This window comes from Capsicum annuum, chromosome 7, assembly GCF_002878395.1.
Source record: "Capsicum annuum cultivar UCD-10X-F1 chromosome 7, UCD10Xv1.1, whole genome shotgun sequence".
Classification (NCBI taxonomy): Eukaryota; Viridiplantae; Streptophyta; class Magnoliopsida; order Solanales; family Solanaceae; genus Capsicum; species Capsicum annuum.
In genome coordinates this window covers 223299728-223371816 of record NC_061117.1, presented here as the reverse complement: position 1 = coordinate 223371816, position 72089 = coordinate 223299728, and the positions used below count along the sequence as shown (strand labels likewise).

Sequence of the window (72089 nt, the reverse complement as noted above, 5' to 3'; positions counted from 1 at the left end):
ATATTCTGACAAGTTTAAGAAACTGATTGAGGTGGAGCCAACCTAGTAATGTCCAAACTTTCTTCAATGAAAAAATATAAAATATAGAGATAGAGAGAAAGAGAGAGAGAGAGTAGATATTGAACCCCATCTACCAATTTTTCTTCAGATTTTCAACACCATTTATATTGACTATATATTAAGCCTAAATGTAACATTTTAATTATTTTAATTTTTATTAGTTATTGGAAATATATAATAGTTAAAAGAAAAAGTGTGACTCAAAACACAGTTGAAAACGTATAATATATCATGTATGCCCTGATCCTGAGATCTATTTACAATTAATATTTTTACTTTTAACTTTATTCTTTTAACTCGATCAAATAAATTGTTTATATTCTAATTTAAACACACAAAAATCAACAATTTTAACTTATATAATAAGTGAACATTTTTGGTGATTACGAAAGGCATTTTAGTCATTTCAGTGTATCAAACTAATACGTGTAACAAGGGTAACAAGTCCACAATTGTTGCACTCACCGGCATATGTTATGTTCTCTTTCTGCCTTGTGATAGTTTTCTCCTCATTCAAGCTATTCTTGCTGAAGAACGTTGTGTCATCATTCGATTTCATCATACGGTGATGCTTACATGTAGATACGAGCATCTGAACATGTAATTATCAATTTCTTGAATCTTTTTATATGTAATTTCGATAGTGAACATTTTTGGTGACTACAAAGGGCATTTTAGTCATTTCAGTGTACCAAATGATAAGGGTAACAAGTCTACAACTGTTGCACCCACCGGCATATGTTATGTGCTCTTTTTGCCTAGTGATAGTTTTCTCCTCGTTCAAGCTATTCTTGTTGAAAAAAGCTCAGTCATCATTCGATTTTGTCATGCAGTGATGCTTACATGTAGGCACGAGCATCTGAATATGTAATTGTCAATTTCTTGAATCTTTTTATATGTAATTTCGATGGTTTGTTAGTAAACAAAGAAGAATCTTGAATAGATATAGATGATTCACATGATAGACGCAATAGGAAGATGCTATTATCAAAATACCATATCAAATCGAATTTTAATTTACTGATTATCGAATCAAAATTTAAAATATGATATTTAGTATCAACTTTCAATTACCGATTACTAAATCCAAATTTTCAAAATATTAATTTTGTTTACAGATTAAGAAGTGGTAGTTTACTTTGTATAGGTGATGCGGGACGAAAGATTCCTTGTCAGAAAACTTCCAAGATTTGCACCGCACATGAGCTCGTACAGTGACAATGATATTTATGGAAGCATACGCGCAATTTTAAACAAGGAACAGTTTAAAAACTTTTGTGAGAATAACATTTTTGGTTATTTTATGAAGAAGAAGCAGTGTGTAGTGCAAGCACAGTTGTGTAGATGTGTTATGACGCTTGAGGTGAAGGGTGGTTCTTCTTCTGGTATTATGATATCTGCTAATGGCACCTCTCTTAATTTTACTCCCATGAAATTTGCTATCATAACCAGATTGAATTGTGTGTCTAATAGGTATGACTTTACTTTTGATCAGGGTGTATCAAATAGGATGATTGAAAAGTATTTCAATGGGGCAGAAATTATACAGAAAAGACAACTATTTTTAGCATTCACGGAGAAAGTATGGGGGAAAATAATGATGAGGATGCTGAGAAATTTGCAATTCTGTATTTCCTACATTCAGTTGTGTTGTCTAACATTGACACTGTTGTTATACCCCGTCTTCATTTTGATCTGGTAGATAGTGGTAGATATAAGGATTTTCCATGGGATTCTTTATCTTTTGAAGATCTGGCTAGAAGTTTGAACAACCGGCTGAAAGCTGGGGGCAAATTTTATTTGATTCAGGGAATGTTATTGGCTATTCAAGTGTGGCTATATGAGTGTTGGTCAAATGTCCCACCAAAGATTGCATTGAAGGTTGAGAATTGGATTCCCGATTATTAAATTGGAAGACGATTGCACCTCGTCCACGTTATGAGTTTTTGATGAATGCTATGTTCAAGGACAATGGCAAGGTTTGTTGTGAACAAATATATATGCATTGATATGTACTGTATACATATATTCTATTTCATTTTCAATTCTTTAACATATTATTTAACATATTCGTAGGTTGTATTTAAGAACATAGAGCCAACTGAAATGGAAATGGCAAAGCTTGAAATATCAAAGAGGGATGTAACTGAAGATGAACGTTCAGTTGATTCTGACGATGACTTCCAGGATCCACCACCATAGAAGATCAACGAACATTCAAAGAAGAAACAGAAGGTGGATTCATCCACCCCAGTAGCGAAGAAACCTGCAGGGAAAAAGAAAGTGAATATTGATGACGCACATACCCAAACGAGGACTCCACCTCATCGTGCTGCCAAGGCTGCTGTAATGAAGACACCAGTATTCAAGCCAATTTCTTCTTCAAAAACAAAGAAAGAGAAGAAAACAGCTAGGGTTATTTTTCCTCAGGTACAGTCAAAGGCAGATAGTTATGTAGAGGAAGTAGCCGCGTCAAAGCGCAAGAGTCATGTTGAGAAAGAAAAATTTATTTCTAAGAAAATTTTTGATGCATTTCGCGAAGAGGTAATTTTTTTTTGTCAAATGCTTGTTTTACATTAAAAAATATATGTTTAATGAATTTGTATGAATACAGGTTCGTCAAGATTTTAAAGGAGTTTGTGAAGAGTTTACTCGAATTCGTCAATTAGTGAAGAAAAAGTTCAAAAAAATGGTTAAAGCAATTGAACATAGCAAGGTAAAAGTTTTATTGTTATATAATATCCACATTATTAAAAAAAAAATATGCTGAGTATATGAAACAATATTTATGCAGTACATTGCTAAAAATACATATGAAGTTTACACAAAAAATACATATAATTTGATATAAAAAAATACATATGAAATGTATTTTGTTTAATACACACATAGAGTTTGTAAAAAATACATATGCAGTATATCACTAAAAATACATATGGAGTTTATTCAAAAAATACATATTTATTTTGAAAAAATACATCTGCAATGTATTGCAAAATACATATGCTGTGTGTCAAGAACTGTATTTTCCAACAGTATTTTTTTTCAGTGGGTTGCTATATACATATCAAGTGAAATCAAATAATAAAAGTTTATTCAAATTATACTTGTAGCAACAACATGAAGATACAGAGGTTGAAGCACAACAGATGGATTATGCTGGTGTTGAAACATCACCACAACAATTTAGTCCTATTGTTGATCAAAATTTGGATGAGAATCAGGATGGTACAAAGGTAAAAAATAAAGAAAATATTATTATTCTTTTGAGTGCACAAATGTAATTACTTTTTTGTAGCAGTTATATGTTATTTTATATATATATTCCTGTATAAATATATACAACTGAATTTTTTTTTTGAAGTTGGTTTAATTTTTTTGATTGTTTGCAAGGGGTGCACTAATTTGCATCCAGATAAAACAAACATTCAAATTGATTCTCAATATTTAATCCCTGATGAGCTTCTCCAAAGTATAAATTTGGATTATAATCTTTCTGAGAAGATTGTTCATCACGATGATCGAGTATGTATAATGAATTGCACTTCAGTTTATGTGATATAAAAATCATAACAATCCATAAGACAATTATATATTTTCTTTTATTTCTATTGCAGATTACTGATGAGAAATTGGATGATAAAAATTTGTCTGATTCGCAGTTTACAATCCCAGATGAGTTGTTACGAAGTCTTAATGCATACCGAAGAGAAAGCACCACGAGATATCCATTGGCAACTTCGGAAGAAGAACAAATCGATGAACATTTTAATGATAAGAAGTCCGAATCTGTTGTTCAAGAGCATTGTCGGGTATGTATTATGAATATATTTGAGGTTATGTGGGTTATTTTGGACATAAAAAATTAAATTTTTTCCAATTTTGAAGAAAAACAAAGAGAACATTGATTTGAGCTCTAAAGCAGACATGCACAGAGAGGTTGATGTTGGTATGGAGGAGCAGATTATGACAACTCCTAAAACACAAGACTTAACCATTGATGAAAAAAGGGATGAAACGGTTTTGCCTGATTCATAAGACACAATTCCTGATGACTTACTTCCTACTTTGAATGTATACAGTAGTAAAAACATTATTGTTCATCCCTCTGCTAATTGTGAAATTCAAAATCCTATTGCTAAGTTAAGGATTAGGCGACCATCCAAATTCAAAGAGTCACCTTACACGATGAAATTTGGTTCAGCTGCCGGTAAGTACAATTAGTTATATATTTAGTTTACAATGTAAAATGTTATGCAAATACTTTTTAATAATTACGTTTTTGTATTGCGTAACTATATAGAGAGCTCGGAAGGACACATACGTATATTCCCACAGAAACATCCATTTTTTTTATCATTCGATTGATGGGATTGTGGATACGAAAATTGTCAACAATTTTAGGAATTGGATTTCTGAAGACCTTCTCAAAGTTTATGCTAAAAGGTGTTTCTATTGAACAATTTTAATTTTTTTAAAAAAAAATTACATCATCTTCTCATGATTTAACATATACTTTTTAACAACAAAAAACAGGAAGAGAAATGCGGCTCATTACAAAAGGGGAAAATCAACCATTCCAATGATGCATTTCGAAATTGAGACTATTGAGGATAAAAACTAGTTCTACACAATGGAGTTCCCTGATCAGTCATGGACCGACTCGATTAGTATTTTTTTTTTAACAATGTTTTTTTTACATTTATAGCAGTAATTAAATTACATATTGTGTTAGTAAATACATATGCAGGTGCAAATACGTGTTTTTCTATGTAATTTTTTATTATATAAGAAAGGATGTGATGCACTATAACTTACACATGTATTTTTATATAACATACACATGCTACATTTAGTATACAAATAGTTTGAATTATATTAAATTTTTGTGTTCTTACGTACTGCAGCATATTGATGTTTGCTTCTACTACTTGAGGAAGAAGTCAAAGTATGACCCCAACAGGTCTTGCAAATTCAGCACAGTAAATTGCAACTTTATGAATATAATTAGCTCTCTCCATGATGTTTATTCTGCGGATGCTGAAAACCTTATGGCTGGAGGACATGTGGCACATGTTAATGAATACATAAATGGATTCCGTATGCATGTTGTTGTGCCATGGCATACAGTGGAAGACATTTATATTCCAGTAAATATAAAGGAAAAACATCATTGGGTGCTAGCAATTTTATCTTTCTCAGAGAGGTACATATTCCTATATGATTCATATGAATCATCTGGACATTATTCGGCTGTTCTTGATGTCATTGAGAAATTAGCTGTGATTATCCCATTGTGTCTTGAACACTGTGATTTCTACGTTGAGAAAGGAATTCATGTTGAAAACTATCCAAGATACAAAGACAAAGACTCCTCAGATATGTTTGATGTGTTATTTCAAGAGAATTTGCCTCAACAACCGAGCGGAAGGTTGTAAGTTATTTAATTTACATATAACAAAAATCTATTTTTTAAAAAATATATATTTAAGCACATATGTGTTTGTTTTTTTTTTTGTAGGGATTGTGGTGTCTATATGGTTACATATGCGGAGTGTCTTTCTTATGGTCACAAAATTCTTGCGACTGAGTTCGACCCCAATGCACTCCGTACAAGATATGCTGCAACTTTGTGGGATTATGGGACCAGAAAGCAAGAATTAAATGCTCATAGTGATGTTGAAGCACCTTTGAGGCCTCCAAGGCAAAGTAGAATAACTAGTGTAACTGAAATTTTTGATGTATGATGACTGATGGTTTATGGATGTAGGAACTGACTATACAAACTAATTTTGGTGTTTTGAAGTGGTTCTAATTGTAGATTATAATAGCACTAATTCAAGTTTAATATGAGTCTTTTATGTTGTTCTTCATTTTAGTGTGTGATTTTGTTGTAAAATACATATGTATTGTTCATATTATTCTAAAAATATATATGCAGGAATTTTTATGCCTTAAAAATACATATCTTTGTTTTTAGATGAACAAATATTTATTTTACATTTACAAATACATATATCGTATAAAAATATATATGCAGTGTTAAAATCAAATATTGCAAAAATACATATGGATCATTCCTAATATGTATTTTAGTATGTTGTTGTTGTTCTTTAAAGTTTTTCACCACATTCCTATCCTTAAAAATACATATGTAGTATAAATCAATTGTTATTCAGCAAAAAGATACATATGAAATATTAGAAACAAACACTTAAAAAATATAACTGCAACATACCTAATATGCATTTTTACTATATTTTCATTAACTATAATTATAAATTAGGATTTAAATTAAAGTATAATTTGACATTTTAATTCAGATATTTAAGAAATATATATGCAGTGTTGATATTTTACTATAAAATACATATGAATTATACGTTATAAATATTTCCCCAGAAAATACATATTTTGTGTTAATATAAAGATGTTGGAAAATACATATTGATCAAACCTAATATTTAATTTTTGATATGTGTTCATTTAAAATAATTATACTTGAAAATTTGAATTAAAGATAAATTTAACTTTTTTATGAAGTTATAGGTTTGTCTATAGTTACAAAATACATATGCAGTGATTATATTTTTTTTAAAAAAATACATTTGTATTATACATCAAATGTATTTTTACAGTATAAATTTATATGCAGTAATAACATTATGCAATTCAAACATATATTTATATGTCACATATATTTAAAACTTTGAACAATTACAAATCATATACTTGTTTTGTTAATTAAAGTTACCACCTTTAACCTAACATATATTTACTATGTCAAAAATACATATGACCTGCTGCTTAAAAATACATATGCGATGTACAGATTTTGAAACATATATAGCTCCATTATTCAGATATTACTGTCTTTAATTGTCAAATAATTCATAAATGGATTAACTAAACTGAATTTGTTCATCATTATAAAAAAGGAAAAAAAAAAATTAAGAAACAATACAGAAAAAGAAATGTATCATTTGCAATATTTCCTATAAGAGCGCCTATTGTGACCCTTAGCCCCACAACCACCACAAGAGTTTATATTCTTCTTTCCAAACATATCCCGGCCTGATTTTCCACGATCCTTCTTTGCAGGTCTTCCTGAAGGTCTTTTGTATTTTGGAGGCAGTACTATTTCAGTAAGTGTGGTCTCTAGGATTATCCAGTCATCGTTGTATGGCAACGGGTAGATTGGAACATCATATGTCTTCAAAACTGTTTTTGGTTTAAATAAATCAGAACAGTATGGCCCCTTCTCAAAATTCTTTTTTTCTAACACCGCACAAGCATGTGCACATGGTATCTCATCTATTTGAAAAGCATTGCATGAGCATTTCTTTTCTTTGATGCAAACAATGAAGTGTTTTTGTTTGTCGTGTACCGTATATACATATTCTGTGGCTGGTACAACCTGACATAAAAATAAAAAAATATTTATGTAATAAAAATACATATGCAGAGTACATTTTTACAGAGTAGCCAAATACATATGCAGTTGCTAGTAATTTTCAATACAACAATATACATATGCAAAATACATATAATGTATTTTAAATGTTCATATATTTTATGTTTTATATCTTTTCATTTATTACAACTTCATGGAACGTATTTTCACATTGATACTTTATGCATTTTATCCTTTCATATTTATGTTTTCATAATTAAAATTTTCACAAATCAAAAAGGTCATACCGTCATACGGGTACACAAAGACTCGTTCTCACTGAGTATGTCATTAAAATTTTCAATGAGTGTTGTGAAGGTATATGAAGCCTCCTGCCTATTTGCACAATTCCATTTTGCAAACAGTAATCAAACTTCCTCAAGAAAGTCATAAATTGGCAGTTCTCTAGCTGATACAAGCACTCTATTTATTGACTCTGCAATGTTTGAAGTCAAAGTCTATCCTCTGTGAACTGTTGCATACGACCTAACCCACTTTTCGTAACCGGCCAATTCCAAATATATTTTCACCCTTATATCAGCTGCCTCAACTTTTTCCATTAACATGTGAAATTCTGACTTTGAATATGATTTGACCATTGTATAAAATATCTCCGACAATGCATCGTGTGACTTTCTGTAAAGTTTTTTCACATTACCCCATAGATGCCACATACATGCATAATGTAGAACATCTTCATACACATCGCCAACAGCCGTTATGATGCTTGGATTCCTATCAGACACAACACACATGTTTTGTCTAACCCCGTATGCTTCCTTTAGATTCTTGAAGAACCACGTCCAAGATGCATCATTTTCAGAATCAAGCACACCATATGCCAAAGAAAATATATGACCTGTATATATAATTCATAATTTTCAGAATCAAGCACAACATATGCCCAAGAAAATATAGAACCTGCGCATATAAAAAAAATCTACGTAGGCCGATTTAAATACAGTTAGGAACTGCATATGTATTTATTACAATATAGTTCAATTAAAATGTATATTTTATCTACCAAAAAATTGTATCAATTACATATAATAAAATTTACATTAACCTCACTATCAAACATAATCAATTTTAATGTTGTATTCAGAAAACTTTGAACATGTATCTAATTATATACACATATTTATATTTGAATTGGATATATGTATTTTTCAACTCTACAATAGAAAGCCAAAAAAAAATACAACCAGTTATAGTAATTAAATGATACTAACCTGCTCCATCCGTTGTACGTGCTGTTATAAATGCCCCAGTATACATTCCTCTCAGATGACTAGCATCAACAACTACGACTGGTGTACAATGATCGAATCTTTTAATGAATGCTTGTAGAGCGATAAATACATACAAGAACGCATTATCATCTATCTTCTTCATTCTTATATGTGAATCCAGATAGGTAGTATTTAGAACATATAAGTATGATGGCAGTTTCCCATAAGATGCTAATGGCTTACCCCTCAATTCTTCTAACGTTCTTTCCTTTGCCCTTCAACATAAAGTGTATGTCAAATCTATACTAAAATCTTCCTTCATGTTATTTTTTATTTCTGTCGCACTGTATTTTCTTTTGTGGTTTTTGAATTTCTGTTTAACCATACCAGCTATCAACATACTAGTTGCATGCACCTTTGAATAGATATTGTCCTTCACCGGGCATGTATGCTGAGGTCTGAATTCTCTTATTCTAAACATTCCTGTTTCTCCTATTCCTGATGCACGCATTAAAAACTCACAATTTCTTGATTTGCAAAATAATGTAAGCCTGCACGCAACATAATTTATTACATTAAAAATACATATCCAAACTAATATTAAACAAGATCTAAGAGATATAGAATGTACGTACGTTTTCTTACTTGACCTTTTACTGCGCCTTTGAAACTTCTCCCTAATTGAATAGTCCTTCGTGACTGACTTTAAAATTCTTTTTCTCAAGTAAACCTGGTATTCCTCAACATGCTTATGATGTGGGTCTGAGATAATCACCTCGACAGGATCCATCTCAAAAATATCTAAAGCTTCTGTATTTTCACAAACCGTCAAAGCTCCTTCATTTGCTGTATTTATCACTGTTTCTAATTTGTTACAGTTGATTCCTCTTTCAGCAACACATATAGATGAACTTTCCAAGTTGCTTCCTACAAATTTATCCAAAATGCTTACATATAAAGGAAGACAATTCATGTCTTGTATCAACTTTTTCTGCAATATAAACACTTTTAAACCCATATCGTTATGTATTTCTATCTGCCCTGCATTAGGAGTGATTTGATATTCCACTAGAATACGTTTGATGGTTAAATCCACACTTAAGTGAGATGCCAAAACATCGTGCAACTCAACGAATGTGGCTGATGTGCTCAACAGTATAGCATCAGTGACATGTTCTTCGAAGTTCTTTTCATACGTCCATCGACCAAAGTGCTTCACAAGGACTGGTATGCTTCCCATTTCTAAAATACAAAATACACAAACTATTTGATCAAACAGAAGTAAAACAGGCACCAAACATATCATCACATATACACTTATACTCTCAAATTTCCACAAGCAAAACAAAAATACATATGCAGTGTTTACATATATCGCATATAAAATACATATGCAGTGTTAAAACTAAGCATATCAAAAAAATACATCTGGAGCATAACTAATTTGTAATTTGATATGTTACATACCAATTTGTCAAATATCCCTTCTTATAACACGCACTTTTCAGATTTACGTGCAAACAAAGATACACAACCAACATCTCAATTAAAAAAATACATACACACAAGATTACCTTAAACTAAAATATTTTTGCAAATATACATTTATATATCAAAATTCCTGCAACAAAACAAAAAATACATATGCACCATTACCATTAACAATATCAAAAATACATATGCAGTGTTATCATTAAACACATCAAAAATTCACATGGACGAAGATATTTTATACTTTTATCTGGGTTCATAGAATAACGTCAACTTCAACAGAAACATTCGTTCAATCAATTATCTAGTATTTCAAAAAAAAAAAAAATTGAATGTATTTCAATTCGAAAGTTGTTTACAATTATTCTATTGTTAAAACAATCAATATAACAACAAACGATCATAAAAAATAGAGTCGAATATTGACTTTTTTCCCATTGAAACAACTTTAAAGATGAAATTTGCAATAGATACTTGAATTCCAATTTTACTGCTGTCTTGATTATAACTATAATTTGTTTTACAATTTTTTCACATACAAATTAACGACGACAACCAAAACTTGATAAGCACATCAGTAATGGTAAAAAAAAAAGTGAACTGAATTGCAATAATGGTTATGTACCTTGAACAACAGTAATGGTTGAATTTTCAACTGACAGTTGAATTCAAACAAATATAACAGATGAATCAACAATTGAATTTGATTCAATCAAATAATTGATTCATTTTGCAATTGCTGTTAATTTTGCATAAGAATCAGTTCAATTTGATTAAGCAATACAGGGTTGGTTTAGAAGAAATTGAAAAAAAAATATGCAGTTGTTAATGGTGAAAAACTGAAATTTGAATTATTTGATTATAACGGATGTCAAGTTTTTTAAGTGTTTTAAATGGAAAAGGAATCAACATATTTACTTGATTGGTAATTATACCATATATAGCTCAACTAATTTCAGTTAATTAAGTGCAATAATTTTTTTGTAGATGTATTTTTACAGCATCATTTTTTAAAAATACAAAATAAAAGTTGCTATAAAATGTAATTATGAAACTGTTGCTATAAAATTAGTAATTAGGCTCTTAAGTATGCTACATGTGAATTTTACCCTAGATAATATTAGTCCATATACTCTAAAGACACGTATTTCGCTCCATACCTCTGTACACTTTGCAGTTTCAGGTGTCGTTTGGTTGAAAATGTAGTTATGCTGGGATTAGTTATGATGGGATAAGTTATGATGAGATAAGTTATACTGAGATTAGTTATGATGGGATAAGTTATGATGAGATAAGTTATACTGGGATTAGTTATGCTGAGATTATTTTTTATTGAGTGTTTGGTTTGTTGTTTTCAAATTAATATGCATGATATAATTTCTAAGAATAAAGTATTTGATTACCAAAATACCCCTATCTTATTTAACATCTTTTTTGTTTATATATATTTGTTTTCAAGCTTTAAATATTTATTCTTTAAAATAAAACTTCTATCTTATTTAGCTTAATTTTTTTGTGTGTGCATTTTCATGTTTATATCGTGTGTATTTTAAAAATAAAACTTTCATCTTATTTAGATTTAATTATTTTGCATGTGTCTTCCCATGATTATACCGTGTGCGTTTAAAAAAAAAATCTTACTACATCTTATTTAGTTTGAATTAAAAATTTCCAACTTTAGTTTATTAAAGTAAAAAAAGATTTGTTGTTTATGTCACTTCATTTAAACACATATTACTCATATAATATAGAATATTAAAATTCATTTTAATTGATATATACAATATCAATTTTCAAGTTATTAAAAAATTATTTAATCTAAAATATGTAATTGAACAATAGAGTCGATTATGAAACGATAATGTATATTGAAACTAGGCAACGCCTTTGTAGTTGTTAAATATTTTATAGATTACTAGTGAATGGTAATTATTATTATAAAATCTACTTACTTTAGTTAATCTTTTCATTGTGTAGTAAGAACTTTTTGTGTTATCAATTCACAAAAATAACACTTGGAAGGAAAACGTTGATGTTGAATTCCATTTTTCTATGCTTAAAAAATCATAGTACCTACATTTTGTTGGATATATAAAAAATTATAGTACCTAGTTTTGATCCTTATTATGTATGAATCTAACATATTTTATTTTTTAATTTGTTAATTTTGCATTTTGATCCTTTATATAAGAAAATAGCGTATAAGTTTATAAAATTCACAAGCAATGGAATGAAAAAAAAATGCAAAGTTTAATTAATAAGAGGCTAATTTTTCTTAGCCATATATTTCCTTCATTCCAAAATAAGATATTTTAATCTTTTTAATTTGTCATAAATAACACGTTTTGGATAATCAAGTAGATATCAATATTCTTTTTTAAATTTCAAAAGCAATGATTAAAGATGATGAAAAAGATTGGAGAAATGTGTTTGTAATGAATTTGGGACATTTTTGTCATTTCATAATCTATCCTGGGATAAATTAAGGTGGGATAACTTATACCACCAAATATGTGGTATAACTTATTCCGGGACTATTATTAATCCCGGGATAAGTTATCCCAAGTATTGCCAAATCAAACAGTGTATTAAAAAGTTTATCCCGGGACTATTATTTTATCCCGGAATAACTTGTCTTAGTACCTCACACCAAACGGCCCCTCATAGTTTTCACCATTTTTTTTATCGCTATTGCTTTTTCAGGTTGTTTGCTCCGTAATTTTATTATAGTATCCTTAATTAATTATTATAAATTATTTATATATATAAAAAATAATAATTATTATTAAAAATTAATAATATTTAATTAAAAGAGTAAAATAGATATTTATAACATGTCTACTTTAGCTGCTTCAACCATAATTTTATTATATCACCCCTAATTAATTATTATAATTCATTTATGTATTAAAAAATTAATAATTTTAAATTCATAATTTTACTATCTTGCCCTTAATTAATTATTATAAATCGTTATGTACTAAAAATTAATATTATTTAATTAAAAAAGGTAAAATAAACATTTATGATATGTGTGCTTCAACAATAATTTTACTATATCACCCCTAATTAATTATTATAAGTTATTTATGTATTAAAAGACTAATAATATTTTATTAAAAAAGTAAAATTTATATATATAACATGTCTGCTTTAGCTACTTTAATCATAATTTTACTAAATATCACCCTAATTATTATAAGTCATCTAAGTATTAAAAAAATAATAGTATTTAATAAAAAATATATAAAATGATAATTAACACTCGATGTTTTAAACTAACTTGACATTTTATATGAGGTCCACTTAAATTTTTTTCACAAGTATTTTGTTTATATTATTTTTGCTATATCACTTTTAGTTAATTGTTGTAAGTCATTTAAGACATGTTTATTTCGCTGCTTCAATCGTTGTTTTACTAAATCACCCTTAATTAATTATTATGGTCATCAAAGCATTGTTCCGCTTAAATTTGAATAGAAAAGTATTATAAATCACAATAATTAAAATTTTAAATTATTTAAAAATATAATTGACTATTGATGATACAAAAATTTAAACAAGGAGCGTAACATATGTTATTTGAAAATTACATAAAAAGTATTATAAATTACAATAGTTAACCACATAAAATATTTAAAAATAATTTAATCTGTTATATATTTCAAAAAATATGTAAAAAATACTATAAATCATAATAATTAACAACTTAAAAAAATTAAAAGATATAAAATATTTGATTGACTTTCAAAATTATATTAGTGTCACTTAATTTGGAATAGAAGAAAGATATTATAAATCACAATAATTAACAACTTCAGTTATTTTAAAAATATAATTGACTATAAATTCCACAAAAGTTTGAACAAGGAGAGTAACGTGTATTATTTGAAAATTATATAAAAAATACGCATGACTAGATAACCCTTTATTATATGATTAAAAAGATCAAAACTTTAAAACGCATCAAATTTTGTCATTTATATGAATAAAATATACATAATTATCTTGTGAGACTTGATTCTTTAAAAAATACTATCCAGTAATTAATATGTTAATTTTGTGTATCCGTGTTTTATAATTCATTATTTGAATTGACATTAATTTAAATTATTGTATATAATTAAAATATTTAATATTGGGCCCGGGCCATGCTTCTCTATTAAGTAAAAAGAAAAGGAACTCACATGGTTTCCTAAAAGAGTAAATACTTTTTCCCCTTTCCTTACTAGAATTCACTAATTGATATTCTTCACTATAACAATGAATAGAAAGTGAAAAACAGAAAAAAAGCAAAAGATACTTCTTTTTTTTGCATTTATGTGACTTATATTAAAAAAACAAGATAATTTGAAATGAAAACTAATTGAATCGATTTTAAAGAATTACAGGTTAAAAATTAATCAAATAAAATGGATCAAAAAAAGATTGATCGATGTATTATTTTAGCACTAGACTACCGATGTTAGTTGGTTTAGATTTTCATTTTATTTATTTATACTCTTTAATTATATTTTTATGTGAAAAATAGCAGACAAATTCTGCTGCCAATTTTCTTAAAGAGAAATTTAATTATCAACCGCATCAATTGATCGCTTTTATAAAATTGGCTAAATATTTAATTAAAAGACTAATTAACTCGATGTGTTTTTATAAAAAATATGTTTTTATTTATTTTAAATAATTATAAATATATTACAGGGATGGATTTATCAATTTATTTAATACATAACATCGACACTATTTTTACACATTTTTTTAATATAAGGACGAGTTTTGTCATGGTGCAAATAGGAGCAGGTCACAATTATATTTCAGCTACCAATTGAAAATCAAAATTATCAATCATTAGGTCATTAATAAAATTAATTTCGAAATAAGTTATTTTAATTATTAGTTTATTAATAAAATTAATGTCGAAATAATTTATTCATCGAACATTGTAAAGGCAAGAGTGAAGCTTTTTTGTTCACCATAACTCAGTTTCCCATAGGAGAAGAATCTATAATCAGTCGGGTCAATTCCGGGTCATTGCTGATGCCCGGTTCAAAATCGGAAACCCTAAGTTCTTTGTTCCGTTCGGCTAGTAAATTATCAAAGCAATGGAAATCTGCTTCACCTAAAAATTCAGCTGAAGATATTGCCCTTAAAAACTATGTATCCTCCAAGCCACTTAGTGAAATTGCTGCTGAAACTTTGAAGTTTAACTCACATGGTAACTACACTTTCCCTAATTCTTACTATTTGGTTGAACTTTACTTTTTTGTTTGATTTCATTTTTATTAGTGGAATGGGTAGAAAATGGTAAATTATCCATTGATATTTTAAACTGGGCAAATATTGTTGTGACATATGTTTTTAGTATAGTGGACGAGTATCGTTGTATAGAGGGAGTATTTGATTTCAATTTTATTCATGGAATGGGTAGAAAAGGGTAAATTATCCATTGTTTTTTAAAAATGGACAAATATTGTTGGACGTCTATTTTTAGTATAGCGGACAGAGGGAGTGAAAAATAGTGACTTTCTGAGGTAATAACTCGTAATTATTACTTGAGGCACCCAAGGGTGTGGTTTATGAAGTGGTTGAGAATCACAAGGCCTTAGGTTTAAATCCAAATAGAGACGAAAAAAGTTAGGTGGTTTTTTTCCATCTGTTCTAGTTTGGTTGATAGAGTTACCTAGTAGGTATATGGTGGGAGGTGGCCAATATCGTGTGGAATTAGTCGAGGTGCGCAAAAACTTGTCTGGATACCATGGTTATCAAAAAAGAAACTCTTAGTTGAGTTGAGTGACCTTTTTTCTTGAAATTGGAGATAGGGGAATGGGAAATAAGGGAGGGGATGACAATGTGAGGAATCGAAAACTCATCAACAACGTAAAACTTCAGGTAGCCAACCAATTGAGCTATATGAGAAATCAACTTCTAGCGGTCTATGAAGTGGTTGAGAATTACGTGGTCTTAGGTTCAAATTCTAACAGAGACCAAAAACACTAGGTGGTTTTTTCCTATCTGTTCTAGCCTTGGTGAATAGAGTTACCCGGTACCCGTTGCTAGTGAGAGGTGGCTAATATCATATGGAATTAGCCGAGGTGCACGAAAGTTGGTCCCGACGCCATAGTTATCAAAAAAAGTAACTATTGGTTGAGTTGAGTGACCGTTTATTTTGAAATTGGGGATGGGGGTAGGGGAAATGAGGGAGGTGATTAGTAGGGAATGGAACACTCACCAACAAGGTAAAAATTCATGGACCAATTGATTTATTTGAGAAATCAACTCCTTGTTATAAAGGAAAAATCAACTCCTTGTTATATATATATATTGAAATTAAGGATAAGGGAAGGGATTTTCTTTACATAACCGTATCATTAGTTGTAGTATTACTCTTGTAGTTTCTTGTCTTTTGAGTTTGGTTATTATTTGTGATTTTTTGCTATTTCTTTCTCTATACTGCTTTAGACTATTTTTTTCTTGAGTTGAGGGTCTATCGGAGACAGTCTCTGTACCTCTAAGGTATTGGTAATAAAGTTGTACATATACTCTACCCTCCTCGAACCTTACTTGAGATTGCACTGGATATGTTGTTGTTGGGATAGGGGAAGGGAAATATGGGAGGGGATTATAATGTGGAAATCGAATACTCACCAACGCAGTGAAAATTTAGGTAGCCAACCAATTGAGCTATATGAGAACTCAACTCCTTTTTATAAAGTCAAAAGGAGAAACACTTAAAATTGCTTAATTATTTTATGTAAAGGAGAAATACTTAAAATTGCTTAATTAATTTTCATTTGTTTGTTTGTTTGTGCAGGAGAATCACCAACACTGCTGTCAAGAGAATTATCATCGATTTTCTGTGGTATGTTTTTCTTCTTTCTCTCCCCCCCCTATTTTGGGTTGTGTTAATTCGATAAATCAGGTGCATCCTTGATAATTTATATCTTAGGGTTGTTTGGTCCAAAGCAAGGTTAATCCTGAGATTGATTATAACTAAGATAGATAGTCCCACTTTTATATGGGATAGATAATCTTGTGATTATTGCCGAAATGCAGGGTAAGACTGCTTTCCTTATGGTCCGGCCTTTTCCACACAGTGGGAGCTTAGTGCCCTGGGCTGCCCTTTCTAGACAATCTCATGATTTTGGTATAAATTTTATCCTAGTTTAAGTGTACACCCACAAGGTCACAACCAAACAACCAAATGCATTTATAAGTGAAGAGTTGACGAAAATAACCCCCCTACTGCTTGTAAACAAATGGGCCGTAAGTCTTGGATAAGTTCAAAACCGAGAAGGATAACTAACTTACGCTGGAGCATTTTTTCTTTTAGTTATTACCTTTCCTCTGTGTATTCTTTTATTGACTCTTTGATTGTTTTCTTTTAACTTTGCTATATTGTGTTATGAATGCACATTATGATAGATACCATCATATTGTTAGTTTGTTACAACATCATGTTTTGCTTATTGTACTTAAGACAATATTAGTGTGTTGGAGCTATAATGAAGAGGCCCTCCGGCTTTCGTGCGAGTTTTATTTTTCAGGTATTGACTAAATTGAATACTTCCGTTGGTTTGGATTTGGGAACTTTCGATGTGTACAAAGTTGTCCTACCTCTAGATAGAAGTTGTTATTACCTTCATCTACATTGAAATGGTATATCTGTCGGTATGTCTTGTTTCCTTTCCTTCCTCATGAGTCCTGATTTTGTGAGTGTGGGGTATCTTGGAACTTCAGTAACTCATGCTGTAACCTTTGAAGTCTTAAACAATAGTTTGAGAACTCCTAAATGAGTCACAACAACTTGTCAATTGGCATATTGGAGAGTTCTGCCACAATGTCTAAAATGTCATTCCCCAGTTTGGAATTTGAACCTTTTGTGGTTCTCTGTCTTAGGAATTTCTTGTAATGGTAGCTGATAGCAAAAAGATTGAACGAACATGTAAACTATGATGTTGGTCCAGACCGAAGGTCTCAGAAGGTTAGCTCAGGCTGAGAAAATCCAAAAAATATCATCAATGTTTACAGGGATATGAAAATTCCAACTGTACGAACTAGCTAAGCATTTTCTAGTGGTATTTTTATTTTATTGTTTCTAGAGCATTCAAAGATGGTGCTTTAAGATCTTTTCCTATGCTTAATGGCTTGGAAACTGCATGTTCTTTTTAAAAGATTCCTTGTGATGTAATTAGATGTGGACAAAGAATGAATTACATAGAATATCTATTTGTGTTTGCATGTCACGTGTATGTAATTCCCTTACAAACCATTTATCTACGTATTCTTCTGATTATCTTTTATTTTAGGTGATTTAGATTCTGATTTGACCGATTCAGAAGAAAGTAGTTATAGAAGTGGCCTGGAAAATGTATTGGATGTACCATGGTTAGCAAATGAAGGAAAATGCAACACGTCAGCACGGCAGAAAGTAATTTCACGAGAAAGAAAGGAAAAGTGGACCTTCAAGAATACTGAGATAAGTCGTTTCCACCAGTTGGTTAACCAATGTGGCTGTAAATTGGGGGCTGATACTACGATTAAAGTGTTCGGAAAATTGGGACGAGAAACTGGCATGAAAGAATATAATTCTCTAATAAAACTCTGTATAGAGAGGGCGAGAGAAACTAATGATGAAGAGGTGTCGTTGCAGAAACTTTCAAAGGCTTATCAACTTCTTAAATCAATGACGGAACAGGGTTTCCAAGTAGAAGAGGAGAGCTATGGTCCAATTCTTATGTATTTTGTTGATTATGGCATGGTACAGGAGTTTGATTTTTACTGCGAGCTCATTATAGATAGAAATGCTGATTCACTTGCAAGATTAGCTTACTATGAGATGTTGCTTTGGACTAAAGTTCAAAATGAAGATAAAATAGAAGAACTCCTCTACCATCTTTCTCTTTATGATGGTACCGATAAATCTGTCTTCCAAGGTTTGCGAATTACTGACACATGCTCTATTACTATTTCAGATTGTATTAACTGATTGTTTGATTCTGTTGGTATATTAGAAGTTACGTGTGGTACGTTGCACTTAATGATTAGTTATTAAATGCTTGAGTTACATGCCTCTTTTTGTCATGTTTACTGGATCTTTTTTTAAAAATCAAGTTTGTTGCATATTATGTTTGTAATTCATTTGCAAATTGTTATGAATTTAGACTATGTCCTTGCAATGTCATACAAATTGTTCTGAAATGCATGAGTTTGTAGAAGCCGTGTATGCACTAATACTATATTTTAAAATTTCACAATGTTGAACATGTTGCAGAGAACTATCTCTTAGCACTGTGCGAAAGTAACCGAGTTAAGGATTTTGAGAGGCTTCTACAAACTATTGACACAACAACTATTTCATCTACTGCTTCTCTCACAAATATCTTCAAGTTCTTGGGGAAGTATCGATTGGAGTCCTCTGCGGTGAAGCTTCTCCAGGAGTTGGTAACAAGTGGTAAACTCGTCACTTTGATATAGTTGATTCAGCAATAACAAGACTCATGTTTCAAAAAATCATTTCTAATCACATGGGATTCTATAAAGTGAAGGTTACCATAATTGTTTAACTCATAGGGGTGACCTTCATGTCGGTATCATGTCCCAGTTCATCTTAGAAATTATTATCAAATTTTGTGAATTGATATTGCTATACAGTTTTCTCCAAAAATTTTTTTTATTGTAAATAAATTACTGTATACGGAAAACGCTGCAAGTATAGGCATCAGTTGAAAGGAAATTGAAGACTTTCCTTTTGTTGTTGTTGTTAGAAAATCTGTAACTTGTATGATAATGTTGTTGATTAAGAAATCACTCTTATCTCTTCAACTTATATGTCGTTCACACATTCTAATGTAGTCTCTCTCAAAGCAGGTAATGGAGAAAAAGTCATCTCAAATTTCATTTACACTTATACAACTAGCATCCCAAGTTTAGCAGTAAGAAACTTTTCATCAGTTCTGCTTGTAATCTCTCTTGGTATATAATTTGCATGATGCTTGCATAAGTTTAAAAAGTGTTAAATGCCGAATAAAAAGATTGTTGGATAAAATATATAAGGATTGTTTGTTTGCTCAAATCACAAGTTAAATTAGCATATTAAACTTTGTGCTCAGTTAAACGGTGTAACCGATGCACATGCACCGGAATAAATGGAAGTTAAAGGGAGTATAACTTTTCGAGAATAGTAGCAATACAGTACAGAAGATCAAACTTAATTGTATTCTGTTGTTTTGTTTTTGGTGCAATCAGGTCTATTCAGAAGATACTATATCTATCCTAGACACTTTAGGTTCTTGTTAGGATGGTAGGCCTATTTTGCTTTCTTTTGCTCGCATGTATATATGGTTTCAGTACAACCTATGTACTGATTTGTGCTTAATATATACAACCGTTACCTTCTCCAACAATCTTTTCTTGTATTTCGCGCTTCTAATTAAATTTTTTTCTCCAGATATTAATACTCTAGATTGAATAATCATTTCTTTTCTTTGCTAGTGCAGATTTGGTTGGACATTTTAAGTAGTAACTATGCTTGTACTCATTATCTGTTCATCAGTGAAATGTTTACTCTGATTGCTCTGTTGTATATGGAAGGTTGAAGATATTATCCTTGAATTCAAAAATTTACATGCTGAGTTGGAGCTTAAGCTAGCATCGTCCCAGTACCAGAATCTCATTAAGTACTGTTGTGAGTTATTTAAGGTATGAACTGATTATTTAGAGATGTCTTAGAGATATTCTATGGACTATGGAGTGCTTGGAGACTTCTTTATGCAAAAATAAGAGCCATTACATGTTCTGGTTGATATGTAAACTTCTCTAATGTACTAATAGTTGCAACTTTGTAAATAGGTACATGCTGCACTAGATATGGTTGATCTAATGTTTGAAGGAGGTATGAAATTATCGTTGGAGACATTGAATTCCATACTAGAAGCCTGCGATAAAAGTTGTGAGTATCAGTTGGTAGGTTAGCTTGAATCTCTTTGCTTTTTGCTTTTTTAGTTCATGAGCTTAATATGTGAGTTCTCGTGTAGTTTGGGCTAGGGCATATAAATTATATGAGATTTAACTGCCACATGTGTTCCTTGGTTGTTATCATAAATTTGCTATCATGTATATATAGTTAGAATACAGGTTGGATGCTCAATGCTGAACTTGGAGAAAGAATCACAACGTCCTAGGCAACATCTTTATGCGAAAAACTAATGTACTAAAATAGTTAGTGAAGGACTAAAACCCTTGGAGTCCTTGCACTTTAGCACTGGCCATGGCATTCAAAAAATTATGGTAAACAAAGACCAGATGGCTGCTAAAGTGCATAGAGAAGGATTTTGTTCACTTGAGGATTAGCCACCTCTCTGTTATTTCTCTTTGGTGCACCTATGAGGTTCATGTATGTTTAGAAGATTTGGTGTCATAGAAAATCATATCCTTTCGTAAGGTTTTTATTTTTTGGTATAATTCGTGTATATAGGTGTTTTTTGTCCTGCATTAATAAGATTTTATGCCATTGCCAAGTGTGCACTAAGAAGTTATTTTATGCAGTTAATGTCAATTGTCAGGGCAAAAGAAAGAATTAGTTCTCCTCCTCAAAAGAGAAGAGACTTATTTCTCTTATAAGCAACAAAGTTAGAGTCTCCAAATAGGTTTAAGTATTAAATAGCAAATGGACTTCACAAATATTGATCCTTGTCTTATTGTGCCCGAATAAGTACTAAGTTTATGATGTGATATAAAATAAAAGGTAAAGTCTTCATGGCACTGATAGATTCTTCTGTTGAATTTAGCCTGTGCGTGTTCTCTTATTCCTTCATTGTCAACTGACATTTATTACTGCTCGGCTGATTCTTTGAATTGAAAATTACATTAGTAGTTTTTCCAGTGAGTGGCTAATTCCCGAGTGATTATATTCCAAATTGTCCATTGTGTGTCTCTCTTTGATTCATATATTGTTGGGGTAAAGCATGTTTTAATGTTTATCCTCATGAATCTTAGGTTCATCGAATATATTCATTGATACTTCGTCACGATATCAAACCAAATTGCGAGACCTTCAGGATTATGATAAATATGACTGTGAGGTCGAAGGATGTAAGTTTCCTCTTCTTATCGGGGAATAATATTTGTATATGGATATTGAATGAGTGACTTAACTAGTCAAGCTCTGTGTTCTCTGTGTTGTCCTAAATGCAGTTTGAAGGCGCATATGGCATGCTCAAGGATTTGGAGAAGTTCAACGTGAGGCCTACCCCAGGCATGTACAATGCCATAATGGCAGGATATTTCCGAGAGGTGGGTTCCCCTTTTATCGTGCTATCCTCTATGCTTGAGTTTCCATACATTTGAGCAGTAAGGTATACCTCTTTAGTGAATCTAGACATAATAAGAACGCTAGCTAGTTTATTTAATAATTTCACTAAATTGTGTGCAGAAGTTGATTGTATCTCTACAAGAGTTGTACAACTAGAGCTAGGGGTCATCTGATTACTCTTGTTATTGAAAATAATTCTGGTTTCATATTCTGCATCAATTGTTAGCTGCTTGTTGATCATATTTGTTTTTGTATGAAAACTCACTTCGCTTTATGTGCATATTGAATGGTAAATACACATATTAGTAATTGTGCATACACACTAATAAATGCACATAAATGCTATTTATATTACTGCTTATTTAGTTAATTATACTTATTGTATTGTTGATTTAATTCTAAGTAATGTTTGTATTTTTTGTTTAAAAATTAGAAAAAAATGTTTAAAATTGATTTTTTATAATTGTAAGAGTAATTCAATGTTAATTATTCATTATCTCATATTTTAAGATACTCGGTCTTAGATATCCTGTTACAATTGTTCATTATTATGGGAGAATTTATAGTTTGTTATTATGAGTTAATTATTATAATCTTTAGCTTTTCTATACTAACATAAATCATGTAGTTGATACATATATGTGATGGCAAGCACCCAATGGTAGTGGTCGATGTAATGGGAGGAGAATTATGAGGTCTCAGGTTCAAATTCCAGCGGAGACAAAATTACTAGGTGCAAGTCATTACATATTGAGTTACATGTATTCATATCTTAGTTACTTTTGGTAACCATGCAGGTGCCTTTCTCTTGTTTCTCTTATATTTCGAAGATCTAGCATATACTGGATAGTGGATATACTATTGTTCTATAAGGAAAAAAAAAATGCTCCCAGGCATGGTAACCAAGGACCTTCTCTCTCCTACTTTCTAGGACCGTAGAGGTCTCATTCCGGCGCCGATCACCGTCAACAGACCTTTTTTTTTTCCTTCTCAACCAGTCAATAGTCATCCACTGTGATTATTGCTGCAGCCCCTTTCTTCTATTTACTTATCTACACAATTCAATGGCAGAAAACAGAATCTATTTCAATGCAGGCTTCAAATCTTTTGATATTACAAGATGGAGCTATGGCAACTCAACATGGTTTGATTGGGTAGAGAGAAGTAGAAACAGAATGCATAGGATAACTCTGAGCAGAAAGACTCTGGAATGGATCTGCCACATACTCAAAGTAGCTTCGAAGGATAACAAAAATATGGTGAGAAGGTAGAGGACAAAAGAACAAGTGGCTGAATATTATGGCACCAGAAAATATAATACACACGGAAGGTACATGAGCTTTCTGTCTCTGAATAGGGAGGCTAGAGAAGTTATTATTGTCCCCGAACTAGCCATAAATGCAGGGTGGAAGGACATAGCATTAAAGATTGAAAGATTCATAAATGCTAATCACCTAAGTACCAGTAAACAACCTTCAAAACAGACTGTTCCATACGCCCGGATGGTTGAGAGCAGTAAATGGCAACAAGGTCGTAATGAAGGCTCTGACAATTTGAAAGGCCCTCTAGGGAGAAGCATTACTGGATCTCTTAGAGGTGTGGAGATACCCACCCTAGCAGATGTAAGAAGGTGGGCATCTTGGACTTGGAAGGAAGCTTTTGGAGTCAACATATATGAAATGGCAGGGCATAATTTTCTCTTTGAGTTTCCAAATAAGCACATGGCTGAACAAATACTACAAGGAGATTGGGTTTGGAGAAAGTCAAAAATTCATCTAGAATTGTGGAACCCACTCTTTGGTTGTGTATTATACAAGTAAAATCAAAAAACATGGATCAGAGCCATCGGACTGCCAATGCATTTGTGGTCCAAAGAAACCTTTCAAGAAATAGGAGATAAATGTGGAGGGTGGTGCAGAACAGAGGAGGAAACTGAGCTGAGGAACCATCTCAAATGGGCGCGTATCGAGGTCAAGGGAGATGGCCGGAAAATACCCAACGAGATCTGCATTACTAAAGAGGGTTACATCTTCAAAATCCCGATTTGGATAGAAAAAGCTACAACTTTTGAGAGGTTGCTGGTAGCAGCGGCAAAACCCATGGCGGAAGAATTGGTGACAGGAGAAACCCTAGAAAAGGGTTTTACCTAGAGGTCCTTGCTTCGCGAGAAAAGACGAAGGACAATGACCTGCGGATAAGATCTTCTTTCGAAGTTATCACAAAAATACCATCCTTGACAGCTGTTGACTGGAGTACACACGTGGGCTGTAATTTTAAGTTACACTCATGTGAGGAACATGTGACAATTTTAAGTCAAGAAAAGGAGACCCCAAATATATCCAAAAGCGGGCTGGCCCAACAAAATCAAGTGCTACAACAAAAGAAAAGTCCGTAAGCCCAACTCAACTCAGGTGTATTCATTGATGAACTGTGGGAAGAAATTATGAGGCTAAGAACAGTAGTCCCACAAGTCGATAGAGCAGAAATCACAGAAGAGCTTCAGATTTCCATTAAAAACCCAGGTGCAGGTATCAACACAGAAAATAAAACAAGTTTTGAGGAAGGATCAATTGAGAAAGTGGGGGAAATGATGGGGAGGAAGGAAACGGCACCTGGAAATTACATGGAGCAACAAACCATGTTGGGTAATTCATGCATGGGAGGAGAGTTATGGAACGCGGAAGAAGCAACACCAATAGCGACAGCAGCATCAACGGATATTATCGAAATGGGGAAATCCACATCAGCATGGGTTCGGCAGAACATAATCAAGCTAGGGAAAATGTTCGGAGCTGATTTCAAAGGTTATGAAAAGGAAACCCTTGAGTTACTTATGCAAGTAGATGCCTGTAGACAAGCTAGGAGGTTGGAGACATCCTCAGAGATCAGGAAAAACAGGTTTAAGGGTGCCAATGAGCTGAAGAATTTAATCACTTTTGATGTTAAATTCAAAAGTAAAAAGGCAGAAACTAGGGGAAAGGGTGTTCACAGTCTGATCCATGAAGCTAAACCCGGTGTCATGGAATGTTAGAGGATTAAATGATGGGGGAAAAAAACAATGGTGAAGAACTGTATTGAGCAATGGAGGGCTGATATAGTATGTCTTCAAGAAACAAAGTTACAGGGGAACTTGCAAGAGATAGTAAAACAATTATGTGGAGGGAGATGGGTTAATTTCGTGTGTTTAGAAGCTAGTGGTACTAGGGGTGGTATCATTATGCTATGGGATAGAGCTTTAATGCCATATATATTACTCTGATTCCAAAGAAAAAGGGGCCAAGGAGCTAAAGGACTTTAGACCAATTAGCTTGATAGGAAGTTTTTATAAGCTACTGTCTAAAGTGCTAACTGAGAGGTTAAAAAGGTTGATGGCTCCGCTAGTAGATTCTCAGCACATGGCTTTCATCCAAGGAAGATAGATTATGGATGCAGTGCTGATTGCTAATGGAGCAGTAGATTCAAGGCTGGCTCAAAAGAAATCTGGAATCTTATGCAAATTGGATATTGAAAAAGCTTATGATCATGTGAATTAGGGGTTTCTACTTAACACACTCAAGAGAATGGGATTTGGGGAAAAGTGGATTAGATGGATTAGTTTTTGCATGTTCACGGTGAAGTTCTCAATACTAATCAATGATGCACCTGAAGGCTTTTTTGCATCCCAAAGGGGTATAAGACAAGGAAACCCTTTGTCCCCTTTTTTGTTTATCCTTGCCATGGAAGTCTTAATAATATGATCAAGAATGCAAAAGACAATAGATGGATTTCAGGTTTTGAGGTGTCAACAAGAAATGGAGATAACCTGGAGGTGACACTTCTCTAATATGCTGATGATACAATGATCTTTTGTGGGGCAGAAGAGGAGCAGATAAGATATTTAAGAGTAATTTTAGTACTCTTTGAAGGCATTTCAGGTTTGCATACTAATTGGAGGAAGAGCCATGTGTCCCTATTAATCTAGTTCCAAAGATTGATCTTCTTGCCTCAATCATAGGAGGTGAAGTGGGAGCCTTACCATCTATATACTTAGGTATACCTCTGGGGCCTAAATCAAGATAAAAAGATATATGGGACTCTGTTTTGGAGAAATGTGAAAAGAAGCTTTCTAGATGGAAAGCCCAGTACTTGTCTATTGGGGGTAGACTTATCTTGGTTAATGCAGTTCTTGATGCCCTTCCAACTATGCTTACTTTATTTCCAATCCCTGCAGATGTGGTACAGAGGCTGGATAAAATTAGGAGGTTCGTTTTTTGGCAAGGACATAAAACCAGAAAGGGTTATCACCTAGTCAAGTGGAAAGTGCTGATATCCAAAAAGAAACAAGGAGGTCTAGGAATGAAAAATTTGAAAAACCAGAGCAAAGCTCTGAAAATGAAGTGGTTGTGGAGATATGCTCATGAGCAACATTCCCTATGGAAAAAGGTGATCAAATTGAAGTACGGAGAATTAGATGGTTGGGTTACTAAAGAAGCAAACAACCCATATGGGGTTACTGTTTGGAGATCTATCAGATGTTGGTGGCCTATTCTTCTTAATCACACTACCATTTCAGTCAATGATGGTGGAAGAACTGCTTTCAGGAAAGACAAGTGGTTAGGTAATAGGAGTTTATCAGTAGTGTTTCCAAATTTGTTTGATTTAGTGCTAAACCAGAACAGTAATGTGGCAGACATGTGGTCTCCTCAAGGGTGGAATCTACTCTTCAGAAGAAGATTGAATGACTTGGAAATTCCAAGAATGGTTGAGTTGCTCAAATATCTTGACACATTCCAAGGGGTAAAAAATAGGATGGACAGATTATGGTGCGATGGACACAATAAAGGAGAATATAAAGTAAGTTCAGGATACAAGTGCCTAAATGATACTAGTATGTCGAACAACATCTGCCCATGGAAACAAATTTGGAAAGCTCAAACACCTTTGAAGGTGGCATGTTTCTCTTGGCTATTAGCAAAAGAGGCACTCTTGACACATGAAAACCTAAGGAAGAGGAATATCGTCTTAGTTGCACACTGTTGTTTGTGTGGAGAAGCAGCTGAGACAGTGGGACATCTATTGTTACATTGCAGAATTACTGATCAACTATGGAAGATTTTTATCAATCTCAGAGGCATACAATGGACAATGCCTAGCAAGATTGTTGACACTCTTTGTAGTTGGGAAGAAGCTGGAAGTGGAGCCAAGAGCAGGAGAATTTGGAGAAGCATCCCACTTTGCATTTGGTGGACTCTCTGGAGGGAGAGGAATGCTACAAATTTTGGAGATAGGAATAGGACAGTCCAAAGAATTAAAACTGAATGCATTTTGCTTTTGTGTTTTTGGTGTACAAAGAAATCTCCTATAGAAGCAGAAGATATCCTAGGAGTTTTAGAGTCATGCTAGGATCAAGAACTTCTTTTATTTCAGTTGTAAAGGGGTCTTTTCTGCACTACCCAAGTGCTGGTATTTAATACAAATGTTACTTTCTCAAAAAAAAAAATAAAAATTACTAGGTGATTTCTTCCCATCTGCTAAGAATCCTTGATGGACAGAGTTATCTGATACCTATTGTTGGTGGGAGAGGTACACGTAAAGTGACTCGGACACTACGGATATAAAAAACATTTATGTGATGGCAAATGACAATTAATTGGGATCAAAGTAACATTTGGGTCAGGGCTTATGGGATTTAGAGAGCTCCTTTGCCCGAATTGTCTAGTATTGCAATACACAAACCTGAATGGACTGGAAAAAGTTAGATATAGATAATTCATGCGTTCGAGCCCAACTGATTTTAGATTGATGCGTAGTTGATTGATTGATTAATTATGTTAGTGCACCATATATTACATTGGATAAAATAATGTAAGCCAGTAGCCTTTGTGGGAACAATTTTTCATTAAATTTAAGATGTACGACATGTATTGCTCTATACACCTCATATATTGAGTAAAACTTCCAATAAAATACAAATTATCTGGTGATTTTACTCATGTGCCTCTAAAATATATTTTGTATATAATTGATTCGCGAACCGGACCACCTTACACTAGAGACATGCTGGATAGTTAGTTTCAGTACATTTGTCTTACCTTTCGTCCCTCTATCTTGAATTTTCACAATGTTTGTGCAGTACCGGATTTAAGAACATTCTTTATGCACATCTATCTTTAAAAAAAAGCTATGCTTTCTATTGATAGATTAGTAATCTTGTGCATGCATTTTAAATGTAGAAAACTACCTTTTTTTTGTGTGAAAGGCTGTCTAATCCATTTGAACTACAACGGTATTTGATAGCTTTTAGTAGTTCTATTTTTGGAATTTTGTTGCTTGAATTTCCCTATCTATGGATGTGGTACTTATTACTTGTATTTTTTTTTCTTAGCTTTTGACCGTTTTGCTGAATATTCTGGCAGAAAGACACTCGTGCTGCATTAGAGGTTCTCAAAAAAATGGACGATGCTAATGTAAAGGCAGACTCTCAGACTTTCACCTATCTGATTGGGAATTGTTCGAGTGAGGATGACATATCTAAGGTCCTTAATTTTACATCTGAGTTCAATACTATCATGTGATAAGTTCTGTTATGTGCTTTTGATAAAGGAACTTTTTCCTGACGCGGCAAAATTATTTTGCACTTCTTCTTGTGGGAATATGCCTGTAGATCACACTTTCTTTTCTCATTTCTCTGGAGTGACTAGATTTGATAATTTGAGTGGATGCATTATTTTCATTTACATTGCTCTAAGATTATTTGTCCTTTCATTTTTTTTGTTATTTAGAGACGGTGGTTCAGTAATTGGGAGTAAAAGTAAGAAGGAGATATAATGTCCTTGATTATAGAAGGAAAGCTAGTTTATATTGAGATTATTTCCAATTTAAGACTACAAGACTAGTTCAGTTCATACACTATCAGAAGTCATGCGAGCATATCGACAAATCCTCGTATTCCTTTGAGACAAGTGGGGAAGGGCAACTTTTGAACTCTTTGGTAGGATGGGAGTTTGGGGATTGGAGTTTACCATATACAAGAAGTTGCAAAGTTACATATTTTATGTAAATACTGCTTCAGAAGAAAATTGTGGCTAAAATAAGTTGATAACCGGTGCATAGAGTGGATAGTATTGCAAATTAATTAGTAAGGCATATGAAAATTCAATTATTAACCCTCATATCAAAAGAGAGGAAAACCATTGAATGATTTATAGTTAGCATAAATCTTTTAACCATATTTCATCAATACATCCATCGATACGGCACTAGTCTTTCCATTTGATGTAAAAGTTGTCCTTTATGTGACCTCCAATTCTCTTGAAGTGATCTACCGCAAAATTTTCATAAAATATTTTTCACTGGTGGCTGGTTTCGTGAATCTACTTCCTTTGTCTAATTTATTCAAGCATAGATTCCTTTGCTCTTTGTTTCCCTTCTTTGTTTATGAAAGATCTGTTGTTTCTTTCCATATTTGCACATAGATGCTCATCTTTTTGACATTGGCTACAAATGTGCGACGATAACAGTTGGAAGTTTGAAAATTTGTAGTTTCTTGATGAGATGAAAGATTCTGGAGTTCCACTGACAAAATATGTATATATGGCCCTAATAAATGGATATGCAGCTTCTGGACAGTTTGAACAGGCTAAACAGGTACACAATGACTATAGTTGGTTCTACTAGTCTTTCATGGCGATTATTTTTCCTTTATTCCATGCTAAATCCTTTGTTAGATCCATGGATTCTTGGTAGCCGGTTTTCTCTTGATTTCAGTTGTCTGCTTCACTATGTTTATTTTATTTTTTTGAAGTTTCTGCTGGCAAATGTTTGGTGGGTGAGATAAATTTCTAAGCTTTCTTTGAAGCTATGCTACATTTTAGTGTAAATTCTGGTGTGGTGCTTTTTATATTGTCAAATCGGAAGTTTTCATGTGAAATACTGAAATATACTCCTTGGAGAAAAAATTAAACTGCTCTATAACTGATAAGCACAGTGTAGGATACCCCTGCGGAAGTATATTCATTTTTCTTTCTCTCCTTGGAAAAGACACGATCTTGTCGAAAGAAAATAGGGGTTCTGATGATTTAGAAGCATTAATGGATGTGCAGGTAATTAATGAGCGAGGAGTACATGTAAAGGGTTTCAATGAAATTAGAAGTGTGCTTGTTTCAGCTCTTGCTTCACATGGGCAAATGTCAGATGCCCTTAAAATATATGAGGAAATGAAAGAATCTCAATGCAAGTTGGAGCCAAAAGCAATTATTGCTCTCATTGTAAGTGATTTCTTGCACATGTACTCTTTCTAAGGATCTTTTCCTTGACACTTTCAAAATTCCGTCAATTTTACCCTTTTAAATCATAACCTTGCAGGAAAACCTTCTATCTGAGGGACCACTGGATAGATTGCTCCACCTACTTGAGCAATTAAATGGCCTCGATCAGTGGGTGGATGCTGCCTATAGGGTCATTTCATATTGTATTCGGCAAAACCATTTCAGGTCTAAATTCATAATTGTTTCTTGTGAATATTGCTGAAATTTTTTTGGAGTTACTTTAATTTTTCGCTCTTTTGTAATAGATCTATTGTGTTTTGCTTTAAACTCTGAATAGATCTATCGTTGACTTGCTTAAAAAGCTGGTGGATACATACAAGGATGATGAAGTTGCTCAGGAATCTGTATTCGATGAGGTTTTGTGCTTGTTCCTTTTCTCTTCTTTACATTGGAAAGAATAATTATGTGTCATAGAAACTCAGTTCTTTCTGGGTTCCCGTGATTCATATACTCTTATCAGTTTTTGTGTGCAAGATGAAGCTTCCCATTGCATATGATATTTTTACTTGACAAGCTTGTTCTCGTTAATAATGGAGGCTTTTATTTAGCTCAGATATGTGTCTTGCTTGATACTCATTTTTGGTAATCATGGAGCAGGTGTTCTGCCATATTGCAGAAAAAGACCCAATAAATTTACAGTTTGGGTTGGATCTCCTTCAGGTCATTAAGAAAGAGATTGGTCTCCTCCCTTCACGACAATGTCTTGATTTCCTACTCAGTGCTTGTGTCAAAGCCAAAGATTTAGAAGCTTGTCATCTGATTTGGGAAGAGTATAAAATATCTGGCCTGCCTTACAACATTTTAAGTTATGTGAGGTAATTTCAATAACTAATATTTTTGAATCTTGTTTGCTTGCCTGAAATTATCTTGAGCCGGGGTCTATCGGAAACAACCTCTCTACTTCTTCGGAGGCAGCGGTATGGACTACGTACATTTTACCCTCCCAAGACCCCACTTTGTGGGAATACACTGGATTTGTTGTTGTTGTTGTTTGCTTGCCTTAAAATTGTGTTCTTAGACATCATGATAATCATTCATATCTTTTTATTTTGATTTCTCTACAATTGCATCCGTTGAGAAACCACTTAATTAATCATTCAAGAACAACTTATACAGTATCTTCCCACAAGTGGAACTTAATTAATCATTCAATGCTAAGATTTAGTTAAGTTAGACCAATGCATTTTCATATGTTTGTTGGTGTTTGTCCTTAGTTTGAGTGAAATGAAAAAGAAAATATTTGTCTTGAAACTAGGTGAAAATATCTACTATCTAATCAAACATTAAGTTTAAAACAAGCTGGAAAGAATAGTGTCATTGAACTAAGAATGCTTCTGAACTGCTCAATATTCTCTCTTGTGTGTTCCATGATTTAAGGTTCTAGACATATGAGAAACATTGGGACTTTTATGGGGTTTTACTTGTGTGATAGTAGACCTTTTTGTTGCATGTTAGAAGGTTCATGAGGGACAATTCATTGAATGCGAGAAGGTTCTTGTTAGAGATATCGTGTTTTCCTCTGACATGTGTGTCAACAGTCAAATCAACCTTTCTTTTCCTTTTCAAAGTTATAAACTCCCTCATGCCAATTTATGTGGCACCGTTTGACTGGCACTAAGTATAAGAAAGAAAGGAAGACTTGAAATTTGAGGTCTAACACACTCCTTGACCATTTATGTGGGCTATAAATCATTTCATTATGGGTAAAAGGGGAATTTTAAAGTTAAATTATTTTTGATTATAGAAAGGTGACATTTATTTGGGACAGACTAAAAAGGAAGGTGTGCCACATAAATTGGGACAAAGGGAGCATCAGTTTTCTCCAATCTTATTCAAACAAAACACCCTCGGAGTTTCTAGTCTCCTTTTTATTTTAAAGGAAAAAGCATGGGTAAAAATCTGCAATCTTTTTGCTTATGCAAAATAACGTGGTGTTATGTGATTATTGGGATCAACATGCAACAAGGTACAAATGGGAGCTGTAATAGAAATTAATTAGGGAGATATTGTTTCTAGCCCCCAACTCAAATGGGTTCTCCTTCAGATACCTGAACACGTCCAAAACCACTATTTTAAACGGCTCCGTTTGATTCAGTATGGAAAGTATGGAACGTCTTCGCCAATCGCGTACACATAGCTAACCACTATCAGTGTGGAGCCTGTTTACTATTTCATACAATCCCATTCGCCGATACAAAATTTCTCTTATTTTTTCCATTAGACTCACCAAATCATACTATGGCAATCCAAAGAGTTCCATTTAACATGGAAGAGAGAACCCGAGACCACGAAACGTCAAGCTTAGACAGGCCCAAGAGGGTTTGCATGTGGTGGATTTTACTAATTTACGTCCTTAGGCAAGGTGGCAGCAAACAAAGGGGTTTCAAGGAGGAAGAATGGGAGGAATTGAGTTGGGGGAAAGGGTTGTTGAACCTCATTGTTTTTATAAAAAAAAGGTGAAGGGTTCTAGGGAAGAATCCACTGGCAATGATGTTGGTTGCTGAAAGAGTGTTGAGGCTTAAAGATAAAAAGAGGGTTTTGTTTAGGACTTGGATGTGAGTAGAAATGAAAATGTGGAAAGACGCGGGAGAGGAAAATGGCAGGAAAGGTTCTTCCATGACTGAAAATAATGGTGTTCGCAGGTGGATTTTTCTGGTGGCCAAGGTTAAAAGGATGGGGGAATGAGGAGGAAAGTGAGATAAAAAGGGGGGTTTCTTTTAACTGTTTGTAGTTCTATTTTTGACCGTCGCGCTCTTTGAAGTTGTAGATACCACATATTTGGTCCAAGTCAGCCATTTAATTGCCACAGAAGCTCAATCATGGTGTTGAAAACATTAGATCCGTTATAGGCTAAGTTGTCTGGATGAGAACCATAGAGTTGGGAGGTTGGAACAGAATTTCGTTCAAGTACGAGTGTCAATTAACCTATTACGCCTTTTATTACGTGTTTCCCCTAAAAGTCTTGTTACAAGCACTATTATCATCATTTAACTCTATCTTATTTCAGCCTATGTAGTAGTGACCGCTGCTAGTCTTAACTTTGTACAAACTGAGATGCTAGGCCCCTTGCTTCCTCACAAATGAAATCAGAAAACCAGCGTTGATATTCATTTCTCTTTTCTTCTGCATTTAGTAAGCTTTCCATCTTTTGATTTCTTGTTCCTCTATTGAGAACACAGCATATATGAAATAAATAAACTTAGAACTAGTTGGATTTTAACCTTATTAGATTTGGGCAACTTGTATATTTATGGGGTAACTTCACCTCTTGTGCAGCTTACTGTTACCATTTGATATATCAAACTCTGTTACCTTCTTCAAAAAAGATTTGGGCTACATGTGATATCGTGAATGTTATTAGTCCTTTTATGGTTTCCTTCTTTGTTCTAATTCATTGTTTGATGCAGGATGTATCGAGCCATGTTGGCATTAGGGGACTACGAATATGCAGCAGATATTCTCGATAAAATACCAAGGGATGATATTCATGTTTGCAGTGTAGTCCAAGCTTGTCAAGCAGCTTATGGAACTGGGAAAGGGAAAGGGAAAAAGAAAAAAAAGAAAACTGGGAAGGATGTGGCATGTGAGACGTGAAAAGTGTTGTTCGTAGGGGATTTAGAAAATTCTTCGGTATGTATTAGTTCTGAACATTCCAGTCTTTGTTCGTGCTGATTTTTTTCCCTTCCTCTTTGTTCTCCTTTTTTGGGTGCAGCATTTCTTTGAGATCGACATTTTGCAGATCATTTAGATGTACAACTTTTAGTGGAGAACTCCTTTTTCATATACCGCGTGAGAGCTCTGTACTAATCCTGCCTTAAAGTTGCCCCGAGTTTAACAGTAAGTTGGAAGTGGATCAAGAGAACTTCTGGTATCATTGAATCGTTGCTTAAAATCATTTTGACCCATCGAAGGAACTTGCACTGTATAATACGACGCACTAAGATGAAGTGGTGTCTTGTTTTATTTTGAAGAGGAGCTGAAACATGTGTCTGCTCTAGTTCTTAGAAAAGAACAGGTACTTTATAGTTTCATTTTTGTAATCGATGATGGTACACACGTTTATGTCTCAAAATTCCTGCTTAGTCTTTTTCGATGGGTTTTAGCAGGCCGTATATGTACTTCCATTTGGCCGCTAGTCGTCTTCCTGTATATGTACTTCCATTTGGCCGCTAGTCGTCTTCCTGTACTAACATTCCAGACCATCTTTTGCTCAATTGTGAAAACATGGCAGATTAGTTATGCTTATAGTTTTTAGCAGAATTAGAAGAATTGTAAACTGAATTCTTGGCCTTTCTTTAATAAAATCAATTTGTTCAGTTTACTAACAGCTTGCATTGAGAAATGTTACTAAAGAGGGCTAAAGACTAGTCATCCAATTTTCATTTACATGTCACATTGAAATTTGTTAGATTCGACTAATTTGAATTTGCCATTCAAAACGCCCAATAAAAGGGGTAAAAAACTAAAAACTCCTTATTAGAGAAGTTCTCATTTTCATTTACAAAAACATACACTGAAAATGGTTGATCCGACTAATTACAATTCGCATTTAAAAGCACCCAATCAGACGAATGGCAAAGATTTTTATTTCCGTTTTCATTTAGAGGACTCGATGATATCCAACTTTCCCATCATTCCCTCAATCACAATGAAAGATACATTTCCTTTTTCATCTTGTGTCCGATACTTGCAATGGAACCTGATTAAATTCAAATCATTTCTCGAGGCTCAAACCTAAAACCTCCAAACAAGAATGGAGGTATCACCCCATTACAACCCAAGTTGGTAACAAAAGATACACTCAAATACACTACAAATGCTACTAGAAATTTTAAAAGACCTTAAAAAGGCTCGAGCTTTTACAAGCAAAAAAACTACTAAAGCTCTCGCTATTAGTGAGATTTAAAGAACCGGACCATAAAGATCTATCCTCCACTGTCTTAACCTGTTGTATCATGGTAAGAACCTATTTCCAAGCCTTGAACTCATGAACTCCTCATCGCATGACAACAACTTTACCGGTTACTCCTCGTCGCATGACAAATAACTTTACCAGTTACACCAGAAGCTATCAGAAAGAATTAGCAACAAGAATAGCTTGCCTACAACGTGCCTTAGCTTGTTCAAGTCTTTCATTCAATGTCTCTTCTTTCACAGCAGCATTCACCATAGCCAAATCCATTTCCATCAACTTCAATACTCTATACAATTCTATCACCATTCTGTCTTCCACTTTCCCTTCTTCCTTCAACACTTCAACTTCTTCTGTAACTCTTGCTACAACTATCTCTCCCACTTTAACCAATAATGCAGTAGACCCAAATTCCCTCCCCATTAACTCTTCCAACTTCTGCAAAAAATCCATTACCATGTATCCTATTGGCTTCTCTAATGGAATTTGCTTTGTTCTCTTCCAACCAATCTCAAAGTTTGGTGGTTCTTGTTTTGTTAGCTCATCAGTTCTTGATTTTCTTTCACGGATTATTTCGGATTTTCGTCGTTTTTCTATAGGGAATTTGTCTGGGCTGATTGTTGTTTCTGAGTCTGGTGAAGGGGTGAGGAATTCTTGGTCTGATGAGTTTCGAGTGCATTTGATAGTGAAGTGTTTTATGGAGGAAATTGGATGAAGTGAAGGAAGAAAATGGATATGGTGGAGTAGAAGGATGGTTGAAGAAGAAGCCATTTGGTTAAAATTTTCCAACAAAGTTGATAAGGTTTATATATTTGTCAAGTGGTGGACTAGAGTGTGTTTTTTGTCAAATAGTAGTACTCCCACCGTCCTATTTTATGTGTTATAGTTTGATCGGGCACGAAATTCAAAAAATAAGTAAAGACTTGATATCTTTTATCAAAATTATCCTTTATTAAAATAATGTACTATTATTATTTTTAATTAATATGTTATATGGAGCTGAGTATTGGTCGATTAAGAATTCTCATATCCAAAAATTAAAGGTGGCGGAAATGCGGATATTGCGTTGGATGTGTGGTTTTACTAGGGCCGATAGGATTAGGAATGAAATTATTCGGGAGAAGGTGAGAGTGGTGTTGGTGGAGGATAAAATGCGAGAAGTGAAATTGAGATGGTTTGGTCATGTGATGAGGAGGGGCGCGGATATCCCAGTTCGTAGGTGTGAGAGGTTGACCTTGGATGATTTCAAGCGGGGTAGGGGTAGACCTAAGAAATACCGGAGGGAAGTGATTAGACGTGACATGGAGCAGTTACAGTTGACTGAGGACATGACCCTGGATAGAAAGGTACAGAGGAAAAATATTAGGATAGAGGGTTAAGGTGGGTGGATGAGTCATTGTCAGTAGGTAGGAGGGCTTGGGTGTCTTTTGTTTGACAGTGTTGCATATTTTTGTGGATGGCGTATCTATGCTTTTGATGTTTTTATATACTGTCCTTTGTCTTGAGCCGGGGGCCTATCGGAAACAGCCTCTTTACTTCGTTAGAGGTAGTGGTATGATCTGCGTACACTCTACCTTCCCCAGACCCCACGATGTGGGAATCTACTGGGTTTGGGTTTGTTGTTGTTGTTGTTGTTGTTGTTGTATCAATAAGGGTAAAAGTGAAATTGTGTCTTTAAATAATTACCAAATAAGGAAAGGTGATATTCTTTTTGGGACGGACAAAAAAGAAAATGATGACACATAAAATAAGATGGAGGGAGTTATTTTTTCTAAAGTCTGCGGTGTTCGAATCAGCTTTCGTGCATATCGACTAGTTTCATGTAAAATAGTACTTCCTTCGTTTCATTTTATGTGTCGCCATTTCCTTTTTAATCCGTCCAAAAAAGAATGTCAGCTTTACTTGTTTGGTAATTATTTAATGCCATTATTCTCATTTTATCTTTAGTGGGTTCCACTTATTAAGAAAAGACAACTAAAAAGTAAACATTAAGATGAACAATTTTATAAACTTTACAAAGTCATCACTTATTTCTTAAACTTCATTTGCAGTTAAATAACGATACATAAAATGAAACGGAGGAAGTAGTATTTGATGAAAGTGAATATTTAGAATAATTGGATAGTGAATTGCTTTATGGAAGAAATTGGATATGATTGAGTTGAAGGATATTATGAAGAAGAAGCCATTTGGTTGAAGTTGATAAGGTTTATATATTTGTTAAGTGGTGGACTAGAGTGTGTAATTTTGCCAATGATACTTATTTGATAGAAGTGAATATCTTGGCAAGGCTACTTGAACTAGGATCCTCAATTATTTTTCGTCTCAAAATATACTTATCATATTTTATTTTTTAAAAATCAAATTATTTTAAATTTTGATTATTATTTTAAGATATATTATTGTAGTACTTAAAAACGCGTTAATTTTTTTTAAAATTAATGTGGTATGTATATCATGAATAACTATCATATATTTTACAAGAATTTCTCAAACTTATCTGCTAGATTGGTTCATTTGGTCATTGTGCCCTTAGACCTTTGAGCTTCAGCGTGTGACTTAAGCTTGAGTTTGGGATGTGACATCATTTTCATTTTTAGCTGAAAGTAAAAAAAATGCATAAAATATGTAGGTGAGTATACGCTTGATTCAAGATCGAATTTGTCTACTACGTCATTTTGTTTTTAGTTGATAATTAAAAAATTACATAAAATATATAGGTGGTAGCTCGGTAGACGGTAGGTTTCGAACAAGCAACTTAACGCATTTAAAATGATGTTCAAATCATCACTCCATACAAGAAGCTTCATTAAATTATGTCATTTAACTTAGTTATACGTCATAACATCAGAAACGATGATATTACATGACGTCACTTTCACTAACATGCATGTTCTCTAATGGCGTGTCCATTATCTTCCAATTCCAGATTCGCCTCTAGGTATTAGAGCAAGAAAATAGTAAACGTACAAAAAAATAAAGATAATTCAACACATAATATTATATATACATTAAAAAATTCCTTTTACTTATCTATACAATATGATTTTCCAGCAAAAGAATATCAATCGATACTCCTTAAATAAATACTAATCCGTCATTATTCATTAAACACATATTACTTTTCTAACATAACTAGCTAAACACTTCCGATGACAAACACTTCTCAAAATAAGCCGATTTTGAAACTCCAATCAACCAATTTACAACAAATTACAACTAAAATATTAATTTCATACATAATTTTGAGGAAAAATAAAGAAAAAACAAAAAATGAAAAGGGTATAATGGCAAAAAAGAGTTAAGACAATGATAGGTTATTACTACCTCGGACAACGAGCCGACAAATATGTTCAGTGTTTCACTACTCTAAAATCAGTTGTCAGAGTTATAGCAGCAAAAAAATGGCGGCGAAAGTACCTGTAGGATGTGAACCAGTTGTTGGCTCTTTAACGCCGTCAAAGAAGAAGGAGTATAGAGTTACTAACAGATTGCAAGAAGGCAAACGGCCGTTATACGCCGTTGTGTTCAACTTCATTGATTCACGTTACTTCAATGTTTTTGCTACTGTTGGTGGGAATCGAGTAAGTTTTTTTCATTTGGGGTTTATCAAGATTGTGTTTTTTTTGTTGGGCTGAATTGGTTTTATGGTTTTGTTTTGGGAATTTGAGTTCTTGAATGAAATGGGTTAAAGGGTAAATGGGTATGGGTGTAGATGACCCGGTTGTTTGAAGTTGAAGGGTTGCTCTTGTTGTTGTTGTGCTTTTGGGATTCATGTATGAGTATGAAAGTTAAAATTTTTAATTCATTTGTGGGGCCTTTCGCTGACCCTGCACATAGCGGAAGCTTTTTACAGCCTGGTTTCCCATGGTATGGTATGGTATGGTATGGTTACCATGGGAACCATGTTTGTTTCCATGGTTTTCTAAAAATGGTGGTATGGTATGTTACTATCAATGATAACCATGGAATAAAGCAATTTATTGAACCACCAAATTGGTGATGTGCCATAGTTTTTATTTTTCTTTTCCAACTATACCCTTATATAATTTTCTTTAATCCTATTTTATCCTTATCAACAAAATACATGCTAAGACTACGCATTTGTTAACAAGATCGAAGATTGAAAGACTTCCTGTTAGCAATATAAAAATTCAAAGAGAGAAAAATGATCACAGTTATTTAGTAGTAGTAGTTTTTAATGCCAATAAAAACTCAATTCGATAAAAAAAATTGAAAATTGAAATGGAGGGAAACAGAGTGAATGCACAAAAAGCATATACATGGGAGGTAATTTTTGAACTCTAAGATACATAAATGTATACCAATTGTTTTATTGATTGGGAAGTACTTCCCGATTGCATTAGTTTGCGTTCGTCAAACCTTTGTTTAGCAAATACCCTTGTGAATTTGGCGTCTTAAAAGGATCATCGGGTAGCTATGAGAAGCATCACGAAAGAAAGGACAACTGGTTACGCTAGCACTGATATGGATAAAAGAGTTGATATCTCAAATGTATTACAATTAGGGGCATTTTAGTAAATTTACTTGTTACCATACCGTACCATACCATCAAACCAAACAAAAAAGCTATTATTTAACCGCAGTGAATGATACAGTCCATCCAAACATGGTACTGTACCATACCATACTACACCATACCATACATTATGAAACCATGGCAAACCACCATCCAAACAGGCTGTTAGTGCCCGGGCTGCTCTTTTTTATTTGTCTAACAAGGTATTGGTATAGCTGAGCCAATTGTTTGAGGTTGGAGGGTTGCTCTTGTTGTTGTTGTTGTGTTTGTGGGATTCATGTATGAGTATGAAAGTTCAAGTTTTTAATTCATTTGTGGGGCCCTTCTTCAAATCCTGTATATAGCGGGAGCTTTAGTGCACCGGGGTGCCCCTTTTTATTTGTCTTGAGTTCTGAAATGAAATGGGATGACAAGGTATGGTATAACTGAGCCAATTGTTTGAGGCTGAAAGGTTGCTCTTGTTGTTGTGCTTATTGGATTCATGTATGTGTATGAAAGTTCAAATATTTAATTCATTTGTGGGGCCCTTCTCCGGAGTCCGGACCTTGCACATAGCGGGAGTTTTAGTGCACGGGGCTGCACTTTCTTATTTGTCTGTCAAAGGTATTGGTATAACTGAGCCGTTTGAGGTTGAAGTGTTGTTGTTGTTGTTGTTGTTGTGCTTGTGGGATTCATAGTTGAGTATGAATGTTTAAGATTTGAATTCATTTGTGGGGCCCTTCCTTGGACCGTGCAAATAGCAGGAGCTTTAGTGCACCGGGCTACCCTTTTGCTTACAAGGTATTGGTATAACTGAGCCAATCGTTTGAGGTTTACCGGTTGCTCTTGTTGTTGTTCTTGTGAATGTTGAGTTCATGTTTTAGTATTAAAGTTCTGAATTTTCATTCATTTGTATTGAGTTGTGAAATGAAATGGCTTGACGAGTATAACCGACACAGTTGTTTGAGGTTGAAGGGTTGTTCTTTTTGTTGATGTTGTTCCTTTGATTGTTGGGTTCATGTATCAGTATGGTAGTTCAAAATTTTCGTTCTTTTAGGATTTGTCCTTAGTATTGAAATGAAACGGGCTAACGGTTACAGATATACCCAGTTGTTTGAGTTTGGACTATTTTGTGATTGTTGGTATAGACATCTAAAATTTGTGGGACTCTAGAAGAAGAACCCAAATTTTGTTAGAGTTATTGGAGGCTACTTTACCCTAAACCTAGCTTGGAGGCTACTTTACCCTGAACCCTGAATTATGCCTATATAAAGAGGCAAATATTTCCTTAACCTCGAAGATTCCACAAATTCACAGGATATTCATAAATCTTGAATATCTCTAGATAATTTCATAAACTCATGGAATATCACAAATGATCAAAACCCTCTCTTCTTGATAATCCAATACATCAAGAAGATCCATAAATCCTCCTTTCATTGAAATATTCCTACGTTTGAAAATACATGGAAATATTCCTACGTTTGAGAAATACGCCACTGACGGCCCTCGAATTATGGGAAAAATCAAGAGAGAAGAATCAAGGGAGGAACAGATTTGTACCCACATCATTTGTCAGTAAAAAATCATGTTTATTCATATTTTTATTGTCCAACAAATTGCCATGCCCAGTGGGACCAAATCTGTCCTTCGTCTCTTCTCTCCATATATGCAAATCTGTAGCCACAAGACCGTAAAGATGGAAGCTCTATGGGTACTTCAAGACTTGTCTTTGAGTTTCATCAAGTCTACACTCCGACAAGCCTTGAAGTAGGGGCATTTATAGACATTGAAATTTTGTGGACTCTAAAGAATCCAATTTCTGTTATAGTTCTTGGAGGCTACTCTACCCCAAACCTCCTATATAAAAGGGCAAATGTTTCCTTAAAGAGACATCTCCAATATCTGGGGTATTCATAAGTAAGGATATCCTAGGCACTAGCTTTTGTTATTGTTGTCGTTCTTAGTTTAGGGCTAAGAAGTACAAAATTCATGTTTGACTTTGCTTTGTGCTTCTTGTCTTCATGAATAAGTATGAAAGTTTAAACTTAAAACTTTCATTGTCTGTACTTCTTAGACCTAATTGAAAGAATAGAACTTGAGACACATCCTAAAAAAATGAAAATTTTAAACTTTCATTATCTGTACTTCTTAGCCCCTAATAGAAAAGTCAGAACATGACACATCCTAGAAGAATGAAATTGTAAACTTTCATATTAATTAATGAAGCCAACAAGCACAAGAACAACAACAAACTACAAAGCTTAAGCCACAAGCTACTGGACGGGTAAAGTTTGTACTAGTCCCGTTTTAATCCAGAACTCAATAGTTTGACTAGAGGTACTTCCAAAGGTAACGTAAAAATTTTTAATCAAACCAAAAATTGATAGAATTTTGACAATCCTATTAAAGAAAAGGGAGGAGATTAAATACTTGATTTTCGCCGGCAACAACAAAGACGCTGAAGTAGCGAGCGTCGATGAAGTTGAAAACAATCGCATATAATGAGCGCTTACACACTTGGAGTCTTTTGTTCATTTTGTGCTTTTTGGAATTGGATGGTGTTAACGATCCGTATACTGGTTCACACCCTATAGGTGTCACCACTAGCTTACACTCTTTAGGTATTCTTTTTGCCATTGCTCTCTGCTTATTCCGACACATGTTGAAGAGGATAGAAGAACTGGAAAGATGGTGTCTTTGATATTCCTTTTTATCATTATATACCCCTCTTACTTTTTCTTTTTTTTCCTTCTTCCTAAATTTTTAGTATCTAGATTCTATGCTTGTTTTAGTAATAATTTTTAGTAATAAATTGTGTAAGACAATCTATTAAATTTTCATAATTTTAAGATTTGTCTCGATTTCCATTCCACAAGTGTTACTGATAAATGATAATCTAGACATATGATAGTTAATTAATTAATCAGTTCAAATTAGTTAGCCTCATTTACACAAAAATTAAGTACTGAATGATTCTATTTTGTCAAATTTATAAATTTAATAGATTGCCTTACACAATTTATTACTAAAAGAAGCATAGAATGTAAATACTAAAAATTTGGAGAAAATCCCTTTACAAAAAAAAAAAAAGAAAAGGTGAGGGGTATATAATGGTAAATAGGAGTGACGGGAACGCCGTCGTTCCAATTTTTCTCTCCTCTCCAACCTGTGTAGAGTAAGCAAAGACCAATGGAGAAAAGAATACCTAAAGAGTGTAAGCCAGTGGTGACACCTTTAGTGTGTGAACCAGTAGTCGGATCGTTAACACCATCCAATTTCAAAATGTACAAAATGACCAAAAGACACCAAGTGGGCAAGCGCTCATTATATGCAATTGTTTTCAACTTCATCGACGCTCGCTACTTCAGCGTCTTTGCTGTTGCCGGCGGAAATCAGGTATTTAATCTCCTCCCTTTTCTTTTATGGGATTGTCAAAATTTTACCGATTTTTGATTTGATTAGAAATTTTTGCGTTACCTTTGGAAGTCCCTGTAGTCAAACTATTGAGTTCTAGATTAAAACAAGTTAATTAGTACAGATTTACCTGATCTAGTAGTTTGTGGCTTAAGCTTTGTTGTTCTTGTTGGCTTCGTTAATTAATATGAAAGTTTACAATTTTCATTCTTTTAGGATGTGTCTCATGTTCTGCTTTTTTTTCAATTAGGGGCTGAGAAGTACAGACAATGAAAGTTTAAACTTTCGTTCTTTTAGGATGTGTCTCGAGTTCTGCCTTTTCAATTAGGCATGAGAAGTACAAAGAATGAAAATTTTGAATTTTCATGTTATTTGGGATTTGTCTCTATACTGTTTTTCAATTAGGGTTGACAAGTACAGATCTCATGAGTCTGCTATTTAGGTAGAAAACATTAGTTTTTTTCCATCTCAGTCTGTCTATATGTTTGAACGCCTCCATTACAGAACTTATGACTCTGATTTGAGCATGTATTTCTTGTTAATTTGATGAATGTGATGAAGAAAAGATGTACCTTAGTTAGGTAGAAAGCATCAATCTTGTTTTTCCATCTTTGTCTATCTATTTGTTTCAGCTAACCTGCTTCTCATTTCAGATGAAATGTGCCAAAATTGGACTTGCAAGTTGCTTTGATGTTGATGGTTTAAGGACCCCCTTTTCCGACAAGTTCTCTTTTGCTTATCTTGTAGATTTATTGATGCATCACAAACTAAAATGCCTATATGTAGTTTGGATGGCTGGGCCAATTTTTTTCAGACTCACCTTATATGTTGTTATGGTTGACAGTATTCTATTTGTTTCTCCATACTTGCGGAGCGCCACATATTTAACTGATTGATAATAATTCCCTATTGGTTTACCTTACTATTATAAACTGTTCATGTCAAAGATAATGATTTTCGGAATTGGGCGTGGGTTGTAATCTTGTGCTATCTCTTAACAATGTGGAGTTATGCTATTTTATGTCTTGTTTTATTTCTTTTCAAAATTGAGAGTTATGGATGATGCAAAAGTTTTGTTGCTCAAGATAAATTTAGAATTTGGAGAGATATGTCATCTGAGAATCGTTCAAAATACGAAACTGAAAGAAGATAACAACAAGAGAAGAATCAGAGTGCTAGCCTAAGGATATGTTTGTAGCGTATGTCAATTGCCAATAACCCTGGCTAATGTCTTTATTTTCTGGTTGTTTGTCAGGTTACTGTATATCAGTGTCTCGAAGGTGGTGTTATTGCTGTGCTGCAGTCTTATATTGATGAAGATGTAAGAAGTTGCAAGTACTCAGTTGTTGCGTTGTTCCTTACGTGTGTTTTGTTATACTTAATAAGTTGTTTTTTCCGTGTGCTGTGTAAATCAGAAAGATGAGTCCTTTTACACTGTAAGTTGGGCATGCAATCTTGATGGGAGTCCATTCTTAGTGGCTGGCGGAATAAATGGAGTTCTCCGTGTTATTGATTCTGGCTCAGAGAAGCTACACCAGGTCTTGACATGAAATCGTTGATTCACACTTTGCATGGTCAAACAAAAGTAGTTGCTCCTTAGTAATAAAAAAATGAATATCTGCGAATGAGTTTGTAACATCCATCTAATTAATCTTTATCTGAACACAAAAAGTATTTCCTTTTTTCCATGGTCTGATCCATCTTACTCATCATGATATGAACAAGTTAAGCTTTACTTCATGATTCATCCATGTTAAGTTGTTTTAACAATACAAACTTGAAAGATAAAGGTTCTCTTGAAAGTTGAAACTAGTTACATGTTAATATTATATGTCTAAATCTTTTTTAATCTACTTGTTTGCGATTGGGCAGAGCTTTGTGGGGCACGGAGACTCGATAAATGAAGTTAGGACTCAACCCTTGAAACCATCTCTTGTAGTATCTGCCAGCAAAGTATGTACCTTATGCATTCTTCTATGTCTTTCTTAGCCATTCCACCACAAGGAAAATTGTATTTGATCCTCTTTATTGGGGAAAAAGAATACACAGTTGCAAGATGTATGTGGAGTATCAACCAACTTTGCAATTTGCAACTGTTTCACATGGCATATTTTAATTATCACGATTGTTCCAGGATGAATCTGTTCGCTTGTGGAATGTTCATACTGGAATATGCATTATGATATTTGCTGGTGCTGGAGGTCATCGGAATGAAGTACTCAGTGTGGTAAGTTGTTCTGATAACTGTAGTTCCACTCCAAGGATGGAGTTGGTGGCAAATAATTGTCTTTCACACCTGTTGTCAACAATACTGGGAACTAGGATTTGAGCATATTAGCTGGTTTGTGATGGTTGTAGGACTTCCATCCTTCTGATATACACCGCATTGCTAGCTGTGGAATGGATAACACTGTTAAAATTTGGTCAACAAAAGGTAAAATCTGTAACTCTTTTCAGTTTCACATATATTGTTGAAATGACGTATGATATACAGTTAAGCATCATCACAGACTAAAACTTTGAAAAAGAGAAAAAGAGAGGGCAATCTTTAGAGGAGCAACTTGTGATTGATTATATTCTCAAGGCTTTTCCAGAACCTTTAGGATGATGATGTTGTGCTTGTGGTATGCCTGTACTTCTTCAGATTTGGTGATTTGTCACCGATATATGTGTTGAACTAACTTGCGCGCAATCTTCATTGTGGAACATTAGTTTATTAGCAGATATTTCATATCCTTGTCTTCAGGTACAAGTGTAAAAATGATGTCAATAATTTCTAATTGTAGTTATGAATGCACCAACTATCTAGAAGGAATATTTGGCAGCTTCGGTTATCCCTAGACATTTATATATTCTGGTGTTGACAATGCTTTTTATCTAGACTACTTTACTACCCGGTTTATAGCCACACCTATCAGCAAATACCATCTGTTGTTCCTGGAAGGAGGATGTAGCATTGTCTATAGATCAGATTTGTATTGCATCATCTTATTCCGTTAGTGCTCAGAGGGTTACGCTAGTTTGAAAAATAAGATGAAGTACCATCAATTTGACTGAAATTTCTTTTCTGAGCTGCTTGTGCTGCAGAATTCTGGTCATATGTGGAGCAATCGTTTACTTGGATGGATCTTCCTTCCAAGTTTCCCACAAAATATGTGCAGTTTCCGGTAAGTGTTTTCTTGTTAATTCTCTCCTTCCCTGCATTTTTTTTCCTTCTGAAAGTTTGATTAGAGAATTTTTTTCTTGCCGTAACAACCTTTTTGTCCTCTCAGCTGTTCATAGCTTCTGTCCATACCAACTACGTTGACTGTAACAGATGGCTTGGTGATTTTATCTTGTCCAAGGTGAATGAATTGACCTGCTTACTACCCGAGTTCTTTCTTTTCTCGACTGTTCTTCTATATGAACTTATTAGAAAAAAAAATTGTTCTGCCGTATGAATTCTTGGTTGGCTTTAGCTTCCTTTCCTGGGAAACATTTACTCTTCTGATTTCATTGAGGGGAAATCATAATAAATCTGGGAACCTCTGGAAAAGCAAAGAATAAGTTTCTTTCTTGACCAAAGAGTTGTCTACCTCAAGTTGGAAATTACGTCTTAATGGTTTGAGGATCTCTTCTCGTTTTTTAGATGGTCTTCTCATATGTTAGCTTGTACTGATCCATAAATTTTGTTGGCAATACTCAGAGTGTTGACAATGAAATTCTATTATGGGAACCAAAGATGAAAGAAAACTCTCCCGGAGAGGTTAGTCTAGTCATGTTTAGAACCATCTTTATGATAGTTATTTTTGAAATAGGAAAATTTTCTAATGTATAATTGCTTTATGTTTAGGGCACCGTTGACATCCTCCAAAAGTATCCTGTCCCGGAGTGTGATATATGGTTCATCAAGTTTTCATGTGATTTTCACTATAAAACCGCAGCTATAGGTAATTCCACGTGTTAAACAAAATCTTCTGTGTACTTAACGAGTTTTTAAAAGTTTTTTCCTATTGATGGGCTCATCACGGGATAATGTTCTAATTTGGAATCAAATGTTACTGCTTGTGTGGTATGAAGTAATTTCTAGATTATCTAATATACGCCTAAGTGAAATAAAAACAAGAGGTTTTTAGATCCATTCTTTGTATGCACGCGAGGTTTCTCCTTTTAATGTTTTCACAAGCTTGCACTGGAATTCATCTGTTACATCTAAACAGGAAATCGAGAAGGCAAGATCTTTGTCTGGGAACTACTAACAAGCCCGCCAACTTTGATTGCAAGGTTGATCTCCATCCATCCCGCACTCCCTAGTTTCTCATCCTCCTCATTAATGCTTTGAATTTCAAGTGTTTGTGCTTAACTTTTTCAGGCTGTCTCATGTTCAATCCAAATTACCAATTAGACAAACTGCCATGTCTTTTGACGGAAGGTTAGGATCCAAAATTACTTCAAACTGCTCGTGTGTATTCCCACAAAGTAATTTTGTTATATTTGTTATTTGTCCTGAGCCGGGGGTCTATCGGAAATAGTCTCTCTACTTCATCTGAGGTAGTGGTATGAACTGCGTACACTCTACCCTCCCCAGACCCCGCTTTGTGGGAATACACTCGGTATGATGTTGAAACTGCTTGTGTGAGTTTTGCGATCTTTGCACTGACCAATTATGTCTTTATTCTTCAGCACCATACTTAGCTGCTGTGAAGATGGGACGATATGGCGCTGGGATGTGGTAGCAACAAATTCTGCAACTTCTTGAGTTGGAATACATTATGAAGGATCCAAAATATATCGGAACTTGCAAAAACAAACTGCCAAATTCTCCTTTCAAGTTTTTTATGACCTCTTTCTTGTGAGACTAACTGGATGTGCCAGTGCATTAAACTTGTACTATTAGTGCCGCACATTATAGGAGGATATAGCGGTCAATGATCAAGGAAGAAGGTTAATATGCAGTCGAACGTGTCTAGTTTTCTTTATTAGAATTATTATTTTGACTCCCCTATCATCTTTGTCGGTTTATTATCTGTTGGTTTCTTTGCTTGGGTTATCGTATTATTTGCTATTACTGTTCTTTTCTCCATGGCTTAGTCACAGCTGCATTCTCTAATGTTTTAATTGAGCTGGTGAGCTTGCGGGTCTATCAAAGAACTCTCTTTATCTTTCACACGGCGGCAGGTGTATGATTTGCGTATACACCACTCTCTTCAGACTCCACTTGTAGGATTAACCGAGTATGTTGTATTAGTGTTGGACATTATGCTGTACTATAGCTTTCGGTAATGGCCTTGAGTGGGTCTGAGATTCTAGGTAAGTTTTTTGTACTAATCTCAGTTTGGTGTTTGATTGCATCCCAGTTTTAAGTGTTGAAATTGATTATATTAATAAGCAATTACTGTAAGAAAGGAGGAAACAAATAAATGAAGAAGATGAAGTTAGGAGTTTTCGTTTGCATAAAGATATTTTGAGAGTTAAAAGACCAACAACAACATACTCAGTGTACTTCTACCAAGTGGGGTTTGGGAAAGTTAAAAGTGTCCATACCACTACCTCAGATGAAGTAGAGATGTTTTCGATAGACTCCCGGCTCTGGACAGATAACAATATAATCAACAAAAAACATAAAATCAAACAACAAGAAGGGATATCACATCGCTAGATAATAAAGGAAACAAGACACCCATAAGGTATCACCAAACGCCACGAACCAGAGACTTCAAGAAACTACAAGCACAAATGCAAACAACGCACTCTTCTCTACTATTATAGACGTACTGTTACCCAAACCCTCTACCAGAGAGTTAAAAGGCCGTTAAGGATAAAATAGTAAAATACTTCGTCAAACCAAGAGTTATTATAAATTCAAAACACATAAGTTAGGGATGATAAATTTATGGCTTTTGGCTTATAGTCTTGTACACACTTAGCTTATTAATACTTTTATGTTCACCAAACACCCACACAAGTTAAAACATGTGTAAAGACCAATTTGATCAACTTATCAGCTTACAATACACCTAAATGTCATTAATAGTATCTCAGAAGCTTACCATACACCTAAATGTAATTAAGGCAGGAGATGTGGCAAAAATCATTGATGCTCAATTTGGCATGACAAAATACAATACAGTATCCAGAAACCCCTTAAAATGCAGAGGTTGTGCTAGAAATCAATGATATCTCAATTTGGCCAACATAATGATCTTCCATAATGGTGGCAAAATACAGATACAATATCAAGAACCCCCAACATAAGTGGGCGATGAAATCTGATTATATATCAATACAAAATTTGCTATGCAATTGAGATTTCTTTCTTCTACATTTTCTCGCTGTGCTACATTGCTCAACATATATTGGGTAGTACATATTTACAATAAAGAATGGCCAACCTGTATGATTCTTTAACTATAGTAACACAACATACTACAAAAAAAGAACTTAAGGGAGAGGACAAAGGAATTAAACTAGAGTCCGCAATCGCATCAATAATTTCTGCATGTTCTCAAGTTTCTGACTCAGCTCTTTAACATCATCGAGGGAAGACGTAGAACTAGCTAGTTCAACACTTAAAGCAGAACATCTGGTCTGTGAGTCCTTGATCATCTCTTCAAGAGAGGCTACTGTCGACTCGAGACATGAGTTTCGGCTTCCACCAGTGAAATTTGATGGTGGGCTACTATCCCTGCTGAGTTTTTCAGGGGTAAATATTCTATCAAAGCCTTCACTTCCTGCAAGTATTCATGAGTCCAAGTCACTAAATCATCGACCGGAAAATAATGCATTAGCACAATAAATTGATCAAGAGTGGAAAAGGCCAAGAGATGGCACCATCTGCTAAATGTCTAATCTGCAATATCCGACAAATTGGCCTTGCTGTTTGTTGAAGGGAATATTTTGGAGCAGAGCTCAGTTACCTTAGGGCAGAGACTTCTATTTTAGTAATTAGAAGTGCTACTGATTCAGAAAGCTTATTTAGGTATAGAATCTCGAGACTACAGAATGAAGAAATATAATGTGAAAATGAAGTTCCAAACAAGATGCATAAATTACCTAAATTACTTAATTGACTGATTGCTCCTGCACCAATTTTACTTTCTAACTTAAGTACGCGCAGAATTCCAGCGGAAATCCGACCCATGGAGTCAACCTCAGACTTACACAAGAAAGCAAGGTACTGGAGCTCAGTCTTGGTCACCGCTGCCTCAATCTGCCAAATACAACAGACTTCTTTATTACACAGAGCAGGGAGACAAAAATTAAAGGACAAACTTGAAAATCCTCGTACTGGCTGTTTGACAGAGAATTTCAAATTTTCGACAATCCACTTTCCCATTCCATCATCAACATCGTCTTCACAATTCACAATGTCTACTTCGACGTTCATACCACCAAATCTCTCAGCAGTCTCTTTAAGAGGTCCTTCGGGACTATCTCGCCGGATACTATGTGGAGAACGTGGTTTTATGATCTGAAGACCTTCCATACCAACCTGCAGCAGCTCCTAGTTTGGTTACTTGTCTTAAAAAGCTCCATGAAGAGAAAAATGGTTACAAGTAAAAGAACAAAAACGACAATCACTACTACCCCTCAATCCCAATTGAATTCTGACTCATATGTTGCTCTTGAACACATCTCAGGCCAATATTAAACAAGAGAACAAAACCAATTAGCTATTTGCATAAAGACTTAAGGTTACTGCATCATAATCTGTTCATGTGTTCAGCTCAAAAGAACAGGCCCAGAACTTACAAAAGTAACTTAGTATAGAAAAACCCTAAGAATTATTTGGAACCTCTTAAGCTATAAAGATAGGTGTAAAAACTACAAAACAATCATTGCAATGTTTCTTGTCTAAACATTGTTTTAAAGTTACTATCGAAAATCAAAATATGCAATACTTTCTTGTCTACCCTGGAAGATATGAAGTATTTTCTAACACGAGGCAAGTTCATCGATTTCCACTGGGGAAAATACATTGCACAATAAAAATAAAGTGCTTACAGTAATCAACTCGATGGGGTATCTCTTTTTGCCAGACAATTTTCCACTGCCATTTGTTACATTCTTAGAGCTGCTTGCTTTGACACAAATGTTCTGGAAAGTTGTGTGCCAACACCGCTCTTCTGTGACAGAATCTTCATGATCACAGAACCACCACCTTTCTGCTTCTTCTTGTGCACCTTCTAGAGCAAATAACCAATCTTTGAGTTCTATGGATAAGTCCACATCATCAGGTGTTTCCAACTGTAATCCACCAGGGTCTTTTCCATCTAGAAAGAACGGAAAACAGAAAGAAATGAGAAAACCATTGATCAAGAAGATCACAAGCAAAGTTATATCACTGGAATCATAGATGCAAAGAAAATGAATACTCCCTCCATCCCGAAATGCTTGTGCCTAATTTCCTCTTTAAGGAGTTACAAAATGCAGCCCACTTTCTTTAAAAGGAAAGTTTTAACACGTGCAAAAGGGAGAGTTTTAACACGTTCAAATAAAGAAAATGAGAAAACCATTGATCAAGAAGATCACAAGCAAAGTTATATCACTGGAATCATAGATGCAAAGAAAATGAATACTCCCTCCATCCCGAAATGCTTGTGCCTAATTTCCTCTATAAGGAGTTACAAAATGCAGCCCACTTTCTTTAAAAGGAAGTTTTAACACGTGCAAAAGGGAGAGTTTTAACACGTTCAAATAAGACAGCTTTGTGGACCAGCTATACTCTTTTTCTTATATCATCTTATCATCTAATTATTCTTTTAAGAAAAAAGGCATACTATGGCTCCACTACGATTTCTCACAAATATTAAAAGGCTCACATATTCGACTATTATCTTAGTGAAAGTGCCAAAGAAAAAGTGCACAATCAAATAAGGATAACAGAAGTATATAACATCATCATAAGTTGAAGAGTCCAACCATCTTTCTGTTCATCAAGGGTAAGAGGTGTTGCTTTCAAAAGTTTAGACAAAGGCCCAGCAGACAGATGCTCCAACCCTTTAGTAAGCCCTTCCCCAGGACCACCATCTGGCCCAAGAATTCCAAATCGGTGAAGTAAGGTTTCTGTGTAATTCATTCCTCCCCCAAGGCGGACACCAGCAATACAAGCTGAAACATTTAGACTGTGACACTCCATGTCCTGTGTTTTATATGGGATCACCTGTACCATTTTTATGTCCAAGAAGGGAACTGAAACAAAATTGCCATTTGATTGGAAGATCTTCCTGTTTTGCACCCAAAAGACAGATCTAAGTTGACGTCCATTCTCCACCAACTGGCCGTTTTGGTTTGAAGTCCACGGCAAGCTGTTCTCACATGGCAAGCTACTCAGAGTGTCTGCACAATCAACTTCAACACCTTCCCAAAGCAAACTCGACGAAATGGCTATAGCACCACCCAAGGTTCTATGAGTAACTTTGATGGATAGCCCTTTGCCTATAAATTGAACCAATGGCATTCCTGAAATGTCAGTGGCAGAAGATTCCAAAAATCTTAGGTTCAGATCATTCACTGCTAAACATACAGCAGTATCACCAGGAATCTTTTTGCTTAATGATCGACTTAAAGATTTATGACTTACTTCCGCCTGCGAATTGAACCTCCCGGCTACTGCTATCTTTTCACTTACCCTCCCGAAATATGTGTAAAAATCTAGGACAAAAAATAATTGTTCAACTGAAGTGTTGGACAAATACTGCTGACAGGCAACTCCCATTCTAACAATTCCTCCCGGAGGTGGGACATCTGTTAAAGGGCTTCCATCTGCAGTAGCCATTGCTACTTCAAGGCAAGCACCTTTCAGCTCAACACATCTAAATAAATTTGAAGATAATGCAACAGAATTTTGGAGTCCAGTTGCATCGCTACTTGTCTGTAGAGAGAGACTAATGACTGAAGCACCAGCAGTCCATTTCTTCTGGCTACCATCAATTGGTTGATCTTCCCACAGACAGAAGCATGCTGGATCCTTCTCGAGGTTTAGTAGCCCCATCTTTAGAGTAGGTGACTCAGAAAGGATGAAATCTTCTATATGAAACCTTGCCCCACCAAACAAATTATGACAAGCATTATTTCCACCTGGAACAGTATGATTTTGTGTTCCCGTGTCTAATGGGACAGTGATATCTAACCCCTTAAGATAGAATGTGAGGGAGTTTATAGAGAAATCTGATAGAACTACACCAGGATTAACTACAATTCCATCAGCTAAAAACGAACATATCCTCAAACATGATTCTTCCTGAAGATGAATCTGGCAAACAAACAAGAAGAACAGCATAAGTTCATCATCAGATAGCCAAAAGAAAAAGAAAATATGCGGTTGTTATCTAGTAGTATATGAATACCATAAGGGGCTGACTATTGATAACTGTGGTAGAAGCAAGAATTGGTGGAGTTGGAGAAGGCTTGAGCTGGAGAGAATGAAGAGAGATTAGGGGGACTCCAGCACTTAAATTCCCCTGCTGGTCCCCTAATGGATATATGGGAGGACAAAAATCTTTACCTGAATTAAGAAAAAGAGAAATACATTCAATTGCAACCATAAATTCTAGATTAAGCTTTCTACGACATAACAAATGTTCCCCAAAAATTGATCACAGTACCAAAGTCAGGAATGTTCAAAACATCATCAGAATCCGACAGCTCAGATGGCTGCAACAAGGTGCACGGAGGGCGTGAAAATGTATCCCTGCATTTAAATCAATTGGTGCACTAAGAAAATGCTATAGAAACTCAACTCAACTCTCAACTTCCGCAACAAAGTTTTTCAGGGAGGACTTTGTATCAACTTAATCAGATTGTTATCAAGTAATGGACCCCTATGAGGTTAAATTAGAGTTTAATGGACCCCTATGAGGTTAAATTAGAGTTTACTTTTGCAAGCACAAGGTGAAATTCTTTTTGAGATCCCTGGCTCCATATTCCTCTTGCCAAAAGGCAAAGTAAAAATTGTTAAAGCTAACTACATGAACCCCAGCAAGCAGATAAATTTAAGAAGTAGAACAAAGAGAAACTCCATTTATTCATTTCGTTGAGGGTCAAACCCAACAGTATTTAATGAACACAAATGCTCAAAGTACAAAAACATACTCACAAAGCAGTTTGTCAGAGAATCATAGATATGAACAGTAAGCTGCAGAAGCTAGTGCTTGCAGATTGATTCAGCTATCCATGAGGTACAACACTTAATAATGAGAGTTTTAGTGAACTGAACTCCAAGCTTCACAGTCATTCACAGGATAAAACAGTTCATATTTGAAAACTTGCATAATCCAAGCTATAGTTACAATGACAACAGAATTAGTTCATCTCTTGCGTGACTGTGAAGGTAAAGATTCTGTCATGATATCTCTGAGACTCATAAACTGAAGTTAAGCTTAGAATAACAGAGTTACTAGAGCCAGATATATAGAATGCAGAAAATTCTAACAGACACCGTTATATGGTTGCAACTAGTTATACAACAACAACAACTAGTTATAAACACTAAAAATAACTTTGCTCAAATAAGCTCAGTTTGCAGTCAATGCATTCCTTGCAACTTTTGTAGTATGTGATTTTGTAATAAGTGATGACAGAATCAAGGAAACTTGCCTTAAAAAGGCTCCTCCTATCATAAGACGAGTCAAGCATTTGGCAGTTTCTCCACCTGAGATACTTGCCTGCAGAAGGGACAATCCAGGCCCAATTAAAAAGAAAAAAAAGACAAAGCAAAATAACCGCCAATTCCACCAGCATACAATGCGTTGCATCTCAGCTCATGAATCAACATAAACAGATAAAAATGGAGTCCTTTTGGATCAATAAGAAGTTGTACCCGAGAAAAAAATAAAGACTGCATCAAAAGTTCAAGCTGAAATTCTGCAAAGCAAACCGACACAAATTAGTGGAACTTTTGAAGAAATTAATGTGATGTAAGAAACCTTACATTATGGACTACAATATCCTCCATTTAAATCAAACACTTTGCAGAGAAGGCAAACCAAACATCCAGTAAGAGATCCTCAATTGAACATAATATATCCAGATCACTTTGGATGTAATAGATTGATTAAGGGGTAACAACAGTTCATGCACTGAACTACATTGAAGCATTATTTATTTCAGTTGTCTTCTAGCAAAAAGTAGGTAACCAGCTAATTGACCCAATAAATCTTAAAGTGGACTCATCCATGAGATGCAACACACTATATCTGCTTTTTTATCAAAGGAGAAGTTAGACTTTTCTAATACCCACCAAATTATGATCAGGATCATATACTTGTAAGAGGGTTTTGGATTGGCTTATTTTTAAGTGCTTTTGGCTTTTAAGCACATTTTTTTATTTTCGGAGGTGTTTGGCAAAGACAAAAAGTGTTTTTAAGCACTTTACTTTAGGCTTAAAAAGTTTAAAAAAAAGGCCAAAAGCCAAAAGTAGGTTGTTACCTACTTTTGGCTTTTAGCTTTTAAGTCACTAAAAAAGAGCCCATCCAAACACCCCCTAAGCCAATTTTGTGCATATACAGTGGTACTTGAGTACCGATCTCAAAATACAGTTTCCCTTGATTGATAAAGTTCATCATGTTTTGCACCCTTGGAAGTTTAACTATAAGCATTACCTTTCTGCTTTTACTATTAGATAATGCTGTTTGAGTTATGCTCCTTAAACTACAAGTATACTAGGTGTTCTGAAGACAAACACAATTTTTACATAAGATTAAGCTGGAGTGTATTTTGTCTCTTCATTTCTGGTGTAAGGATTTCTTCTGAGATTGAAACAGAACCAATACAATACTACACTTGTTGGAGTCCTTGTAAGTAGATAAGGGCGGTTTGAACTTGTTGATCAATTTTTGTCAATGTGCAACCAGCACAAAGATAAATATACTGTTACCTTTCAAAAAAAAAAAAAAACTTCAAGTGTTAAATTTGATCCCTTTTTTTGGTTTAATAGGTTTGATTCAGAGAGATGTATAGTTAGCTTTTGGTAGTTAGGAATCCTATCACAGTATGTGCCCCTACGGAGGGAAAAAAGTACACGTGTTAGAAGTGGCAAACCTAACCTGTGTCCTTTAAACGCAGAAAAATGTGATCCACAACAATGGAGACCAAAGACCGCCCAGCTGCTTCTGTAGAACGCTGCCATAGTTAACAATACTTAGGAAAAGTCAGAAAGGTGAAGTACACGGAGGTCAATAATTTCCTAAGCTTATGTCAACATTTAGGATCCAATTTGAATAAGCTAATGACAAGGAAGTCGGTCATACCTGCAGATTTGGATTGACATCTCCTCTGTTTATACAGACATACAATCCCGTCATGAAGCGAAGAAGGGCCCGTAATCCTGCAGAATCAAAATAATAATAAGCAGATTGTAGAAAACAAGATACAAGGACAACCAAAAAATGCATGATTTTTCTACATGCCTGGTTCACTTAGAGCTGGACAAACAGCTTCTGTGATATGCAATTGAACTTCAAGCCCCAGGGGACTATTTAGTTCAGTCCTCTGAATCGTTATCTGATACAATGTGAAGGCAAGAAATCCATTATTCAATGGTCTGTTATGTCCATATTCAAAATCCATAGAAGAAAATTGTGTGCCCAATTTGCATTACATGAGCCTCTCCAGATATTCCTTCAATGAATCTTTCCCCGCCAAAAAACACTCGCTTTGCTCCATCTTCATCTCTCTTGTTACTTCCTCCTTGAAAACTTCCAAAATGTGCATCCGCGAACATATCAGGATGAGGTAACAGGTCAATAGATAGATGTTCCCACTCAAGTTTCTGTTATTAAGATAAAAGTAGATGATGCAACAGGATATAACGATGCAAACATTGAGTAATAAAGGATTTAAGACACTGCAGAAAAGAACAAGGTACCCAGAACAATCACGCAGATATTACCTCGAGAAGAATAGAATCTCATTAGTGCAAACAAAATGGGAAAAATTCTAAATAGTAGAAAAGGGAACGTAATTACTTTGAACACATATATGAACTCTTTGCCACTAGAGAAATCCCTAGCTTCCTTTAGATTTACGACCTGCAATCGCATATTGTTTGAGTCATTCTTGAGCAACAAATACACAGGTCATCTCATCTAAAATAAATGCAACCTACCTCCCAGTTCTCATTTGTAGTATACAGAAGAAGATTGTGTATAGTGATTGAAGCCATAGGTGATGCCCTAGTGATATAATCAAACAAAAGAGTGAGAAAACTATCTAGCATAGAAAACTAAATTGCATGACTGTGTGACACCAACCATAACAGATAAATAAAAATGCTCACAAGTTTTTGCTAAAAGCTTGCCAAAAGATGCAAGTGGATCTGAGCATAAACAATTGAATGTCATTTATAAGTTTGGAACCTTACATATACCATTTTGCACTCAATGTCTGAATGTTCTCGAATAGAGTGCAGTGATATATTGGTGTAGAAAAGCGTTATGCAAATCCTAATGTTAAATTGTTATATTGCCATTTCTCAGGTTTAGATGACCCAACCAACCAATCTATGATGTTCAAGAAAGTACTTATCTGACATCTTTGACAGACTTCTAAGCATCAACATGCTTTTCTTTCTTCTTCTTTTTTTTTTTCAGGGGGACATAGAATTGAGTATCAAAAAGCTCAACGTGATTTTGATCTGGACACAAATAGAAAAAAGAACATCTTTTTGTTTTGTATGGAGCAATATATGAACCATGTTCAATGACATTTATTTATGTTTTGCTTTAAGTTTACTTCTATCGCCTTCTGGACCGATTTCTGCTGTCATATCAAGCTGTAATTCTATAAAGTCTCAACCATAGGAGTAGCTACCTTGTACTTTTCCAAGTTCAAACCCATATGTTTTTCTTTTCTTTGAAGCCATTCTAAATCCAAGTCCATAATATCAACATGCTCTCACTCCCAACACCGAAATTGGTCTCTTTCATTAAGCTTCTTCGCCCATTGCTCCTATTACTATCTGTAATTTTTAATTCTTCCTGAAATCTTTAATTTTACTTTGAATGTCAGAGCTCAATAGTCCACAGTCATTCATGAGGAAATATAACCAGGCTCACGAGTGTACTAAATTTCTAGTTAAGTTCTTAAAGTCTAAATTCTGCAGTTAAGGAAGAATGGCTTCAAATTGGGTTTAAAGCTCAGTGAAATGTGATGGGCTAGGCGGAACTGATCAAAACTAGTCTAACTACCATCCCAATGGTCCATCTTGTTCTCTTCAATTGTGTACTTGTTTCTTGCTTGAGGCTCTGATAGAGAATCAGAACGCATTGAGGAGCAAGAATATCAAGTCCGATTTTGAAACAGGTGGAGAGTGCAGGATTGGTTTCCAGAAGCAAAAGAAACAGGAAAAATAGGATATAAAGAATCAGGAATGAAGGTATTGAACACTTACCAGCTTGCTCCTCCTCGGCGTCGAGCACCCCCGTGAGTTTCAAGCAGAAGATTAACCGTATGGACTTGTAATGTCATGCCATCTGCAATCTGACCAAAAAAGACCAACATACAAGATCACTCATCCTGAAAGGTCACCCAAACCTAATCTCTTTACAAGGATATGATCTTTCCAGAACTTGAGATTTAAACACAAAGACAAAGGAAATAAGAAGAGTGATGATTAATATAGTATATAGAGAAATCAGTTGGTATAGAATAATCAGAGCACTCGACCAAAGTAGAGTAAATATCATGTATAAATTATCCATTACAACTCAGTCTCTGCTTAAGTTTCCAGCCAAAGATGGAAAATAAGAGAACACAGCTACATTGATTTAGTAACAGAAAAGAGCAATTTTGCAGTTACCAAATTGATGCATGTTGGATATCATATGATTTCAATAGTAGAAGAGCCCTATGTACCGTCTTTCCTTTTCAGTCTGGTGATGCATAATATGAAGAAACAAAATAATAATTACAACACGATGAACCAAGAGCTCAAATTAAGACCTCGATGCTTTAGTTACCCACTTATTCAGGAAGATATGACCATCCGCAAACCTTCAAGGTTTAAGTTGATTAGACAATAAGGGTCTACTAACTCCATTGAATTGTGCTTTACGTTGGTCATCTTCAAATTTTAGGCATTTCATCCTTCTCTTGAAATACCCAGGTGATGGGATATCATGATAGCAACTACCGTGTTCGTAATCAACTTTAAATTATCACATTCAAAATTGTGTATGAAATCATCAAATGCAAAACAAATTGTGTACACACAACTCCCATGGCAACGTAAAGATATCAACTCAAACTCTCCTAACAAAACATCAAAACCAAGTGAGCTGATACTATAATGTTGCTAACCTTGTCAGCAAATCCATATCCACTTCCCTTTGAGGAGCCACCAGATGACGTTGCACTGATAGAAAGCATTACGATACCAAGTGAGACAATAACAATCAAACAAAGCTCTTAAGAGAGTTGTATATTAAGCTAGTGTTTGGCCATAGATTTTGGATTAGATTTTGAAAAATTTTCTTCAAATATCTGGTTGGACATGAAATTTGAACTTCTCATAAAACTTCAAAAATGCATGTCGAAACACAACTTCAAATTCCAAATATCACCATTTCAAAAACTCAATTTTTCAAGTTTCAACTTCAAAATCTATGGCCAAATGTGAGCTAGGTAATCAATCATGTTGAGCTTCTATAATACCTGCTAGAGCTCCTAGGTGTATCAATATCATCTCTTTCTTCCAGAACTAAATCGAGCCTATCAATTTGCACAACTATTGGCTCTAGTTGCACATTGCTTACTGAAGGAAGCTTCAATTTTACAAAAACCAAAATACATCAAAAAAGGACAATTAGAACAATATACATTTCGACTTCATGAATCTAGCAAAATCCAAACATTAATAAAGACAGAGCTACTAACAATGATCTCCAATTTCCCAACTTTTGCTGTTGAAACATTTAGTGCAGGTGGTAATCCTGCGCTCGCATGCAATGCATCTCCATTTATATCTGGCAAAAAATCATCAAACTTTCATCTGTATAATAAAGTAACGAGCTTCAATAACATACTTCCTATGTCCCAATTATGTTGCAGAATGAATTTCGAGAGTCAACCAACTCATTTAAGACCATGAATTCGGCACAAAATTTTTAATTTTTTGAAATAAAATTTAATATACTCGTTAGAATCTCGAAATTGGAGAGGTGACATATAAATTAGAAGAAAAATTCAACCTGAATTTTCAGCTGTATACTTAAGCAACGAGCTTCAATAACATACTCCCTCTCCCTCTCCCTCTGTCTCAATTTACGTGACACAGTTCGAATTTCGAGAGTCAAACAACTAAATAAAATTTACACATTTGAAAATTAGTTAATACTAATTGACAATTCCAAAATATATCAATCTCAAAGTCCGAATCTTTAACATAAATTAGAACGGAGAGAGTAACAATTAGAAGAAAAATTCAACCTGAATTTTCAGCTGTATAATTAAATCTCCCTCTGTCTCAATTTATTACGTGACACAGTTAGAATTTCGATAAACAAGCAACTAGATGAAATTTACATATTTGAAAACTAGTTAATAATTGACAATTCAGTATATTCCAATCTCGAAATCCGAAAGGTGTCACATAAATTGTAACGCAGCGAGTATCAAGGTATGAATTAGAAGGAAAATGTGTAACCTAAATTGGAAAGTTGAGCAGTACGGCCTTGCAATTTGAACTGATCTCGGGTAAATGACTTTAACCAATACTTCAACGTATACTCCAACGCTCTAGCTAATATCGATTCCATTTCTCACCACTTTCCTTACAGATCTAATACGCCGGAGCAGACCGGAGAACGGAGACCGGCCGGCAGGTATGAATGCGATGTGTGTCTTTCTGGTAAGAGAATTATTCGGGCGTAACCGGAAAATGGATGTATGAGGAGGAGGACGTGCTAATCACGTGCGATGGTGATTCTGTGGGGCCCGGGAGTGCAGATTTATGAACTTTCGGTGATTGTGTAATTACAATTATAGTCACATACTCGCTTTTTCTCGTTTCAAAATTTCTAATTTAATATTTTATTTTACTTATCTTTTTTTATTAATCAAGACAAATAAAATAAATATTTTTTTTCATATTTTACTCTTTAAATTAATTATTTTTTTAAATTAAATTATAACCATTATTTAGTAAAGATAATATAATAAATTTAAAATATTATTAATTAATTTTTAAAAATTAATATATCATATCAATTTAGGATGGAAGTTATAGTAATAAAAAATTTATTATAGGGAATGGATGAGTATTGGATCTTGGAAAAAAATTTGGGTGTGTTGTTTGTGTAGGAAGAGGACAAAGAGATACGACGGTGGGCGGAGATGTCAGTACAACTCATGAGAGATGTTTGGTAACTTTTGTTTGTCCATGATTTTTGAATTGAGGTAGGAGAGACAAAAATATACTCTCTCCGTCCTAAATTATGTATCATTATTTCTTTTTTAATTCGTCTCAAAATAAGTATCATTTTTTCTTATTAAGTAACTTTTTAAAGACACAATTACCCTTTTACTCTTATTGGTGCTACTTAATTAAAAAAAAAAAATATTGACACATTTTTTTATAAAGGACAATTTGGTAAATTTTATCGTCTTTCATTTTTTCTTAAACTCCGTACCCGATCAAATAGCAACACATAAAATGGGACGAAGGAAATAATATATTACCAGCAAGTGGGATCTGAAGAGGCTAAGTGTAATCTCAGTTTTAAATAAAATAATCTAGATAAGGAATAATAAGAGTACAAGATATAATAGAAATCAATATATCTGAGAATACTACTTCTATATACAAGATATACCAAGTAATATAACAAAAGATACTACATCCTAAACTCATACTAACTTTCTACCCTAATTGTCTCCTCCATAACTTCCTATTTAGGGTCATGTTCTCGATAAACTGGAGCTGCTTCATGTTATGTCTAATCACCTCCCTCCAATATTTCTTCGGTCTAATGTTACCCCACTTGAAACTATTCCTAGTCAACTTCTCACACCTTCGCACTGGGGCATCCGTGCCTCTTCTCATCACATGACTGAACCATCTCAACTTCGTTTCCCTCATCTTGGCTTTCACCGAAACCGCTCTCACCTTATCTCGAATAACCTCATTTATAATCTTACCTTTCCTAGTACACCCACACATGCACCGAAGTATTCTCATATCCACCACCTTCATCTTCTGGATGTGGCCTTCTTAACAGGCCAATACTTTGCTCCATATAAAAAAATCGATCTAACCACCACTATGTAGGAGTTGCCTTTATTTCGTATAAAAATAAATTTATAATTCATATATTATGGCGCTTTAAACCATTTATATCTTATCTATAACCATTATTCACAAGAGCAAATTCACCTAGTGCGCATCCAAAAGATAATGGTTGTAGATTTTTCTGGCAAAACCACGAAAACAGAATTGTGGGAGAGCGATAATAAGTATCATCCTGGCATGCTGCTATAAATAACGTAGCCAATGATGAAAGTCTACTAGCGGAAAGCATCACCAGCTTACATTATGCCTAAGTAGCATCGAGCATGTGAAATTCCGTGCGAATTGGGAAGAACAATCTTGCAAGATTAAATATTTGATGTGATATTATAAGTGGATCTAAAAGAACATATTTGTGTGATTCTATAAATGAATCTAAAGAGGGGGAATGTATGCGAATTTTATTCCTATCTTGAAGTAAAGAAATTGTTTACTACATATCCTTGATTCAAGAACATTATTTTTTAGAGCAAGTTTGAAAAAATAAGTTACGATGAAAATATTAATATTAAATAACTAAAAGTAATAAAAGTAAAAATAGCAAAAGATAATTAAACTAATAAATAATTTAAGTAAAGTGAAAAAGTGGAAAGAGCATATATATCTATATGAATAAGGATTATGATATTTGGTTATGCTATACATCTTTGCTGTTACCACTTTACCATTCCACTAATCAAGCCTCCTCATTCTAATCTGTAATTGTGTGCCTTTTACTCCTTTTCTTCATTTTGATAATCATTTTCTTTCTTTATGAATTTGTTTAAATGTCAAGTATAATTTGATTGGCTGTAAATTGTAATATGTAAGTTATCACCCCAAGTGTTTAGTGCAATACTTAACCTGCAGTGGGTGTTTGCAACTTTATTTTGTACATATGTACACTGATTTTTGCCACCAGATTCTGTATATATATCTACACTTGAAAGGAGAATAAAGTATGATTGTGAACTACGACAGTTACGTTACGCTTTCAGTTCTGTACAAAGCCTAGGTGCATAGTAGCTTTGAGACCTGTTAAGTTTTCATTTGATCTTGCAAGTCTATAGTCTGTACTTCTTTGTCTTGATGGTAATCGTTGATCGTTTGCTCAGTGTATAAGTTTCAATTCATTTGAACTTGCATATATGTGTGTAAAGCTATCTTTGCATTAGATACCTGTTTTAATGTCCTTCTATCATTCATGTTAAAACAGTATTTCACAGTAAACATAAAGCTATAAAGTAACTTAATGCTAGTTCTAGTCATATGCTAATGTCTACAACATTGTCTACCATAAGATCAATGTATGCATCAAATACTTGGAATAGGGAGACAACCAACCTGGAATTAGAAGACAATCTTGAAGAACAGTGAAAAATGGATGACACTCAAATAGACAAAAGGGCAGCCGGTGTACTAACGCTCCCGCTATGCGCACCACAAGGGTGTATTGTACGCAGCCTTACCTTGCATTTCTGCAAGAGGCTGTTTTCAAGGCTTGAACTCGTGACCTCCTGGTCACATAGAGGCAACTTTACCAGTTACAACTTGCCATCTCAAACACCCGAAAGGGCCTTTTGTCCCTTGATCTTAGAAAAGGTTCCAGTCTCGGAGAAATAGGTGCTTTGAGTTCCGCTACCAAGCTGGTCTGAATGCGCCTGAGGGTTCACTAGCTCGATCCCTTGTACTGGTGTGAAGGCTAAACTTGAACTCAGGCCTGATGTGAATGCACCGGTGCTACCATAACTCTTCTTCGCCTCTGAAATCTTTGCTATTTTCTTGCTCTGTCGAGCTGATATACGCAACCTGCCACTCCCAGCCTGACCAAGCATGCCATATCCCACCCCTATTCCATCCCCTAACGAACTTTCTTCAGGTACCCTGAACTGCATCCTGTTTCTTAGCTTCTGCGCGTCTGTAACCTGATATCTTTCTTTCCTCTTTCTATGCCTACGACCACCTCACTTCTTCCTAGATGTAAAATCAGGAACCGGTAGAGCCTTTGGCAGCCTTGCAGGCGGCAACTCTTGCAACTTTTCGATCTTTTTACAAATCTTTTCCTTAAAATCAATTCTTCCCGTTTTGCTCAAGTCCACACGAGCTGCTAAACTACATTTATCTGCCAGTATTTTGCGAACTTTCCCTCTTAACGAAGGAGGTGTACTCTGAAATATATCCGTCTCATCAAAATAACAGAATCGCGGTGTGGAAGCTTTGGAAAACCCTGCTAAATTCTTCCTTCTAGCACCAAGACACCTGATATTATCAGAAGGCATATTCGCCGATAACATTAAACCACCAGCACAACACACAAGTTTCGCGGCAACTGCACTTCCAACAACACCACACAAATTAGGAGCAATACACTTCATTCGACTCTCAACAAAATCAACTACCTTCTTCTTCGACGAATCCAGGTCTAAGATTCTATCACATTCTTCCAATGTCCTTTCCAATACGCGCTCCGGCAATGGCTTGCCATTAGTAGTTGATGCAGTAACAGTAACAACCATGATAACAGCTGAAGGTAACAATCCCTGCAAATCAACAAGAGTTAAATCCATCTCATCGCCAATCTTTTTAACAACTCTAGCATAATCAATCGGATGATTAACAAGTGAATCTAACTCTGGAAATTTCAATCGATACTTGTCACGTATGAAATCATGGATTACGTCAATTTCATCATCGATATCAACTGATAACGCGTTACAATCTACTATCAACTTGTATTCTGGATCATCATATTCAAGAAGAACGTCACCTTTATTCGCGAAAATTAAGGAGTGTTCCACCTTTTGCATTGTGTCGATGTAATGACGTGATTTTTGTAGCTTCAAAAAATCATCTAGATCATAATCATCATGATAATTAAACACTAAATTTTCGTATTTATCTTCCTCCATGTGTAGATGAACATCAATTGTATTATCGTCTAATTCGTCCAAATCTGCTAAGAATGAATCAGCAAGAGTTGTCATTGTTGATAGTAAATTTGCTCCAAAACACTAAATTTGATTCACAACAATTTGATTATATTATATGATAGCTAATTTGAGTTTTTAATTGTTTATATAGATGAGAAAATTATGTAGGATTTTATTTGTTTCCGTAATTGTGTAGGAATAGGAGTGCTTTTGTCGGTTACTAATTTCGTTAGGATGTTAGAATAATTTTGGGTATCTTGTTCAAGAAGGAAAGTTTTTTTTTTTGGGGGGGGGGGGGGGGGGGGGGGGGGGGGGGTGTTTCCTATGGTGTCCCGTATATTTATTGAAGTTCGACTTGTCCTATATATTCATTGAAGTTCGGCTAGTTCAGTTCTTCATCACTTAGGAGCCATTAGGGGAAGCACGTAAAGCTATATGACTAGAAAAAAGGTGCTTTTGTAGTAATTGTTGAAGTTCAACTTGTCCAGTATATTCATTGAAGTTCGATTAATTCAATTTCACGTCACTTAGAATCCATTCAAGGAAAGCACGTGAAGTTATATGACTAGAAAAAGGTAATTATGTAGTAATTGTGAGACAAATGGCCATTTTTTTTATAGTAGGTTTATTCATTGAAGTTCGACTAATTCAATTTCGCATCACTTAGTATCTATTTAGGGAAAGCACATAAAGCTATATGACTAGAAAAAGGTAATTCTGTAGTAATTGTGAGGAGTAATTTTCATGAAAAGTCACCCATATTTTTACAATTGCCTACAAATATCACGTTTGTTTCTTTTAGGATAAGAATATCATCCAACTATTCCTATTTTACTCAAAAAATACTTAACACTTTAAAAACCTTATTCTCTCCTACTTGTCATGCCATGTTGTTAAATCTTTTGTTTTCTTAATTATAAACCTATTTAATTCTTCAAGTTCATTTATTCAAACCCATATCTTATAAAGTACAAGAAAAATCTAAATTACGTATTTATTTTTTTTTTGAAGAATTTGTAAAAGAATTTACCGGTAATCTAATCCTCTACAAGTTTTTCAACCAAACTAATTCGATGAAAAACCTACAAATATTTCTATAAAACAAAATTTGAGGAAGAAAATCTTAGAATTTTTTTTTTGTCAAGCAAAATTCAATAGAAAAATCTGAAAGATAATTATCTCCTAAAAATTTTAATTCGTATGTAGATCACCAGCAAAATTTTAAGCAAGACCTTTTTGATAAAAAGATAATAAAAAAATGAATTCTTCTTGCGGATTTTCCTCAAGTAAACTTCACAAACAAATCAAGTAAATCCACAAAGTTAACATAGCAAAAACTTTAGAAAATAGAAATTATTTTTTTTTCATTTTATTTTTATTTTTATTATACTATGTTTTATCTTATTATATAAATAAAGACTAATTTATATTCTTTCCTTATACTAAACTTACAAAAATCAAGCGATATTTGGTTGGGTACTATTTCAAAGATTCATTTGTAATATTAATCATTTTGTTGATATTTAAAAAAAATAAAAATTTATGTCTAAATAGTTTTTCATTTCTTCAAAAATAGTACATTTAATACGTATATGAAAATTTAAAAGCCAACATTTTCATTTCTTTTACATTTCAAGAATCTTTAGTATATGAAATAAATTACAACAAATATTAAATTAGTACCAACTCATATAAATACCTAGAGTTTTAAAAATATTATTAAGTGATGAAATAAATAAATTTTAAAAACTTTGAAAAGTACCAAATAAAATAATTTAATCCTTTAGTTTTATGTATACACTTGGACACATCAACTACTACATTGATGAGTAATATGCATTGCATTACCAGAGGAATTATTTTCCTCTAAGTTGTGTGATTATCTAATATTCTTATCATGTGATGTAATTTTTCTCATATCGAATAAAGAATAAATACAATTTATTTTTTAATTTTGTAAGAAAGACAAAATGAATATAAAATTTAAAGTATATAATTAAATTGTTCTTTAATAATAAATATATCATGTGTATTTATTTTTTTAAAATAAATAAGATCAAATTTTAGTTAAATAAGTTTGATAAGTTAAATAGATCTATTTCTTATATCTTATATATAATTAATAAATTTTAATGACATGTCATGCAAACTAAGAGAGAAGAAATGTCTTTGAAGAATCAAGTATTTTTTGAGGAAAATAGGGATAGTTGAGTAATATTTTTGTTCTAAAAGAAATAAAAGTGATATTTGTAGGTAATTATAAAAATATGGATGATTATCCATGGAAATTACTCTACTTGTGAGACAAATGGTCTTTTTTTTTTTTTTTTTTGACAGTAGGTTTAAAATTATTACTTGAGCAGTTTTAATTCTTTAAATCTAGCAAAATTGAGCACTTTTGATCTCCGTAAAATATTTATGAAAATCTAATGGTTAAATTTAACCGGAATTATGAAAAAAATATATATAAATAGAAAAACTAGAAATTTCCATCAAACTAAAGTCCCAGAAACCCTAACATAAAAAACTATACCGGACACAAACAGAAATTGCACCTCGAAAAGTTGCATCAAACTCTTGAAATAAACCAAATATAATATGAAATGTAAAATTTGTAATTCCAAATGTGAAAGTTTCCGTAAAATATTTTTTATTTTCACATTCCCTCTAAAATTTCACAATAGAAGCTTGGTAAATATTTTACATGACAAATTTAAGGAATCAAAATTATCTAACTAACACTGGGGAAGTCATTTTTCGAAAAATGACAAATGTGACTTATGCCCCTACCTCTACCCCTCTTCTCCACCCCAACAACATTCATATTTACATTACTCAAAAAATTCACATTTCTCAAAAATTTACATTATTCGAAAATATTTTTCACTGTACTTTATTTTAATTTTTCACTGCTTGAAATAAAAAATAGTGAAGTCTGAATTTTTTTCTTTTCCAATGTTCGTTGAATGTATTGTTATTTTCATATGCATAGAGGAAGACTTACCTATGTTACTTTTGTTAATTACATATTTCATTTTGTCATCTATGTAACTTGTTTCACAAGGTTGAATAAGTTTGTTGTTCCGTTAAATTTCTATTGCTTGTAGTATCTTGAGATTGTCCTCACAAAATGTTGAAAAGTGTCTCCTATATTTACTAATTAATAGTTTTTTAAATTTAGTGATTGTAATATTTTAGTATTCGATATTAATATTATTTGCTATGCTTATATTAGTTGTTACAAATTGTTGAGTTGCTAGAGACACTGGTATACTAGTTAACAGTTAGTAATATTTTCTAAAAAATATTTTTTCACTCACCAATCAAACACTAGAAAGTATTTTTTAGAAAAATATTTTCTACTCACCAACCTAACACCATAAAATATTTTCCACTCACCAACCAAATATAAAAAAATAAGTAGAAAACCAACTTATTTTCCAGGAAAATATTTCTCAAGAAAACATTTTCGATGAAAAATATTTCCGATCATACCAAACACACCCAGAGGGACAATTTTGAATCTACTACCAAATACCAGAACTCTTTGATAAATTACATCATTAGTTGATTGCTCAATATTGCATCATTAAAGATGCATTAAACGGACAAGACAAGTTTACAAAGACGTATGCAAATAAATGTTAGGTGTATACTTACTTACTAGAAATTGTAGAGCATTGACATGTTAATGTTTGCTAATCCACCTCTTTTATATATTGTAGACATTGAAGGGGTTGTTTGGGAGGAGGGATAAAAAAAATAATTTCGGTATAAAGTTTGAAACTAATTTTATTTCATGTTTGGTAGAAAGGATTACTTAATTTCGAGACTATTTTATCCCACAATTTATACTAAAATGGTGGAATTACTATCCCCTGTGAAGGGAGGGATAAAATAATTTCATGGGATATCCCACCTCATGGGGTATCCTTACTTATCCCGGACAATAGCCAATATATACCAAACAACCCCTAAATGTCCTAGAAGCAGAGTACGTGGAAGGGTGGAGTGTATGTACACTCGTTATATAACGTGAGAAAAAAATTATGTATATGTAAAATGAGTCGTACAGAATGTGAATATGAATTAGTCGATTGATCTAGTGATTTTAGATACCAAAAATTAAAGTCAAAATATATCATGACAAGATACTCCCTCCATCACAAATTACTTATCATGTATCGCTTCTCGGTAGTTAATTAACTACATGAACTAAGAACAACATTTTTAAGATAAATTTTATTATATAAATTAATATGAGAAAAACTGCAACGTATAATATTTTTCGTAGAGTTTTAGGATATATATATCTAAATTTTAATTTTGAATTATTAATTGTGCTAACCTACTAATTTAGCTTGCAATAGAGTAAAGTATTTAGTACATCCTGAACTATGATCAAGTTTGTTATGACACATTTTAACTTTACGGGGTTTCTATTACTTCCTAACTAAATTTTAGCGTATTATTATCAACTTTTTTAGCTGACGTGATACCTTTTGTTAACTTTTTAGCTGACATGACACCTTTGACATGGATCCCATTTTATGTAATAAAAGTGTCACATCAATACAAAAGGGTGAAAAATACGTTAAAATTAAGTTCATGGGATAATAAAATCTCTCTAATATTAAAGAGTATCGTAACAACTTTATCTTTAATTCAAAGATATTGAATACTTATCTCATTTAGTTTTGAAATATATTCAAATTTGAAAACTACTTTAGAACAAGAGGATAGATAATTAGAAATGAAATGAATGCTATAGTACATGTAGGCAATATAAATACTACCACCAACCACAAGGGTTGGTGTGGTGGTTCAGCATCTCACCCCTTAAGCAAGAGGTATGGAGCAAACTTTGCGGTTAGTTGTCTACCGTTTAGTGCGCTGACCGAAGGAACGGAGAATTACTCTCACGACTGCCGGCTGTGGGGATACTTGGGAAACCAAAAAAAAATATATATATAAATACTACCACCAACAATCTTAGCTTGGAATAGCCATATTTAGTTTAACTGAGGGTAAAAAAGTCTATTGCATTGTCTTTTGGAAGTTGGAACTAGAAACAATACCATTATATGGTCTTTTACTTGGAAGGAATACAGAAATAAATTATGTTAGTTGGGTGCCAAGACAACATATATTGGCATATTGCCACAGGTGGCTCAAGGCAAGCCTAGTAAAGCGTTAGCTTTAGAGTGTTAAAATTTTGAGGCCTCAAAAATTTGATATGAATTTTATGATTTTAATTTCACTTAAAATAATATTAAAAATTATAAAAGATAAAATATTTAAATTAAATTAAAAAGAAAAAAAAATTGTCTACATTTTGTTAAAAATATTTTAAAACTTTTTATCATATCATCATACTGGAAATTCAGGTAACTAACCAACTAAACTACTAAGATTTTCCACATTGTAATCCCTTCCCCTTCCCTCAATTTTATTTTTTTGTTAAAAGAAAACCATTGCAAGCAAATGACTAACATCTTATTAGTTAAAATTAGTCCTTACTTTTATATATAGGAGTAATAAAATTAATGTTAACTCTAAATTATTAATAATATTTTTATTACGTGGATATATTTAAGGCTTTATATTGTTTTTTTTTGTTTTTTCAAGAATCATAAAATTATAGTAATAAATGATGAATGAACATATTAAACATTCTTGGCTTGAGAGAGCATCTCGAGTAGGGAATACCAAGTACCAGAAACACCAAAAAACACTCCTAAGGCTATTAATCCCAAATCCATAAGTGCTCCTTTTCGATCCATATCCCCTTTGAATACTTGATAATGGAATAATGCCGGCAAAATGAACCCGAGAGCACAACAAATACTACTACCAACCAATGACATGAAATCAGCAAAATTTGGAACCAACAAAGCCACCATAGTCACTCCCAAAACAAGTATCCATCTCATCCACACACAATAGTTTCCATTAGAGAACCTCCTCTCAAACACCTCAAAAGCTGGATTCAACATCAAGGGAAAGGTGAAGAACAAATTAATGCAAAGCCCCAATTTTACAGTTGTGCTCAATAGTCCTTTCTGCATATTGGACGTGACTATATCCTTTGTACTTGAACCAAATGCAAAATAACCCATGACGCCAAATGTTCCGTACATCAATGCAATTAAGAACATTGACAATGCCAATATTTTCCCATATTTTGACTTGTCTTTCATCTCTGTCTCTAAAGGT

The 72089-nt window shown here is 33.9% G+C and overlaps 6 protein-coding genes across 15 annotated transcripts in view; 2 read left to right on the top strand and 4 right to left on the bottom strand.

Moving 5' to 3' along the window:
• The first annotated feature begins 15034 nt into the window (after positions 1-15034).
• LOC107856332 (pentatricopeptide repeat-containing protein At4g04790, mitochondrial) lies at positions 15035-35173 on the top strand. 10 transcript variants are annotated; one of them, XR_007057905.1, is made up of 18 exons: positions 15035-15451; positions 17048-17095; positions 18543-19169; positions 19508-19687; positions 20104-20168; positions 20827-20934; positions 21085-21198; positions 22231-22326; positions 22429-22527; positions 28942-29061; positions 30068-30172; positions 30628-30792; positions 30890-31017; positions 31130-31208; positions 31450-31667; positions 34260-34482; positions 34592-34867; positions 34959-35173. XR_007057905.1 is itself a non-coding variant. In XM_016701330.2 (17 exons), exons 1-17 carry the CDS (start codon positions 15274-15276, stop codon positions 34573-34575), a joined length of 2517 nt encoding a protein of 838 aa, XP_016556816.1. In that variant the 5' UTR covers positions 15035-15273; the 3' UTR covers positions 34576-35173. The 10 variants fall into 10 exon arrangements, 7 of the variants coding, with proteins under 7 accessions (XP_016556816.1, XP_016556817.1, XP_016556815.1 ...); XR_001670532.2 differs by having other exon boundaries at positions 34260-34867; XM_016701330.2 differs by having other exon boundaries at positions 34260-34435; positions 34565-35173.
• Positions 35174-35539: 366 nt separating this feature from the next.
• LOC107856333 lies at positions 35540-36558 on the bottom strand. Its single transcript, XM_016701334.2, has one exon. It carries the CDS (start codon positions 36533-36535, stop codon positions 35924-35926), a length of 612 nt encoding a protein of 203 aa, XP_016556820.1. The 5' UTR covers positions 36536-36558; the 3' UTR covers positions 35540-35923.
• A 2326-nt stretch (positions 36559-38884) lies between these two features.
• On the top strand, positions 38885-48684 carry LOC107856361 (polycomb group protein FERTILIZATION-INDEPENDENT ENDOSPERM). Its single transcript, XM_016701381.2, has 13 exons — positions 38885-39348; positions 44956-45021; positions 45116-45238; positions 45573-45653; positions 45835-45927; positions 46059-46134; positions 46788-46867; positions 46973-47044; positions 47386-47445; positions 47533-47629; positions 47900-47963; positions 48052-48111; positions 48363-48684. Exons 1-13 carry the CDS (start codon positions 39169-39171, stop codon positions 48436-48438), a joined length of 1128 nt encoding a protein of 375 aa, XP_016556867.2. The 5' UTR covers positions 38885-39168; the 3' UTR covers positions 48439-48684.
• Positions 48685-49864: 1180 nt separating this feature from the next.
• LOC107856347 lies at positions 49865-61641 on the bottom strand. The gene is made up of 20 exons (XM_016701354.2): positions 61324-61641; positions 60555-60643; positions 60333-60442; positions 59979-60033; positions 59071-59159; positions 57787-57853; positions 57647-57709; positions 57280-57450; positions 57089-57182; positions 56930-57006; positions 56726-56801; positions 55501-55544; positions 55278-55345; positions 54287-54372; positions 54029-54186; positions 52602-53934; positions 51684-51952; positions 50968-51171; positions 50733-50889; positions 49865-50410 (listed from the first exon to the last, which is right to left on the bottom strand). The coding sequence occupies exons 1-20, from the start codon at positions 61433-61435 to the stop codon at positions 50142-50144; spliced, it is 3591 nt and encodes a 1196-aa protein (XP_016556840.2). The 5' UTR covers positions 61436-61641; the 3' UTR covers positions 49865-50141.
• Positions 61642-64167: 2526 nt separating this feature from the next.
• LOC107856307 (U4/U6 small nuclear ribonucleoprotein Prp31 homolog) lies at positions 64168-66077 on the bottom strand. Its single transcript, XM_047415628.1, has one exon. The coding sequence runs from the start codon at positions 65925-65927 to the stop codon at positions 64908-64910; it is 1020 nt and encodes a 339-aa protein (XP_047271584.1). The 5' UTR covers positions 65928-66077; the 3' UTR covers positions 64168-64907.
• A 4429-nt stretch (positions 66078-70506) lies between these two features.
• The window catches only part of LOC107856303 (amino acid transporter AVT3B-like), a 2615-nt gene continuing 1032 nt past the window's right edge, over positions 70507-72089 (bottom strand). The window contains exon 1 of the mRNA XM_016701287.2: positions 70507-72089. This exon is cut by the window's right edge and continues 1032 nt beyond it. Coding sequence (XP_016556773.1) covers positions 71540-72089 — 550 coding nt within the window. The 3' untranslated portion in view covers positions 70507-71539.

Bases quoted from the DNA above. Each gene is read 5' to 3' on its own strand.
- LOC107856332 (XM_016701330.2), top strand. From the start codon at position 15,274: ATGCCCGGTTCAAAATCGGAAACCCTAAGTTCTTTGTTCCGTTCGGCT. The intron at 29,062-30,067 runs GTCCTTAATTTT...GAAAATTTGTAG, and splicing joins GTGAGGATGACATATCTAAG to TTTCTTGATGAGATGAAAGA. The intron at 30,173-30,627 runs GTACACAATGAC...ATGGATGTGCAG, and splicing joins AGTTTGAACAGGCTAAACAG to GTAATTAATGAGCGAGGAGT.
- LOC107856333 (XM_016701334.2), bottom strand. From the start codon at position 36,535: ATGGCTTCTTCTTCAACCATCCTTCTACTCCACCATATCCATTTTCTT.
- LOC107856361 (XM_016701381.2), top strand. From the start codon at position 39,169: ATGGCGGCGAAAGTACCTGTAGGATGTGAACCAGTTGTTGGCTCTTTA. The intron at 39,349-44,955 runs GTAAGTTTTTTT...GTTGTTTGTCAG, and splicing joins CTACTGTTGGTGGGAATCGA to GTTACTGTATATCAGTGTCT. The intron at 47,446-47,532 runs GTTAGTCTAGTC...CTTTATGTTTAG, and splicing joins AAGAAAACTCTCCCGGAGAG to GGCACCGTTGACATCCTCCA.
- LOC107856347 (XM_016701354.2), bottom strand. From the start codon at position 61,435: ATGGAATCGATATTAGCTAGAGCGTTGGAGTATACGTTGAAGTATTGG. The intron at 54,187-54,286 runs GTACTGTGATCA...TTCTTAATTCAG, and splicing joins TTTGAACATTCCTGACTTTG to GTAAAGATTTTTGTCCTCCC. The intron at 51,953-52,601 runs GTTGGACTCTTC...CGTTCTTTCTAG, and splicing joins CCTTGATGAACAGAAAGATG to ATGGAAAAGACCCTGGTGGA.
- LOC107856307 (XM_047415628.1), bottom strand. From the start codon at position 65,927: ATGACAACTCTTGCTGATTCATTCTTAGCAGATTTGGACGAATTAGAC.